Source organism: Muscardinus avellanarius, assembly GCF_963383645.1.
Source record: "Muscardinus avellanarius genome assembly, chromosome: 18".
NCBI lineage: Eukaryota > Metazoa > Chordata > Mammalia > Rodentia > Gliridae > Muscardinus > Muscardinus avellanarius.
Window position 1 is genome coordinate 44,878,198 of NC_137804.1, and position 61,565 is coordinate 44,939,762.

The following is a 61,565-nucleotide window of genomic DNA, read 5'->3' on the forward strand; positions in this document are numbered from 1 at the left end:
ATTGTGTGGTTTAAGTACAGCTGGTTAGCAACAACAAAACTGCTGTTTTCATTTGCTTATAGAATATATTAGTGATAGTTGAAAACAATGTGCATAAGTACAATTGTTTCTTACATTATTTATAGAACAAACTCTCAGGTCTGGGTTTTTAGCGTGATTCTGTTATTACACGTATTTATGCAGAAAATGTATCTATCTACCCATAAATCCGCAGACTTAAATGTGGTATGTTTCTGACACTATTATTAGAATAGGGTTTTCTAAGCCGGGTATGGTTGGCGCACACTTGTTAATCCTAGTACTTGGAAGGCTGAGAAAGGAGGATCGCAGTTTGCGGACAGCCTCAGCTACTTAGTGAGGCCCTTTGCAACTTAGTGAGACCCTGTTTCAAAACAAGAAATTAAAAAATAGGGCAGGGGGTGTAGCTCAAAGGTAGAAAGCCCCTGGGTTCTGTCTTCAGTACTGCAAAAAAAATATATATATATATATATATATATATATATATATATATATATGGTTTTTCTTCAATCTCTATAAAAGGAAGAATAGAATTCAATAACAAACAGGATGTCTTGAGCTGTTCTAGGTGCCTAAGATGGATGTGAGATAAAACAGGTAGGAGGGAGAAGAAGGCCCCCGCAGCCTCTCTCGGGGAGGGACTCAGCCACAGGAAGGTCTCCATCACTCAGTCTTGCTCCCTGAGGACTCCAGCTGCCCTGCAACCACAGGAGAGGCGAGAGTCTGACTAATGAGGAGCTCTGGATATTACTGCCCCAACGGTCCCAGAGATGGCATGCAGCCCGCTCAAAAGCCTGCCCAGGTGAGTCTGCAGCTCACCTGAGCTCACCTGAGCTGGCTTTGGGGTGTTGTCCTGCAAGGGCAGCAGGTGCAGCGCTGTCTGGATCCGTGTGTGCAGAGCGTTCATCCTTCTCCTTCACGTTCAAGAAAAGGTGGATGTCTCTCCTCGCTGCCGGCCCCTGGGTCATCTGCAGTCTGCTGTCTCTGGTTCCACGGGGACAGGCCTGTGCCTGTCTGTTTAATCTGGACAGCTGTGAGGGCAGGGCACACCCGGCAGCCATGTATTATTTCTATGCCATTTTGCCGAGATGGCATAGCGTGAAAATGGAGCTGGGCAGTCCTGGTGCCGAAGAGTAGAAGGGAGGATTAGTAACATTCACTTCCTGTCATACAGATGCTACATTTTTCTAAAATTGGGGATGTTGTGTTTCAATATCTGCCCCATCGCTTGTATTTCCCATCAGTGTCTCTTCAACAACATGAAATCAAAAAACCAGACAGGTGCGGTGGAATTCCTCCTGCTGGGTCTCTCAGAGGATCCCGAACTGCAGCCCATCCTCTTTGGGCTGTTTCTGACTGTGTACCTGGTCACACTGTTTGGAAACTTACTCATTATTATGGCCATCGTTTCTGACCCCCACCTGCATAGCCCCATGTACTTCTTCCTGTCCAACCTGTCCTTCACTGACATCTGCTTCAGCTCTACTATGGTCCCCAAGATGCTGGTGAACATCCAGACACACAACAGAGCCATCAGTTACGCAGGCTGCCTCTCCCAGGTCTGCTTTGGAATCGGTTTTGCGGGTCTGGAGAACTTCCTCCTCGCAGCCATGGCTTACGATCGTTATGCGGCCATCTGCCACCCACTTCGGTACGCGGTCATCATGAACCCCCAGCTGTGCGTCCTGCTGGTCCTACTGTCCTTGTCCCTCAGCACCGCGAATGCTCTGCTCCACAGTCTGATGGTGCTGCCGCTCTCCTTCTGCACAGACACGGAAGTCCCCAATTTCTTCTGTGAGCTAGTCCAGGTCCTCAAGCTCGCCTGCTCCGACACCCACATCAATAACATCTTGGTTTATGTAGTGACTAATACGTTAGGTGGCGTTCCTCTCCTTGGTATTATTTTCTCTTACACTAAAATTATCTCCTCTACTCTAAGGATGGCGTCAGCTGGGAAAAAGTACAAAGCCTTGTCTACCTGTAGGTCTCACCTGTTGGTTGTCTCCTTGTTCTACGGGACGGGTTTTGGGGTGTACATTAGCTCTGCATTTACTCATTTATCCAGGGACACCGCAGTGGCCTCGGTGATGTACACTGTGGTCCCTCCAATGCTGAACCCTTTTATCTACAGCCTGAGGAACAGGGACATGAAGGGAGCTTTGAGGAGACTCATCAGAACACCTTCTGCATGATGGTGTCATCTGCTGCACTCTCTGGCTTTGTTTTGCTTAGAAGGATCAGGTTATGAGACTTTACTTGCTAGAAACAAGAGTGATCCATTAGGAAGAAAAACAGATTATAGGAACAAGTACAGAAATAAAGATAGACCATTGCACCACAGCATACCCAGTGCAGTGTGAAGACTCACCGATCGGGTGACATCATCTGGCATCTTGGGCTGGGAAGTCACTGCAGACAGCCGACCAGAGTCTGGATTGCAAAGATTCCAAGCAAAGCATGCGTTCTCCTCGAGGGTGAGACTTCAGAGCCTGCAGTGCTCAGGGAGTTCTTAAGTAAGGCACCTGGACCCTGTCGGCCTCAGGGGTGCATACTGTACATGGACAGCTTGAGCTGTGAGAGGCGTGTTTATTCCATGTTCTCCAGGAAGTGGCCAGCATCCCTGAGTAAAGGGAACATGGCCTCCCCTAAGAGGTCACAATGCTAAATGCTCTCAGATTGGTATGGCAGTGGAATGTCCAGTCTACCCTGGCACCAAGACACAGGGCCTCCTGTTTTCTGAGCTTGTTGATGCATGTGCTTTTTGGTACCTAGGGTTGGACAACAGCACTGCAACAATTCAGCTACACTGAATGAGGCAAAGCGTGGCCTCTGCCACCACCATGTTCTCAGGTAACTATGTCTAGAGCCTCGTCTGGTGAAGGGTGTTTTCCAGCACGGGGATTTCTAAAGATTTATGAGATCTTTACAAGCTTGATTTGTTGGTCAGCTTCCCCAGAGGCAGTACATAAGCACATAATATTTTTAACTGGATATTGAACCCAGTGGTGTTCTACCTCCAAGCTACACTCTTAGTCTTTTATCGTTTTAATTTTGAAACACGGCCACAATAAGTGGCTGTGAATCTTGTTGTGTTGCTGAGGCTGTCTTTAAGCGTGCAATTCTCCTGTCTCGGCCTCCCAAGAACTGGGATTACAACAACTGGGTGCCGCTGTGCCCAGCAAGCAAAGGATTTTTGCTATCGTGATGAGGGGATTTCTCGGGAGAATGTTAATGTCAGCAGGATGATAGGGTGAAGAAAGAAGCTAAAAAGTTCACTAGAGCTAGAGATCTCCTGTCTCCCACAGACCATATACAGTGCCTTTTATAACTTCCCCAAATCATTACCCTCGTAGGCCCTGTTCCGTGGGCCCATGACATTCTGAACTTTGTCACCAAGGCCATAATAATCTGTTCTAACAGGCTTCTGTTAAGCTGAGCTGAGTCCAGAGCACCCTGTTAATCAGCACACGCTGACGTCAGCTGGGATGGGCTTGGTGGTTAATACAGGAGCTGTTTGCATAGCATCAACAGAGTGTAGTGAGCTCCGCGTTCATGACCTTGGACCAACTATTGCATAATTTCACGTTATTATGGGATGTGTGGGGACAGCTATAGCTCTAATCAGATAAAACACTACTACGAGAACTGGACCCAACAATGAAGCTATCATCCTAAGTCCACATGCAGGTGATGGACACAATGGAATTGTACTCAGCCATGAAGAACAAAATCACATCATTTGCAGGGAAATGGATGGAACTGGAGAATGTGTGCAAAGTGAGATTAGTCATCTACAAGAAGTGAAGGGTCAGATTTTTCCTTCGTATTCTGAATCTAGGGAGAAATTGAGACATGGGAGACACTCCAGAAAAAGAAGGAGCATCCTTAGTGGAGTGAAGGAAGGGACCTAACTAAGAGAACACCTTAGTAATCAGTGTAACAGCAGGAAGGAGATGGGCACCTGGTAGAGCGTTAGATCACCAGGGTAATAGAAATGCTTAGAGGGTCTTGTGGAACATGTGGGATATCTAATTGTAAGGTGAATTAATTCCTCCATTTCGAAAGTTCCTTTGGAACTAGAAAAATGTGAATGCCCCTTCTCGTATAGCCAACAGTTTCATCCTGACTGTAAACTATCTTTTATTTTGTGCAGATGACACAGAAGAGGACACTGAGGCAGCTTTATGATAATATCAAAGAATAGATACCAAACTTTCATCAGTATCAAAGTTATTCTCTAAATTTAATGTTATCACGAAAATCATAATCATGTAGAGCATTAAAAATAATGAATAATTGCTATGCCCAAGATCAAGATCAATTCTGAGGCACAAGGATGGGAATAGACAGCAAGGATACATGGAATGCTTGAGGAAGGAAGGGGAATCAGTTGCTATTCACATAATCAACAAGGACCCAGAGAAGGAAATATGGCCCCCATGGCCTTGAATGCCAGAAAATTATTGACATGATTTGTATCACTGTACCTGAAAATACAGAAACAATACAATCACATTAAAAACCCAATTTCTTTTTTTATAAATCACCATCTAACATCCTGTATATATATCTGCCTTCAGTGAAACATTAAAATACAGGATTTACAAGGTAGAAATTGTTGTTTATTTTTATATACTTTTTTGGAGGGTGGGGCACTGGGGATTGAACCCAGGGGTGTCCTACCTCTGAGCCACAGCCCCAGTCCATCTTATTTTTTATTTTGAAGAAAAGTCTTGCTAAGTTGCTGAATTGCTAAGTTGTGAAGACCTGCGTTCCTCCTATCTCAGCCTCCCAACTGTTGGGATAGCATGGCCCTCCACCGTGTCTATCTATGTATATACTTCTCTTGGTGACCTGCCATTGTAAATTGATGGCAGCAAGGTGCAGAGTCATCCAGAGTCACACCAACAACATGCACACGGGTCTTAGCATGTTTCCCATCAGGTCCCACCCTGCTGCCCGCCCCTCCCCTACATAACAATGAGACTGGTGGTGATACTTTCAGTCGTCAAGAAGTCAATTTTTCTCAAACACGTGTGCATAGACGTGCATTAGGGCAGGGTTTTCATCAGGCACCGCACCGTGCTAGGTGGCTTCCAGACAGGAGTCACATACTATACATCGGCACTGCAAAGGTCATCCTCAGACTGTGTTCTTCCACCTGCGACCCATGGGCCCGCCTCTCTGCTGAAGCCCAGTCTCTGAGGATGCGACTGAGGGAACTATGTTTCAGCAGGTTCTCTGGGGAATTCGAACACGCAGCCAAGTCCCTGTACCATTCGATGTTCTGTCTAGAATACTCACGGTAATTCCACCTGCCGCCCAAACATTGGCCGGGGTCCAAATTCTGAACTGTGACGAGTGCAAGATGTTTTCTGATTGACATCTTGGAAAGGACACATTTCTATTGAAACTAGACCAAGAAAGACACACTCAGGTTTTTGTCTCTTTGTCTTACAATCTCAGGCTCAGTCCATGTGAGGCCGGGGACTGTGGATCCCAGGGTATGGTGGTGGGTGGCAGAAAGAGGATGAGCACATGGGCTGTGTTCCTTACATCATGGAGGCTGAAAGTGAGGGGGGGGTGGGAGAGGGAGAGAGAAAGAAAGAAAGAGAAAGAGAAAGAAAGAAAAGAGGATATAATCTCCACGGCCACATCCTCATGGACCACTTCCTCCAGTCACACCTGGGTACCACCCGGGTAAATCTATTACAGTGGACTCACCGCTCCACACATTAATAAGTGAGCTCTTTAGGGGACATTTTATGTCTCACTATAACAATAGGTCTGATATCTGCAACCAATCCAGGCATCCAGAGACCATAAGAAGAGCCAACCATAAGATCAAGGCCAGTCTCAATATCATGTGTGGGGAAGGGGTGAGAGCCAGGGAGAGCTCACCTAGTGCTGTGTGCGTGTATGTCCCCATCACTCTGGACTTCATTAGAATGTACGATTACAAAACGATGGAGCTGCCTTGTGCCTGAAGGAATAATCCCACGCTGCCACACCTGGATGTACAACTTCCAAACTCAAGTTTATTCAAGTTGGTCACCACAATTTTTGAACAAACTTGAGTTTGAGTTGTTACAATAAACAGCCCAGTCATGCCAAAGATGGCGCCTCTCCGGCTTCTCTTCCGGATTGTGCTGGTTACCTCATAGCTTGCCAAAGGGGCCACGGGATGCCCAACAATCAGTCCCCTGATAACACACCCACTGGGGTATGAGCCACCCAATCAGTAAACGCCCCGTACTTTGTGCGATCTTCCGCTGTGAGCAGAAGCTCCCTCCTCCCAGCTGCCTGATATAAAAGGGAGCTGGGCTGTCTTAATAAAGCTTTTGCTTGCTTGCTTATCTCTGACGGCTGGTCTTGGGTCTTTCCTGCGCCGACCCCCCTTCATTGGTCCCGAAGACCCCGACCCCCTTCATGAGTGGCAAGTGTTTTTCCTTATCTGAGATGGAGCCAGATTCATGAATGAAATTCCAATGTCTCATAATGGTGTCAAATGTCAAAAAGAAAATGTAGATGGATTTTTGTGGGCAAGAAGGTCGAGTGCAGCAGGTGCTGTTGGTGTGGTGCAGGCTAACCACTTGCTAACCTCTCTGAGCCCACACCCAGCTGCAGTTGGACTGACTTGTAGTCTTGCAGATTGGCTCCCTTCTCTGGATAACAACCTCAGCTCCACAGCAGACTTTCAAGACAGTCTGTTATCATGGTTCCAGTGCTGCATTCATGACATCATGAGGTTAATCCACAGGGCTTCGGGTGGGAGTCATTATAGGACGCTACACACAGCACTGTACCTGGCTTGAAGCTAAGGCCAGCCCCTTAGCTACTGTGAAAACTTTTATTCACACTTTTCTCTTTTATGAAATTTAAAACTTAGGCATTCTTTACTTTCTGGAACTTCCTTTGCTGTCACATTTTTATTGGTTCATTGCAATTACACATCATAATGAGGTTTATGATGGGGTTGAGTCATAAAAACATACACGGCACTTGGTGTGTTGCCCCCCAAGTCCCGCCTTCATCCCTCTTCTTCCCTGTTCATAATATTAAAATGGTTATTGATAACTTTATAACTGAACATAGAATTATTTGAATGATTTTCTTTGTCAAGTCTTCTCTTTCACCTCTCCACCTCCCTCCCGAAATTTCCTTCTACTATTTTGCTAGCATCCCTCCTTACTTATATAAAGCCCCTTTGTTTCCATATTTCTTTCGAGCGTCCATACATATGACCCTTCACTTTCCAGATGGGCTGATCTCATGCAGCACCATATTTTCCACTTACACCCATTTTCCTAAAAATCTCATAATTTTGTTCTTCACGGCTGGTTAAGTTCCATCGTGTACATGTCTCATACCTTCCTTTGACCTATCATCGATCACTAACATTCTCCTGAGAAATTGCCCCTCAACCAACATAGCAAAACTCCTTTGCTAGCTGGGCACAGTGGCCTATGCCTATAATCCCCGTAGTTGGGAGGAATGAGACAGGAGGGTTGCAGGCTTGAGGCCAGCCTGAGTAATTTAGCTAGACTCTCAGCAATTTAAGGAGACTCTGTTTCAAAATGAAAAATGAAAATGGCTGGAGATGTAGCTCAGAGGTAGAATGCCCCTGGGTTCAATCACCAGGACCAGGGGGGGAAAAATCATTTGCTTATGTTCTGTTTCTTAGGAGAACAACCAAGAAATCATGATCAGAAAGGGAACATGGATTTTTAAAAATCCAATGCTAGAGGAGACCAAAGCCAGCTTTCCAAACCTAAGTCCAAATGCCCTTAGTCATTATGGTTGCTAATCCTTGTGGTGTACAGATGTGGAGGAAGAAGAGGCCACCTTTGGCTCCCCCAGTGTTCTTTGACTTTGACTCACTCTAGAAGATCAAGCACACATCAAATGACCAATCACATGAAGAGAGATGTTCTGACGAGCTTCCTCAGGGCAGCCTTCATGTCCCGGTTCCTCAGGCTGTAGATAAAGGGGTTCAACATCTGAGGGACCACAGTGTACATCACTGAAGCCACCGCTGTCTTCCTGGTGGATTCGGTCACCGCGGAGCTGATGTACACCCCAAAAGCTGTCCCGTAGAACAAAGAGACAACAGAGAGGTGAGACCCGCAGGTGGAAAAGGCTTTGTACTTTCCGCCAGCTGATGAGGTCCTTAGAACAGAGGAGACAATCTGAATGTAAGAGAAAAAAATCCCAATGAGAGGAATCCCACCTAACAGACTAGTCACTACATACATCAGGATGTTATTGACAAGGGTATCAGAACAGGCCAGCTTGATGACCTGATCAAGTTCACAGAAGAAGTTGGGGAGGTCCAGGTCTGCGCAGAAGGACAGCTGCAGCGCCATCAGACCATGGAGCAGGGCATCCATGAGGCTAATGGTCACCGAAAACAGAGTCAGCAGAATACACCTGTGGGGGTTCATGATGACCATGTACCAAAGTGGGTGGCAGATGGCCACGTAACGGTCGTAAGCCATGGCTGCGAGGAGGAAGTTTTCCAGGCCTGCAAAAGCCAGGACAGAGCAGAGCTGGGAGAGGCAGCCTGAGTAGCTGATGGCTTTGCTGTGTGTCTGGACATTCACCAGCATCTTGGGGACCGTGGTGGAGATGAAGCAGATGTCAGTGAAGGACAGGTTGGACAGGAAGAAGTACATGGGGGTGTGGAGGCGGGGGTCAGAGCCGACGGCCAGGATGATGAGAAGGTTCCCCAGGACGGTGACCAGGTACATGGTCAGGAAGAGTCCAGAGAGGACGGGCTGCAGCTCCGGATCCTCTGAGAGGCCCAGGAGATGGAATTCTACTGCACCTGTTTGGTTTTCTAACTGCATGTTGTTGAAGAAGCTGATAAGAAAAATAAATCTGATGGAAGAAATAATGGGTATGCAAGGAACTCTTTTTTTAAAGTCACATCTAGTTTACTTTGTGAAGAGAATATCATCTTGTTTGTTTTCTCTCTCCCTCTTTCTCCCTCATCTCCTCTCTCTCATTTTTCTTTTCCTCCTCTACTATACTACTTGATTGTCCCGATATATTTCCAAATACCTCATCTTCTCCCAATAAATAGGAATATAACAGAAAATGATAAATGGCCTTTCTTTCTCTGAAAACATTCCTAAAACCTAAAACCAGCCAGCAAACCCCAAACAAGCTGATTAAATATAAGTCACTACAAGTAGCCTCAATGAGGATTCCGGTTAGACATCCCTGCATCTCAGTCTGTCTTCGGTGCTGGGTTGGTAAAAAAAAAGAGAGTGTTTTCAACTGTGTGAGAAGTTTCAGTCTTCTTGTTTGTATAATGGTAGTTGTTACAAAGCTTTTTGGGCAACTGATGCACCATTGATAAAAGTATTTAATTAAAACATTATTTGATCTGATAAAAGCTAAATGAATGATGTGGGCGTGTGTGCCTCTACCATCTTGTACTTCATTAAGATATATGACTACAATGCACCAATCAAAAATAAAAAATATATTATTTTAAAATTTAAGCCAGGCATGGTAGCACACACCTGTATTCCAAGTTCTTAAGAGACGGAAACAGGAGGAGTGCAGGTTGGAGACCAGTCTTAGCAACTTGGCAGGATCTTGTTAAAAATAGCTGGGAATATATCTCAGAGGCACAGTGCCTCTGTTTTCAATCCCTAGTACCAAAGAGAAGCTTTTGATCCCATAAAATTTAAAACATATATACAGTTAGAAAGCTATGAGCTATGAATCCAAGTACCCATGATCTCACTTCAACAACTATCAAAGCCTCGAGAGTCCCGTTTCATTTCTACATCCCCAGCCTTCACTACGCTACTGGATTCATGTGAAGCATGTTCTAGACATCATGTTATTTCTTCTGCAAATAAATTAATAATAAAATGGACTCTTTTTAAAAATAAACGTCACATCAATATCACAACTGAAAACAAATATCAATTCTTCAATGTGAGAAAACATGTCCTGGGGATATGCCTAGGATGGCTAATGAGAAGACCACGGCTTCAAGAATGGCGCCTTACCTATGGGACACTCCTGAGATTTCTAGTGTGAATCGCCTCAGCTGCGGAAGTGACCAGACCGCCTGGAAGGGAAGTGATGGGGGAGATAAAACGTAAGAAGATAAGAGAGAGAACATGTTTAGTTGGGTAGCTGCCAATTTCAGGGGAGAGAAAATGTCCTAAATCTCCCACTGAGGTTCTTGAATATTTGCAGAAATCTGCAAGAGTGAAACACCCCATGAACACCAATGGCAAACAAATATACCTATTTCTCATTTCCTATATGATATATATCTATATACAGGACCCCTCATTTCCCCTCCACAAGGGCACCACTGTCCTCAAGTCAATTTCCACGACTCTCCTGTGTTTTTCATACACTATGTGATCACATCTGTAAATCATATTGTCGTTTTGGTTCTAGCAATATTTCAACAGTTCTTAGTCCTTATATATTTTTCTCTTGTTGTTGACTTGAATTACCTTACCTTATTCCAATACCTAGTTACATCACAATTTATTTATTCTTTCTCCAACTGGGGGACATTTTTTATTGCGCTGTATACATATGCACACACATTTTACTACCTTATCTGTACTCTACATGTGCGCAGGTGCAAACATAAAAATGTGTACTGTATCAAACAGTTTAAAATAAAATTTAAAAACATATGAAGGCCAAGTGAATTAAAGACAATGCCTCTTGGAAAGGACAGAGAATGGAGAATGGAGAATGGATATGAAACACATGCTTTATTGATAGTTTTCTACTTGTGTGTTCTATTTTTATTTGTGTGACAGTAATTTTATTTGTATGTCCTTCTGTTCTTTGTATGGTATTTTGTTGTTTGTATGCCATTTGATTATTTTAAGACAAGAACTCTGATGGAGAGCCAGGCGTGGTGGTGCACGCTTGGAATCCCAGTACTTGGGAGGCTGAGACAGGAGGATTCTGGTTCGCAGCCAGCCTCAGCAACTTAGCGAGCTCTCTGCAACTTAGTAAGACCCTGTTTCAAAATAAAGAATAAAAAATCAGGCTAGAGGTGTAACTCGGAGGTAGAATGCCCCTGGGTTCAATCCCTATAACCACACACAAAAAAAAAGAAATTCTGGTGGAGTCAGGAATGGTGGTACATGCCTATAATTTATAATTCCAGTAATTAGGAGGCTACACAGGAGGGTCACAGGTTTGAGGTCAGCTTAGCAAATAAGCCAGACCCTCAGCAAGATGGCAAGACTCTACTTCAAAATAAAAACATAAGGGCCTGGGTTGTCATTCAGAGGTAGAGAGCACTTGGGCTCAATTCTCAGTACCCCAATAAAAGAGGAAGAAATAAGGAAAGAACAGAAGAGGAAGGGAGAGAGGAAGAAAGGAAGGCCACTTTGATAGCAAAATATCAACACTAGCTAATTCCAGAATCACGGACTCATGTTTATTTGCTCTGTAATTCTGTGCTTAGTTTTGAAATGTAAATATCTTATAAAATAAAACACGCACAAAACAAACGGATAAACAAACAACAACAAAAACAGGTGCACGCGCACCTAGTTTGGGGACTTGCCTCATTCTCAACCTGTTATTTCTTAGAGCTTCATAAACAGGGCTCAGTGTCGGCCCGAGATCTACAGAGAAGCCAGAAGGGAGAAGGACTCAGTGACCATCAGGATTTGTTTCTTACGAACATAAAATGAAACGTCTAAAATAAATAAACCAGACCTTGATGTAGTAACAAAAATTATACAAGTGTAAAAGAAAATGTAATTTGTCTAAGGAGATAGCTACTGCATGATATATTTTAAATTAAGTTTTAAAATAAGAGACATTAAAATTTTAAATTTTTTCTTTATTTTCTTTCTTCCTGTTTTTCTGGTACTAGAAATTGAGGCTGACCTGGAACCTGCAATCCTCCTGTCTCTGCCTTTCAAGTACTAAGATTATAGGTTTGTGCCATCACACCCAGCTAAGGCGATATTGTATGTTACATAGCATGTGCCAACATGCTAGGTTGTTATTTTAAGAAAAGAACTCTGGTGTCAAATGTTATTATTGTCTAAATCTGGAAGCATGCATATATGCTTACTTGTTCTGGTGCGTGTGTTTATGTGCGTGAGCGTGTGTGCTGTTCTACCACTTAAATTTTAAAATATTTAATAGCTTAATATGGAGAAACAAGCCCTGTTCTCCACCTCCCTCTAGAATATCCATACAAGGACACAGCAACGGCCAACAATTCTGCTCTCAGAGTACATGATGAGGCAGGGGGGAAATGTTAGAAGAAGCTGGTCTATTGTGCCTATGGTCAAATACATTACAGAAAAGGACATCCTTCAACTCTGAGCCAGAGCAGAGGGTGAAAGCCTCTGTCTCCAGTAAGGTCTGGGTGGAATGAAAGGTGCCCAGGTCTGGACCTTGGAGTAGAATCAGCCACGTGAAGATGCTGGAGGGTCAGTAGATGAGACCAACCTCTTTCTGCTCACTGTCCGTGCCCTCAACTCACAGCTGCCCGAATAGGATGGACAGACAGAGACCTGTCCCTGTGGAACACAGCGGCTGCAGTCTCCAAATGACCTGGGGACAAGCACTGAGGGGTGACATCCAGCCCTTTCTGGACTGCAGGAGAAGGACGAAGGGTGGAAGCTTCATGCACAGGGATCCAGACAGTGTCGCACCTGTCCCTGGGCGGAATGATGCTCTGACACAGTTCAGGTGAGGGCTTTTATGCCAGTGGCCACAGGCAGACTGCGTGCTGTCTCTGGGGCTCTTGGGTTGAGAATATCCAGAGCTCCTTGTTAGTTAGACTCTGGCACTCTCCCGGGGGCACAGGGCAGCAGGAATCCTTAGGGAGCAAGCCCGAGTGATGGAGACTTCCGTGTGGCTGGGTCCCTCATCCAGAGAGGCCACGGGCTGCCTTCCTGTGGGGCATGCCACTGCAGGTGCCCCGCACATCCAGCCAGCTCACACACAGTACTGCTGTATTCTCCCACAGGGACTCACTTAAGGGCGACCCATTCCCAGTGGCAACACCAGCAGGAGTCGGACGACTATAAACACTTACTGTTTCTCTACGTTACCTTGTAAATACACATGATAATATAATGTGTTTTTAAGAAAGCAAACACGGAAGGCTCATATCAGGAATGGCTTGTGAAACATTAATTTTGCTAATGCATATTATACTCAACTTTTACTAATATATTCTCTACAGTGAAATAACTAGGGCATTTTGTCTTGCACACAGCTCTATTGATTGAGTATAATAACCTGCAAGTAGCCAAGAACAGCAGAGTGAGTGCTTAAAGTAAAAAACAAAATTGTAGCTTTTTTATTTGGCTAAAGGTATATGAGCAAAGATTGTAAGTAGACCCCCCCAGCCCATGGAGTTGAGCTTTGCACAGCTGAAAGTTTCAGAAAAGCCACCCAGGAGAAGCTGAGGTAAACTCCCTGCTGTCTGTTTAGCTGTGCTTGTCAGATTACTGAAATCACCAAGTACTGGGATTAATGGGCGTGCACCACCACACCCAGCTCATGAGTTCTGACCACTTCAGAGTCATCTCAGGCTGCCATATCAATATCTAATTGTGCCAGTATAATAGAAGGTGAGACTGAGTATGGGGGATGCTATTATGAGCTCAGGAGTTACAGCTGGCCACGGTAGTCCCACGAATTGCTTCTCAGGATATCCAGGATGACCCCTTTGGCTCACATAAGACTAACTCTGGGAGGAAATTCACATGGAGCTAAGCATATCATCAAGTAGAGGCCATTATCTGGACATGACCACAGCTGTGCTCTGATAATTCCATGGCCCTTCTCCAATATTCTTTTTTAAAGATAGTATCACCATAAAATTTGCTAAAACTAGAAGCCCTGCCCCAGAAAACGCTTCTGCGGAGGCTGAGCCCATACAATGTATTTAGATAATTAATATTATGAAGCTGTGCATGGTGAAAGTCACCTGTAGTCTCAATAGTTGGGAGACTAAGGCAGAAGTATCTCAGGATCAAGGCCGGATTTAGCAGCCTAGAGAGAGCCTCGGCAACTTAGCAAGGGTCTGTTTCAAAACAAAAAAATAAAATAGGGCTAGGGGTGAAGTTCAAAGGAAGAATACCTCTAAGTTCAGTCCAATATAAATGAGCATAGGCTTATAGAAAACAGTATCACACACAAAGAAATATGAGTCAAACATCACAGACAAAAAGTCATGTTTTAAACCAAACTAAAATGCTATAAATGATGATTACTTTATCTCATTATTTTAGAAATATGCAGTAACAGAATGTCCAGGCATTGTGGTTCAAGAAGAATGACGTCATTGTGACTTCAGAAAATCAAGTCCAAAGCTAATGGCTCATCATAGAAAAGAAGTTATCGCAGTGATGAGTCTCCTAACGGCGCCCTTCATGTCCCTGTTCCTCAGGCTGTAGATGAAGGGGTTCAGCATTGGAGGGACCACAGAGTACATCACCGAGGCCACCGCTGTCGTCCTGGGTGAGTCGGTCACCGCAGAGCTGATGTACACCCCCATACCTGTCCCGTAGAACAAGGAGACAACAGACAGGTGGGACCCACAGGTGGAAAAGGCTTTGTATATTCCTTTTGATGATGTCATTCTCAAGACTGAGAACACAATGTGAACGTAAGAGAAGATAATTCCAGAGAGGGGAACTCCACCAAGTATGAACATTGCTACATAGACCAGAACATTATCAAGGAGGGTGTCAGAGCAGGCGAGCTCGAGGACCTGAGCAAGCTCACAGAAGAAGTGGGGGATCTCCAGGTGTGTGCAGAAGGACAGCCGCAGCAACATCAGACTGTGCATCAGGGCAACCACAGTGCTGAGGAGGAGGGAGACCAGGGCCAGCAGGATGCAGAAGTGGGGTTTCATGATGACCGTGTACTTCAGAGGGTGACAGATGGCCACATAGCGGTCATAGCCCATCACGGCAAGGAGATAATTTTCCAAATATGCAAAAACTAAAACAGAGAAGACCTGGGAGATGCACCCTGTGTATGTGATGCTCTGGTCCTGCGTCTGGATGTTCACCAGCATCTTTGGGACCGTGCAGGTGCTCAAACAGATGTCATTCAAGGAGAGATTGCAGAGGAAGAAGTACATGGGGGTGTGGAGGTGGGAGTCGGAGCTGACGGCCAGGACAATGAACAGGTTCCCCAGGACGGTGACCAGGTACATGGTCAGGAACAGGCTGAAGACGAGCGGCTGCTGCGCTGGGTCGTCTGTCAGTCCCAGGAGAAGGAATTCAGAAACACTTGTTTGGTTTTTGGGTTCCATGTTGCCGGTGAATATTATGGAAATGATGGTGTGAAAAGATAATACAGTGTCTGAACAGCACTAGCACTTGAGTAGTTAATAGAAATACAAATTGCTGGCCCCTACTCTCTGATTACTGCTAACCCAATCTGAGGCTAAGGACACCTGCCTAGGCTCCACCAGCATGCCCTCCGGAATGCTGTGGCTTTTGATGTACTTTAAGACCCAGCTCATTAAAACAGAACACTTCTCACGAGTGCCATGAAGTCGGGTGCGTGATTCAGGTGTGTTTGGGTGATACTTTCCCTTGTACCTCTCTCCACTGACTCCTGTTTTTCCTCCACTCCCTTCACTGAAATGGAACTTGACTCGACACCAGTCCTGTTCAGATCAAGTGCAAAGTGCGGAGAAGCGAGTAAATGTGAGAGGTGGCTTTTCAGGGAAACTCTCCCGTGCATTTAAAAAATGTTGACAATGAAATATTTAAATCTGTCTTCTAAAGCGATGACCCCCAAGCCTCAGCTCACTTCAGGATCATCTGAAGGCTTTTTTCAAATCACAGACGAGATAGTCCTATAGTCCACATGTACCTATGGGACACTCAGGTGAGCTGAGTTTCCATCATGAATTTGAGATCCAGTGTGTGATTTCCAAGACTGAGTTTGACTCAGATATTCTGATAGTTTATTCTCAATAAATCTCTGTTAATACCTCTGGATAGAAGAAAACAAATATTTGTAAATGAATGATCACTCAGATATCCTAATTTTTCCTCGCATGCCTTTGTTTGTTTGTATTATGTATGTATGTATGTATGTATGTATGTATATATTTATGTATGTATATATTTAGTGGTACTGAGGACTGAACCCAGAGTCCACTTCTGGGATATACCCACAGCCCTTTTTTTGTTTGTTTTGAAACAGGGTCTCACTAGGCTGCTGAGGGCCTTGCTAAGTTGCTGAGGCTGGCCTTGAACCTGCAATCCTCTTGTCTCACTCTCCCAAGTACTGAGATCACAGGTATTTGTCACCACATCCAGCTATCTGTGAGATTCTAAACTTCATCCTACGGGAGTTCTTCCTGTAAGTTGGTGGTGACGTGTCAATTTTTATTTCAAAATAACGTAAATGAGATAGTAAGTAAAATGAAGGGACAACTAGCAAAATTGGTTAAAAGAGAAATACTTTCCTGATGTTCAGAACCCACACAAGAGAACACCATCTGTGAGATAGTCGGGGGCCCATGAGGAGAGTGCTTGGAGGACAACAGCCTTTGTGTTCAGGGTGAGACCGAGCTGCCTCTGATGGCATCCACCACTGGAGCATTCACCATGGAGATCGCACACCCCGAATGTGGTCCAGGCTCGAGAAAATGTTTGTGATGGGAAAAATCAACTGTATGAGCCTGGGTTTCCCGTTTCTATAAGGGGAGCTGTGTGTGGCTATGCTAATTAACCTATTGGTACATTTTTTTCAGTGTGCACACATATCTGACCAATACATTGTACACCTTAAATAAAAATGAACGCTATACAATCACATTTCAATAAAACTGGAAAATCTTCTGTGGGGATGTTTCTTGAAATAGACTATACACCTGTCATCCCAGTACTTGGGAGGCTTAGCAACAGGAGGATTGCAGGTTTGAGGCCAGCCTCAGTAACCTAGCAAGGCTCTCAGAAATACAGGAAGACCATGTTTTGAAACAAAAAATTAAAAAATAAAAGGCTGAGAGAGTAGCTCAGAAGTAGAATGCCCCTGGGTTCAATAGCTAGTAGCACAAAAATAAACAAGCAAAAAGGGAGAGAGGGAGAGAGGGAGAGGGGGAGAGAGAGAGAGGGAGAGAAAGAGAGAGGGAGAGAGGGAGAGAGAGAGAGGGAGAGGGAGAGAGAGAGAAGGAGAGAGAGAGAGAGAAGCCTTTGGCACATAAGACTCTCGTACACACATTTCTTACTCTTTTTGCTTTTCTGAACTATTCAGGTGTCATTGTTTATTCCAATGTGTTAGGACAGTTGTGGAAGAGAAGAGGAGAAGGACGTGCCTAGCAGGAGGAATACGGATATTCGGGAAGTGTTTAATGAGTGGAAGCTCCCTCTGGGAATGCTCACCATGTAGGAAAAGAAGAAGGAAGCCCCGGCATTCACCTGCCACGGGCACACAGGGGAGTATACAACAATGGAAGCAAAATTATAATAAATAAAGACATGGAGCACACTGTCAAAATATTAAATATGAGACTTGAATATCTCATTGGCTCCATGAGGAAGGCTGTTCTTATCTTACTTGTATATTGAAGCTGGAAGCTATGTCTTCTGTAAGTACAGACAGATAATATGTGTCAAGGGGAATCTGGTCAGGAAGCACATGTCCAGGAGGAGGCTCGGTGCTGCCGCTGGCTGGGCCAGAGCTGCAGAGTGAGGCCGCCGCAGCTGGCTTCTGCTGCTTTGCATCCAGGGAGCTTCTGTATGCAAAGCTGCCCGCTAGAGCAGCTGCCTTAATAGCAACCAGATCCCAAGAGGGCCGGTCCTTACAGGCCATCTCTGCAGAAGGGAGGTCGTGGGGTGCCTGAGTTTCTGACCCCTGAGACCACCCTGAGTCTTCCAGCTCCCACTACCGTCCCACTGTTTCTGTTCTTTTTCTTTTTGCGTGTGTGTGATATGGCAGATTGAATCCAGGAGCATTCTACCTCAGAGCTACAACCTCTTAACTTTTAATATTTTGTTTTGAAACAGGGTCTCAGGATGTTGCCGAGAATCTTGCTAAGTTGCTGAGGCTGGTATTGAACCTGTGATCCTCCCGTCTCACATCCCAGTTGTGGTGCTCACCTCTCACAGAACTTGTTCTCACTTCCCCTGGGCACTTCTCTAGAACAGCACAGGGCTTCTTCTAAGTTACAAACACAGCTAGCGCGCTTCTCTCTCTCTCTCTCTCTCTCTCTCTCTCTCTCTCGTGGTAGTACTGGGGATGGAACCCAAGAGACTTCTATCTCCAGGCTACTAGTACTAATGGACAATGAATTAGTAGCCAATATGCTAAATTGTATTCTATTTTTAAAATATAGAGTTGATTTCATATTATCAGTAGAGATTTTTCTACTATACTAAAGATGCTACAGAAGGAATAGCTAAACAATTAGATGCCACTGGTCAGAAGACATCGAAAATAGAGGAGCTCTACAAGGATTAACAACCCTAATGAATGAACCCGCCGAAAATTCAGAAATAAACGATCCGTTCACTACTCTAATGTGACAATGGTTTAATAAATGAAAGAATGATTATATCCATCCTGACATCCTTTATCACTGTTATCACAGTGATGCTTTTGCTGGGATGCCGTGTAATCTCTTACATAGGAGAATTAGTCCAGAGACTTACACAGAAGCAGTCATTACTAAACAGCCTCCGTCCTTGTACCACAAAGGAAAGAAATGAAGTGTGTAATAAAAGAGGGGGAATTGTAAGAAAGCAAAACAACCTTCTAGAATCACATTTATAAGATCACACAGACACTGGTGGACTTCAATCTTGTAACTCTACCCTAGGTATCCGTTTAGGCAACTTTTGTACAAGAGGGGCTGGCAGCACTTCCCTCATCCCAAGGCCACCACCACTCGGCAGTAGGATGTTTGGTGGTTCCATTTTCAGTCTTCTGAGGAATTTTCATACTGACTTCCATAGTGGCTGTACTAATTTGCAATCCACCAACAGTCTATAAGAGTTTCTATTTCCCCTCCTCTTGCCAGCATTTATTATTGTTTGCATTCATGATGATTGTGTTTTTGTTTCTAATAGGAGATGATAAGTGAGATTAGCCAGCCTCAAAAAATAAAGGCTAATATGTTTTCCTTCATATGTGGAGACTAGAGAGAAATAGAAAAGCAAAAGTGACTTCAAATTAATGAGGAGAGGGACCTGTAGAATAGTGGGAGGGGACCGGCAGAGGGAGGGAAAGGGGTCTTGATGACGGAAGTGGTTCAAATAATGCTATGTGCATATATCAAATGATCAGTACCAATTTCATAAATATGTGTGGGGAGGGGGAGGGAGGAGCAAGGTGAGATCCAGAGAGAAACACACCAAGTGCCGTGTGTATGACGTTTCCGTCACTTGGAACCTCATTATGATGTATACATACAATGTACCAATAAAAGTATACTTATAAAAAAGAAAAGAAAACTAAGTAGTGTTGATGCTATTGTGAACTTACCAGCATACGGTTTTCCGGGATGTCTCAGCAATTAATTAAATATGAAAGATCGGGTCATTTGCCTCACATCATGAGGCTGAAGATGGTCTCCAGATGTGACCTAAACTTGCATAAACCTTTCCTCGCCCTGGGACCATCTTTAATTCTTCTTTTGAGACTGAGCCATAAAATAGCACTACAATCGAACCCTAAACTCAGGGTCTGTTTGACAAAGTCAGCAAAAAGATATCACAGGGTTGAAACTGAAATCATGTGTGAAACCTCACAGAACTTTGAACACGAATAGAAAAATGTGGGTGCAAATAGAAATATTCTGCTTCTGTGATCAGGAGAAGCTGTACTCTACTAGAACCCTCCAGGCTTAAATATCTTCCCTGCCTTTCACCTTCTACAACTTATCTTTTCCTAAGTACACACACAACTAAGTTTGCTAAAACCTGAACCCTTCTTTGGGGTTCTGTTCCCATAACACAAGAACAAAGAAACTGGGTTTAGAGAATTGACATCAGGAGTCAAAGACCACAGAGCTGGACACAACACCTTGCCGAGTTTCAAGATAAGTTAAAGTGCCATAGTTCACTAAGTTTTTTTCATATTCTAAGAAGAATATAATTACAAGAGTATCGGACGCTCTGGTTTATCAGGAATCCTATCACTTTGGCTTGCCCTAAAAACCCAAGTTCAGCCAGGCATGGTGGTGCATGCCTGTAATTCCAGTACTTGGGAGGCTGAGACAGGAGGATCACTAGTTTGCAGCTAGCCTCAGAACATAGGTCCTCTGCAACTTAGTGAAACCCTATTTCAAAATTTGAAAAATGATAATAAAGTAGGACTGGAGGTGTAGCTCAGAGATAGAACGCTCCTTATTTCAACTCCCAGCACAAAAAATGCCAAGAAAATGACATTTCACAGAAGAGAATTGTTCCTGCACATAGATTTCCTCAAGGCATCCTTCATCTCCTTGTTCCTCAGACTGTAGATAAAGGGGTTCAGCATTTGAGGGACCACAGAGTACATCACTGAGGCCACTACAGTCTTCTCAGGTGAGTCGGTAACTTCGAAGCTAATGTACACCCCCAAACCTGTCCCATAGAACAAGGAGACAACAGAGAGGTGGGACCCACAGGTGGAAAAGGCTTTGTACTTGCCGTCCAATGATGGCATTTTCAAGATTAAGGACACGATGCGACTATAAGAGAGAATAATCCCAGAGAAAGGAAGACCAGCAAATATGCAGGTTGCAACGTATAACAGAATGTTATTGACAAGGGTGTCAGAACAGGCCAGCCTGATGATCTGAGCCAGTTCACAGAAGAAGTGGGGGATCTTCAGATGTGTGCAGAAGGAGAGCTGGAGCACTGGAAGAACATGAAGCATGGCATCTGCAATGCTACTGAACAGAGAGACCAGCACCAGCAGGACGCAGAGGCGGGGGTTCATGATGACCGTGTACCTCAGTGGGTGGCAAATGGCCACATAGCGGTCATAGGCCATCACTGCAAGGAGACTGCTTTCCATGGCACTAAACACCAAGACGGAGCTGACCTGGGAGAGGCAGCCTGCATAGGAGATGCTCTGGTCCTGCGTCTGGATGTTCACCAGCATCTTGGGAACTGTGCTTGTGCTTAAACAGATGTCATTCAAGGACAGGTTGCAGAGGAAGAAGTACATGGGGGTGTGGAGGTGGGAGTCAGAGCTGATGGCCAGGATGATGAGCAGGTTCCCTAGGAGAGTGACCAGGTACATGGACAGGAACAGGCTGAAGACGAGCGGCTGCAGGGCTGGGTCGTCTGACAGTCCCAGGAGGAGGACTCCTGAAATAGCTGTTTGGTTTCTGGTTTCCATGTTGTAATGAATCTAGAAGAAAGAATTGGGTGGGGTGAGAGTGTAGTTCAGAGGTAGGACACCTCTGGGTCTGTGTATTATGCTTGGTGTCTAACGCAGTACTTATCGTGATATATGAATTACAGTTGATATTCATAAAATATTATTTCCGTAAAAGGAGTGGAGTGAACTGGGAGAATGGGAGAGAGGAATGGTGAAAAGATCATAGCTGAATGCACAGCATCAGCTACAGCACCTGGGAAGACATTAGAAGTGCAAGTTCTCAGTCTCTACTTCTGGCTTACTCTGACAACAATTGGCTTCAAGTCTTCTGCATGACTTTGATGTATGCTGAATTTTGGGAAGCAGTGCACTAAAAACAAAACCATTGCTAGGGTTGGTGGCACATGCCTATAATCAGTCCCTGGGAGGCTGAGGCAAGAGGATTGCAAGTTCAAAACTAACCTCAACAACTTAGCCTGATCCTGTTACAAAATTTTTTTTTTGGTGGTACTGGGGTTCCTGGAAGCCCTTCTATCTCCGGGCTACACTCCCAGACCTATTTTTACATTTTTTATTTGGAAACAGGGTCTCCTAAGCCAGCGCGAGCGGCTGGCTTCGAACCTGCGCGATCCTCCTGTCTCCGCCTCCCAAGCGCGGGGATGACAAGCGTGCGCCACCACGCCCGGCCTGATCCTGTTACAAAATTTAAAAATAATAATAACAAAAGAGAATTGTGAATATGGCTCGGAGATAAATATAAGTTGGGTTCAATCCACAGTACCAAAGAAACAAACAAAACATGTTATTTTAGGTTTTGTGGACTCCAGTGGATATCAGATTTTCCCTCTGTATTATTCTCTCTCTTCTCCCTCTCTCATTCTCCCTCTCTCATTCTCCCAGTTTACTCCACTCCTTTGACTGAAATAATTTTTGTGACTATCAACTGTGATTCATATATCATGATAAGTGCTGAGTTAGACACCAAGCATAATACACAGACCCAGAGGTGTCCTACCTCTGAACTACACTCTCATCCCAGTTTTATTTTTATTTTGAGACAGGGGCTTGATATGTTCCTGAGAGTCTCACTAAATTACTGAGGCTGGCCTTGGACTTGTGATCCTCCTGTATCAACGTCTCAAGCACTGAGATAACAGGTGTGTGCCACCATGCCAAGCTGAGCCCACATATTATAAGAGCAGAAGTGGTTATTGACAAATTCCTTTTAATGATTTTAGATAGTACAACGATATCATTTCTAAATTTATCTTTAATTCGATCATTTTCTAACTGACCAAAGCCTCTCATCTTTCCCTTGCTTTTACAGTTCATTTTAAGTCAGGAATGATGGCCCATGCTTGTAACCCCAGTACTGGGAAGCTGAAACAGGAGAATCATGGGTTCAAAGCTGGTCTCGCTAAGTTGCGGAGTCTCTCATCAATTAGTGAGACCTTGTTTTCAAATAGAAAATAAAATAGTGCTGGGCATGTAGCTCATAGGTAGAATGCACCTGGGTTTAATCATCAGCACCCTACACAAAAACACTTGTGCATCTTAACTCATATAATTAGTTATATCAGGTGAATGACATCTACCCAGTGGACCTGAGAAGAGATCAGAAAATGGAAGCTCAGAGCTCAGAAGACTCCTCAATGACAACGTAACTCATCCCCTTTTCCAAAGAAAGCTAAGCAGCTTGATATGACATGTTTTGTCTTGCCCCAAGAGAATCCTTCTATTAATTTGAAATCATATCATTAAAATTTTTTTGAAATAAGGTTTCACTAAATTACAGAGGACCTGAACTCTAAGTTGTTGAGGTTGGCCTTGAACCTGCAACCCTCTGTCTCAGCCTTCAATACAAGTACTTGTATTACAGTTCATCACCATGCCTGACTTGGGGGAATGCTTCTTGATGATAATTGAGTAGAAGAGAAGAGTCCAGCAGTGATCAGCACATGGAATGCTCATAATCACATCTTCTTTTCTTTTTTATATTTATATTTTTACTGTCACAAAGCATCACATGTTGTACCTTCATTCCTCAGAAAGAAGAACATCCCAGGGCAATTAAGAAAAGAAGAGAGAAGAAGGACACCCCTATCATGAAAACTGCAAATGTCAGAGGAAGCAGGACCCTAATGCTAACGAAGCTGGTAATGATATCTTTATATATGCACACAAATTACATTATTTGAACTCTTTCCTTCATCTCTAAGTGTTTAATGGGATGAAGCTCCCTCTGAAATTGCTGGTCATGTGGAAAAAAATAAGAAGAAAGCATCAGTGAAATCAGTATTAACTTGGAACAGGCATATGATGGAACATGTAACAAGGAGAACAAATTCAATAATGAATGAATTAGACACATATATATGGGACTTCATTACCCATACCCAGTTGGCTTTGTTAGGGATGCAATTCAGTATCTCACCTGAATATTCAAGACGGAGATAAGTCCTAAGGAAATGCAGACAGACCAGCTGAGTCAGGGAACACTGGCCAAGAAGGATAGAGTCCAGGAGGAGGCTCAGGTGCTGCTTACTTACGAGGGAAGGGCTGTGGAGTAAAGTGGCCACAGGCAGCCTCCTATAGTCTCCGCATCTCTGGAGCTTCTAAATGCAAAGAGGCTCATTAGCTTTGTAGCATTCTGACCCCAAGAGAGCAGGTCCTTAAAGGCCATCTCTGCAGAATGAGGCACCAGGCTGGCTGGGGCTCTGACTCCCGAGGCCACGCTTGCACCTTTCCCTTCTCCCCACTGTCTGCTCATCTGCATTCCACAGGGTTTGTTCTCACAACCCCTGGGCACTTCTCTGATGTCTTCTAGCACTCCTTTTTAGTTAAAAGCATAGCCTTCTTCTTTTACTTGATTATATAAGGCAGCCTAATTCAACTATACAAGTGAAGCTATTTCCTATATTTGCTGAGATAGTGCATTGGTTTGATGTGTTTAGGAGAAATTGTTTCCCGTTTTCTTGTTCTTTGTGTCCAGTAGAGGACAGTCCATCACGGAGGAGAGGAGGCTGCCAGGAAATGCGAGAGAGGAGGGACTGTGGTTCGAATTTTCTTTCAGAGCAAGACCCCAAAGATCTAATTCCCTTCCATAATTCCCAAGTTCTGAAAGTTCTCACCATCCGTCAGTATTGCTACAGGCTGGAAACCAAATTTTAATACATAGGACTTGGGGTGGGGGACAAACACCCAGACTGTAGCATTAGAAAATTTAAACACTTGGGTTCTTTCTCTTGGTTAAATTACTGGATATTTTCTGAACTATAAATTTTTTCCTTATATTTACAATACATCATAGTGAGATTCTAAGCGATATAAGCATAAGTGCACACAGCGCTTGGTGTGTTTTCCTCCAGATACCATGCCTCTTCTCCTCTTCATACATGTTTGTGAGGCTGGTAGTGATACCATTTCCTGGCAGCCTCCTCTCCTCCGTGATGGACTGTCCTCTACTGGACACAAAGAACAAGAAAACGGGAAACGATTTCTCCTAAACACATCAAACCAATGCACTATCTCAGCAAATATAGGAGATATCTTCACTTGTATAGTTGAATTAGGCTGCCTTATATAATCAAGTAAGTATGTATGGACACATACAGTATTATACCAACTTTTTCCTCTCATTACCTCCCTCCCCCAATCACCTTGCACTATTCTACTGGTCTCTCTTCCTTATACGAAGTCCCTTTTTTCCTATTTTCTCTCTACTTCCACATATAAGAGAAAATATATGACTCTCTGTACTAGTATTGGGAAAGATTGCCAATGTTGAAAATATATCATTTGTACTAAAGAAAGCCAGGATTGTCAGGAAGAAGGGTCTTTTTACATTTCTAAAGGCAAGTAAACAAAAGGCCAGGAGCCAGGGAAAAGGGTTCTTTACATTTCTAAAGAGAGACAAACTGCCTCAAGGATGGGAGGAAATCCCAGATCCCAGAGAAGCAACTTAACCCATCTTGGGAGTGTAACAAAAGGTGTGGAGGTCTGTGCCCTGAGACAGGGCTGCCCCCACTGAGGGGCAGATCTGGCTGGGATGGAGACAGCAGAAAACTGGGCCAGAGATAGGGCAACATATCTACAGATCAAAGGACCTGCCACAGACTTGGTCAGGATAAGAACACTCAGCATGTGGGGTCTTTCGGTAAATTCACTCGAATTGCCCCCCCCATGCCATTCTCTGGATGGCATATGGCTGTAACTATCTTCTGTATTTTTATCTTTTTAAGAAACTTCTTTAAATCTTCAGCGACTGTCCAAGCTATGTATATTTATACTTAGTTCAGGACAAGAACCCGCGGTTTTTCTGTTTTTCTGTTTGTGTGGTTGTGTTGGGGGAATTATTTCTCCCCTCACACACCAAACATATTTCACCGCAATACTCTCAACTTTCTTACACTTCCTGAGCGTGCTTAGCATAATATATTCTATTATCTATCATATTCTCTAGTTCCATCCATTTTACTTAAATAATAAATTATATAATTTTGTTATTTATGACTGGAATAGAGGTGACAGTAATACAGAAGTGAGATTACAGTAGAGGAATATATACTTTAATAAATAGTTTAGAGATGTAAATTGTATTCAGCTTATCTTATATGAAAGACAAAAATAAACCACACATAGGTTCATGCTGCAAATATACAAGGCAAAGCTATATGCCATTTATATTGAGGCAAGTCTAGTTTATATAAAGCAGTCCTGTTAAGATGAAGACATCAGAAAATAATGACAAATGTTAAATCTAGGCACAGCATCAGTCCAACTCTCTACAAATTAAGTGCAAAGCAAATCTCACAACTAATGAAGTAATTTTCTTTTTTTTCCTATTTCTTTTTTTATTTTTCATTTTTGGTTAACATTTCTTAAATTCTTTTTTTAATTATGAAGTAATTTTCAATACACATAAATGACAAATCAATCCCATAAAATCACTCCTATGTATTAGGATGAAATATCCTAGAAATACCACAGACTTGTATTTCACAAAAGGTGAAAAAACAATAAATGTGAGAAGACTGTTAAACTTATAAATGTATATTTAATTACTTAATATATTACATAAACTATAAGAGTGAGTGAAAATGTGCTGGAAATTATTTGGTTTACAATGGCATTTTACTGGGACTATAAATTTCTTTGACTATTTAGAAAACTCTGCAACTACACAGAGAAGAATAAGTGCTTCCCTATAGTAAATAACTTCATTTTGAGTAAAGAACATTAGCTTATTTACACCAGAAGACTTGTACAAGAATATTCCAATATCTTTATTGATAATTGCAGAAATTTGAATTGGGGATATAGCTCAGTGGTAGAGTGCTTACCTACCATGCAGAAGACACTGATTAAGACAACAACAACAAAAAACCCAGAAAACTAACTATAAAACATCGCATCACCATTTCTAAAATAATAATGTTTCTATTTCACTATATACACATTATAAAACTATATAAAGGTAAAAATTGGTGCCCCAATTTACAGAAAGTTTAAACTTCAAATGCAGAAGCAATAAGAACTATGTGGGAGGTGCCACAATACCTGACTTCAAGCTATAATACAAAGCCATAGAAATAAAAACAGCATAATATTGTTACAAAACAGACATGTAGACCAATGGAATAGAAAATACAGAAATATAATGACAATCACTGAAAAAATGTTCTGCCACTAAATATTTTTGCTTAAGTCTTCCTTCATATCCTTGTTACTCAGATTATAAATGAAGAGGTTTATTATTTTAAGGACCACAGAATACATTATTGAAGCCATCACAGAGTTCCCAGATAAGTCAGTCACTGAATACCTGATGCACACCCCAAACCTTGTCCTGTAGAAAAAGGAGACAATGAAAAGATGATATCCACAGGTGGAAAAGGCTTTGTACTTTCTGTCAGTTGACAGTATTCTCAAAAGAGAAGAGACAATTCAAGTATGAGATAAAATAATCCCAGAGAAGGCACTCCCACCCAATATGACAGAAAAATAAACCAAAATATTACTGGTGAGGGTGTCAGAACAGATAGATTTAATGATTTATGAAAGTTTGCAGAAGAAGTGGGGATCACCAGGTCTGCACAGAAGGACAGCCTCAGCATCATCAGAGCATGAGCACACTATTCACAATGCTGATGAAGAGGAAGACAAGAACCAACAGGACACAGAGGCAGGGGCTCATCGTGATGGTGTACATTAGTGGGTGACAAACTGTGACATAATGGTCATAGGCCATTGCCGTGAGCAGACAGTTTTCCAAAATGAGAAAAACCTGGGCAAAGAAGTCCTGGGAGAGGCAGCCTGTGTAGGTGATGCTCTGGTCCTGCATCTGTATGTTCAGCAGCATTTTTGAGATCATGGTGTGGTGGCACAGATGTCAGTGAAAGGCATATTTTAGAGGAAGAAGTGCACGGAGGTGTGGAGGTGGGAGTTTCTGGCATCATATCCAAGCATACAATTTGCATCGGCCACAAAGGCCTGGGTAACTCAGGAGCCAGTCCTGGGAAGGAACCACTTCATGAAGAATGCAGTAAAGCCCTAATCTCAACTATCTACTTCCAAATTCTGGAGTCCTTGCCATGAACAATAGCTGTCCTTATGATCTGGGCATATGAGACTTAGGTTTGCTTTTAAAATGAGGAATGAAGGCATCTTCCTTTATTGAAAAATATCACACAACCGTCTCTCACCACTGAGATCATCCAATGCTGTTAGTTTGACAAATAATAAGACAATAGGGTTGATGGTGGCACTGCTTCTGGAGGACATAGTCTTCCAGGGAAAAATTTCTGTTTTATATGTATGTTATTGGTGTAATGTAATTATACAGCATAGTGAGATTTAAAGTGTTACAAACATAAATTTACACATTCAACATCACTTGGTGTATTTCCCTCCACATGCCTATCTCCAGTGATTTTTACATTTTTGTGGTATTGAGGCCAAAGTCACTCTACCTCTGAGCTACAACCTCAGCCCTTTAAATTTTATTTTTGTTTCTGATATTCCATCTGTTTTTTTTTTTGAGGCTGTCCTCCAACCTGTGATCCTCCTGTGTTAGCACCCCAAGTGTCAAAATTACAGACAGGCATATGCCATCATGCCTGGCTCAAAGTTCCTTCTTATGAGGCAGACCCATATGTCATTATTAAAACTGAATGCCTGACTCAGGCTCTACTTCTATGGAGTCAGAACTACCCAGATGAATTTAGAGATTAAAATAATTTCCTTATATTACAGATCTGAATGATCAATAATGTTCAGTTTGAAGCTCAAGTCAATATGAATTTAGGCATCATATGAAGTAATCGTTTGGGGCAAAAATATCATGACAGAGTCATCAGGCATTCTGGCTTACCTGACTTCTTGTCACATTTGCTCATTCTAGAAGCCCAAACCCAGATCTGCTGTCCCTATCACAGACAAGGTGTTCTGATAACGAGATTCTTCAAAGCTCCCTTCATGTCCTTGTTCCTCAGACTGTAAATAAAGGGATTCATCAACTGAGAGACCACAATGTACATCATTGACGCCATGACATTCTTAATGGAAGAGTTGGTGAATGCAGAACTCAAGTAGACTCCAAAACCTGTCCCATAGAATAAAGACACCACTGATAGGTGGGACCCGCAGGTGGAAAAGGCTTTCCACCTTGCCCCCATAGATGAGATTCTCCAAACAGAGGATACAATCTGAGCATAAGAGAAAATAATCCCTGAGAGGGGAACACCAAAAAATATGCTACCAACCAAGTATACCACCAGGTTGTTGACGAGGGTGTCAGAACAGGCTAGCTTGACAATCTCAGCAAGCTCACAGAAGAAGTGGGGAAGCTCCAGATGTCTACAGAAGGACAGCCGCAGCACCATCAGACTGTGCAGCAGGGCGTGCGCAATGCTAAGGAGCAGCGAAAGCAGAACCAGCAGAACACAGAGGCGGGGGTTCATGATGACCATGTACCTCAGAGGGTGACAGATGGCCACATAGCGGTCATAGGCCATGACCGCCAGGAGACAGCTTTCTAAACCACAAAAAATCAGGACACAGCAGGCCTGGGAGAGGCAACCTGCGTAGGTGATGCTCTGATCCTGCGTCTGGATGTTCACCAGCATCTTGGGGATGGTGGTGCTGCTGATACAGATGTCAGTGAAGGACAAATTGCAGAGGAAGAAGTACATGGGAGTGTGGAGGTGGGAGTCAGAGCTGATGACCAGGATAATGAGCAGATTCCCCAGGACAGTGACCAGGTAGATGGACAGGAAGAGGCTGAAGATGAATGGCTGTAGTTCTGGGCTGTCTGTCAGTCCCAGGAGAAGGAATTCGGAAGCAGTTTGGTTTGTAGATTCCGTGTTGCTGATAAATCTCGTGGAAAAGATAAGTAGAATATAAAATAGTGAATGATTTCTGGGAAAGCAGTATCAAATTGTGACTTGATAAAAATGAAAAGTCTTGGTACAGTGTTGACTTTACTGATGAGAAATTCTAGAGCTGGGGACAGCAATCTGTTAGCAAACACTCCAGATGAATTTCTTACCTCTAATGATTGTGAACTAGTGCTTTAAACAAGACTTGAAATGTCCTCACATTTCTATTCTGAAACCAAAGCAGTAGTAGTATCTTCTCCCTGCTTTTCAATTCTCTGCATTTCTCTCTTACCTCCTCTAAATCAACCCTTTATTGGACACCAATACTTTCTCATACATTTTGTCCAGGTCTGAGGCTGTAACAAAGAATAAACATGTGGTGGTGTATGCCTATTCTCCCAGTACTTGGGAGGTTGAGACAGGAGGATTGCAAGTTTTAAGACAGTCTCAGTAACTTAGCAAGGCCCTAAGCAAGTTAGTGAATCCCTGTTTTAAAATGAAATATAAAAGGGGGCTGAAGTTTAGTTCAGAGATAGAATTCCCCTGGGTTCAATCCCTAGTACAAAAAATAAATAAATAAAACAAGAATAAGACATGGAATTTCCATCCGAATTTATCTATCCCCTCAAAGAAAAATAACGAGCAGGATCCTATGAACTCTACATTCTACAGCCATGGTCTCCAACTTGAGCATGCCTCAGAATCGTCTGGAAGGTCACCAAATCACAGATGACATGTTCATGCTATGAGCCTCCTATGCCCACAAGTACAGACCACAGACATAAAGCACAGTGCCTGGCAAAGACTGGGCCAGAGCTCAGATGAACTGACTCTGGACTTGACCTTGTTTCCTTTGATTTCCAAGTATACTCTCTTCTGCATATCAATTAAAAAGCTTTCATCCAGGTGAACACAAGTAAAGATTAGAAAATGTTTTAATTGAAGATAGCCTAGCATAGTGGCACATGCCTGTTATCCCAGTTCCTGGGAGGCTGAGGCAGGAGGCGCACAGACTTGATTCCTAGTGAGAATCTCAGAAACTTATCAAGACATTGTTTTTTAAAAAATGGGCTGATGGTTAGGCTCAGAGGTAGAAAACCCCTGGGGCGGGGGAACCTTGAAACTAGGTAACTGTGTGGATGACATGCTCCATCTCATTCTAAGGGGCCTTCTTCCCTTGATGAAACCCACTAGGGTCTCTCCTCCTTTGTCTAGAGTCCCTCCTGTGTCCAAATTTCTTCCTAGCTTCCACATATAAATATCCAACTTTTCACTTTTTCCGACTAATGTCACTTAGCATAATATTCTCCAGCTCCATCCTTTTCCCTGAAAATGATATAATTTTGTTCTTCTTTTGTGGTACTGGGGTTCCTGGAAACCCTTCTACCTCCCGGCTACACTCCCAGACCTATTTTTTATATTTTTATTTGGAAACAGGGTCTCTTAAGCCAGCACGGCTGGCTTCGAACCTGCGCGATCCTCCTGTCTCCGCCTCCCAAGCGCGGGGATGACAAGCGTGCGCCACCACGCCCGGCTTATAATTTGTTCTTTATGGTTGAGTAAAATTCCGTTGTGTATGTGTCTCATAATTTTGTAATCAATTCATCTGTTGAGGGGTGCTTAGGCTGGTTCTATAGTTGACAATTATGAATTGTGCAACTGTAAACATAGATATGCATGTAATACTATGATAGTCTGATTTCAATTTTTGCGGTGGTTATATATCAGGAGTGATATAGCTGGGCTATACAGGAGGTCCTTTGAAAAGGTACTTCAGAGTATGTCCATTAGGATTGGCACTAAGACAATATGACTGCTGTTTTTATAGAAATAGATTAGCACACAGACACTCACAGATGGATGACCCTGTAAGAACAGAGGAATAAAATGATTTCTACCAGTTAAAGAGAGAGGCCTCTAAGAAAGCAACTGGGTTTACATCTCAATCTTTAACCTTCTAGACTCCAAAGTCATGAGGAAACAAAACGTTGTCAATAAACCACCCAGTCTATAGTGGCAACCTAATCAACCACTTCCCAGTTGAGAGCCTTCCCAACACCACCTCTCTCCAAAACTCAAGTCATTCCCAGACCATGCTTTCAGAGTATATATTTCTGCTCAAAAGTAAATGGCCCTGTCTTTGTGGAACATTAGCGGCCAGCAGAAAGAGAGCTGAGTGTTCATTGGTGCAAAGACGTATGAGAATGTATCGAGGTGACAGAGGGTCAAGCACCAGTCTCCTGGGGGACTTGTGGGTCATCATTTTATGGGTTTCAAATTTTTGCCACTTTTCTGTATAAAAATCTTAGCAGAGTACCCGCCCTCCTATTCAAGTCACTAATTAGAGGACTCCTGAGTGGAACCTGCCTGGTTCCACGGAGAATGATATTTAGCATCTCACCTGGAGGGTGAAGACAGGAGATCTGTCCTCAGCAGCAGTGGGAAAATCTGCAGGAGTGGGCTTCTGCTCAAGAAGAACCATGTCCGGGAGGAGGCTCAGTGTTGCTGGCTGAGCAGGGCAGGGCTGTGGACTGATGTGCTCACAGGCTGACTCCTACAGTAACAGCATCCCTTAGGGGGTAAATATCCACAGCTCCTCATTAGAGAAACTTTTGTTACAATCATTCCAATCCCCAGAGTGCAAATCCTTAAGGACCAAGAGTCTAACAAAGAAGTCAGGATGGTTGATTTCCTACCGTATATGTCAAGAGCACCTCATTTATTGGTTGGGTATTTTTATCTATTAGGATCTGGAGATCAAACCCAGAGTAGCAAGTACTTTTCTATATATTTCTATTTATGAGCACTGCCTTTTTTCTCACCTTGCACACATAACCCAGGCATGTGCTTAGTTGATTACAATTGTCCATTTTTATTATAAAGAAAAGTATCTCTCTAAATATCACAGTATTAGAAAATATAAGTCAGCCAGGTGTCATGGCACCTTCTTGTCATCCCAGTACTAGAGAGGCTGAGTCAGGAGGATTGCAGGCGGGCTCAAGGCCAGCCTCAACACTTAGTGAGGTCCTCAGCAACTTAGCAAGACTCTATTTCAAAGTTTAAAAAAAGATGGGGGTGTATGTCAGAGGTATAACACCCCTGAGTTTAATCTTCAGTATCAAAAATTAAAATTAAAAATGAAATAAATGAATGAAAAGCACAGTATAGTAAATATATAAACAAATCCTATGGTCATTTATTATCATCATCAAGTATATCTTATGTACATAAAGTGTGCACTGTATGTCCTTGTCTTTCAGCCCTAATTAATACCAAAACCAAATAAAGACAGTTCAAGGAAGGAGAACTACAGGCCTATATCTCTGATGAATTTGGATGCAAAACTGCTAAACAAAATACTAGCAACATGCATTCAAAAACACATCAAGAAAATCATACATCATGACCAGGTAGGGTTCATCCCAGGGATGCAAGGCTGGTTCAACATACAAAAATCAATCCATGTAATTCATCATATAAACAGAACCAAAGACAAAAAATCACACGATCAGTTCAATAGACACTGAAAAGCATTTGATAGAATTCAACATCCATGTATGATAAAAGTGCTGCAGAGAATTGGAATAGAAGGAACATATCTCAACATCATAAGGGCAATTTACAATAAGCCCACAGCCAACATCATATTAAATTGAGGAAAACTTAAAAAATTACCCCTAAAACAGGAACAAGACAAGGATGTCTATTATCACCACTTCTCTTCAATATAGTACTAGAGACTCTAGCCAGAGCAATAAGGCAAGAAAAGGAAATCAAAGGAGTACAAATAGGAAAAGAAGAACTCAAACTTTCACTATTTGCAGATGACATGATACTATATTTAAAAAACCCAACAAACTCAACCAAAAGGCTTATAGAACTGATCAACAAATTCAGCAAAGTGTCTGGATACAAAATCAGTCTTAAAAAGTCAGATGCTTAGCCGGGCGTGGTGGCTCACACTTGTAATACCCGTGCTTGGGAGGCGGAGACAGGAGGATCGTGCTGGTTCAGAGCCAGCCTCGCTGGCTTAAGAGACCCTGTTTCCAAATTTAAAAATATAAAAATAGGTCTGGGAGTGTAGCCCAGCAGTAGAAGGGTTTCCAGGAACCCCAGTACCACCAAAAAAAAAAAAAAAAAATCAAAAGCTTTCCTGTAAACCAACCATAAATCCACTGAAAAAGACATTCAGAAAATACTTCCACTCAGGATCTCCCACAAAAAATTAAAATACTTAGGAATAAACTTAACCAAGGAGGTAAAAGATCTCTACAAAGAAATGATAAAACATTGAAAAAAGAAATTGAAGAAGATCTTAGAAGATGGAAAGATCTTCCATGTTCATGGATAGGCAGAATAAATATCATTTAAATGGCCATCCTTCCAAAAGTGATCTACAGATTAAATGCAAAGCCCATTAAATTACCAAGATCATTTCTCACAGACATAGAAAAATCATCAGTCCTTAAATTTATTTGGAACAACAAAAAGCCCAGAATAGCCAAAGTAGTTTTCAGCAATAAAAGCCATGCAGGAGGATTCACAATACCTGATTTTAAACTATACTACAAAGACATTGTAATAAAAACAGCATGGTACTGGCAAAAAAAAAAAAAAAACAGATACATAGACCAATGGAGAAGAATAGAAGACCCAGAAACAAATCCATACACTCACAGCCAATTGATTTTTGACAAAGGCGTCAAAAACATACACTGGAAAAAAGATAGCCTGTCAACAAATGGTGTAGGCAAAACTGGTTAACCATATGCAGAAAATTGGAAATTAATCCCACTTTCTCACCCTGCACAAGAGTCAATTCAAGATGAATCAAAGACTTGGAAATTATTTTTTCTTTATTTTTGGTGGTACTGGGTTCCTGAAAGCCCTTCTATCTCCGGGATACACTCCCATGGGCTACACTCCCAGACATATTTTTTAACTTTTTTTTATGTGGAAACAGGGTCTCTTAAATAAAATTTGACCTCAGCTGGCTCCGAACCAGCGAGATGCTCCTGTCTCCGCCTCCCAAGCACGGGGATTACCAGCGTGCACCACCACGCCCGGCAAGACTTGGAAATTAGACCAGAGACCTTGAGGCTCCTTGAAGAGGGCAAAGGTCCAATACTACAACAAATAAGCACAAATAAACACTTTCTCAACAAGACCCCAAAGGCACAACAAACTAATAGGCGAATCAATTCATGGGATGGCATGAAACTGAAGAGCTTCTGTTCAGCAAAGGAAACTGTCAAGAACCTCAATCGAGAGCCAACAGAATGGGAGAAGATTTTTGCCACCTACCCCTCCAGTATAGGACTAATATCTAGAATATACAGAGAACTCAAGAAACTCAACACTAAAAAACAAATCACCCAATCAAAAATGGGCAAGTGAACTAAATGGACACTTAACGAAAGAAGAAATTAAAATGGCCGATGAATGCATGAAAAAATGCTCAACATCATTGGCAGAGAGATGCAAATCAAAACTACCCTGAGATTTCACCTTACCCCAACTAGAATGGCAATCATTCACAACAAGCAACAAATGCTGGCGAGGATGTGGAGAAGTGAGAACTCTAAAACATTGTTGGTGGGATTGCAAATTAGTGCAACCACTTTGGAAAACAGTATGGAGAATCCTCAGAATAATGGGAACAAATCTACCATTTGATCCAGCAATACCACTGTTGGGTATCTACCCAAAAAATAGGAAGCCAAACTACCAAACTAATGCATGTGTATCTATGCTCATAGCTGCACAATTCACCATAGCCAAACTATGGAACCAGCCAAGATGTCCATCAACAGATGAATGGATTACAAAACTGTGGGATATGTACACAATGGAATTTTACTCAGCCATCAAAAAAAAACTCAATTACATCATTTTCAGGGAAATGGATGGATCTTGAGGACATTATGCTAAGTGAGATTAGTCAGTCACAAAAAATAAGAAATCGGATGCTTTCCCTAATATGTGAAAGCCAAGGTGAAATGGGTCATAGGAGGAACTCCAGGTGAAAAAAGAGATCCTATAGAGAAGCAAATAAGGTAACCTAACTGAGGGGATGGGAGGGGGAGGAGAGAAACTCTCTAAAGCACACGATATACTTATTCATGTAGAAGTCAACCACTAAGCCAAACATGGGAGGGAGGGATGGGGAGGGAGTGAGGTGGGGACTGGGTGGGGGCTGGCTGGGTGATGTGTGCATTTATGTCTACACAAGTTCTTCACCCCATTATGATGTATAAACACAATGCACCAGTAAAAAATTTAAAAAAGATAAAAAGGGCTGGGGGTAGCTCAGAGGTAGAACAAACCCTGGGTTCAATCCCAGTCCCATAATAAATAAATAAATAAATAAATAAACAAACTTTATTGAGATATAATTTAAATGCCATAGCACTGACCTATTTAAGGTGTAAAGGTAAAATGTTGCGTTTACACTGGTCCTTGTGTACTTGATATGATGTAATTATGTAAAGTTTCTGATGTTCTAGTTAGCTATGTTCCGTTATTTTCTACTGTGTGTATGCATAATTAATTCGCACTATTGTTTTGGACATCAGCTTGTTCATAGATGGGATATCACATAAATAGTTCTGCTAAGATCATTGCTGTGGGTGTTTGGTGAACACTTGTAATGCCCTTTGACTGGGTAGATGTCCAGGAGCTGAAGTTTTAGTTCACAGGGCATAGATGCGGGTGCATTCATTCAATACCACCCAACAATTTTTCAAAGTACTTTCACCATTTTCCGTTTCCACTGTCTTGCCAATATATTACATTTTCTGCCATTTTCATTTTGTCCATCTTGATAAGTATGCAGATGCATCATATTTTCTTTTTTAATTTGAAAACTAAATTTTGAACTAACTTTTTAGACCTTCAGAAAGTTTGAAAAATTATCACAGAGGGGTTTTGTATCCCTCCCAGATTTTAGATTCAATAAATGGGTTATGGGTTTCCTTTATTTCTAGTTCCTTTTGTGTTATTTATTTTTTATTATTTATTTTTACTGGGGGTTTTTGTTTTTAGAGGTTATTTTGCTGTTATCTCTTTCAGAGTGTTGCTTTGACGCCTATTTTTAGGCACCCCTAAAAGCTGCCTAACAAGCCAGCTATTGTTTGTTTTCTCTGCCATTTCTTTCCTGGGATAGCTTCAGCCTCCTTCATGAGGAGATTTGGAGGAAAGAGAATTTCTCAGAATTACTTTGTGGACACGATGTCATATATCTGTATATGTGAGTCTTGGTAAGGGTCCCACAGGACTCTGGCATTCTGGTCCTCTAGCGGCCATCTCTGACTTCAAGGGAGCAGAGAATCCCTCTACTCCTCTGGATTCAGACCCTAGGATCCAAGAGGGAGGTCTCCTGGAGGTAGGAGGGAGCAAGTGGTAGGAAAGGAGGTGACATGCCTGTCCTCCCTGGTCAGAAAATCAGCTATCTCTTCTCCCCTACTGTGATTTGCATGCCTTTAGGATTTGAGCTGCCTTGGGGAAAAGACATGCACCTCTGGCTAATGAGGAACTCTGGAAATTGAGCCCTCAAGGCCACAGAGACTGCATATAGTCAACCTATGACCACTTTTATCAGCAGCCCTGTTCAAGTCGAGAATGGATGGCCCACCTGAATCTCCATCCGGTGGTGGTACTTCTGGTGTAAGAACTCACTGGGTTGTTGGTCCATCTTCTCTTCCCTTTCTGAGACTACAGTGTCCATCTTCATCTTTAACCATCCAAAGAATAAGTGGAGAATCTGTATTGACATCTGCAAGGTAATTGCTGAATATATATAATCAGGTAATTACTGACAGGTATAAATAAAGATATAGATACCTGAAGTCCCCCCAATAAATGCTGCAAGAAAATGAACAGCCTGACTTACTTACTTACTTATTTACTTCCTTCCTTCCTTCCTTCCTTCCTTCCTTCCTTCATCAGGGAATTGAACTCGGTGCTCTATCACAGAGCTATATAACCAGACTCTTTTTAAATTTTGAGACGGCGTCTCTTCGGCCTCCTAAGTAACTGAGATTACAGCTCTGGGCCATCACATCCAGCTTGTATTTTTATTTTTGTACTTACATAGATGGGATATATCTTCACACCGGAAACAGGAGTCGATGTTCCTTTATCATTATGTAGATAGGGATGCATTTGTATTTTGTATTTTTTATTTATTGGTGCATTGTAGTCATACATCTTAATGGTGTGCAAGATGGTAGAGGTGTACATGCATGAATCACTCATTTAGCTCTTTCCCAATTCTGACCCAATCCCTTCCCCTCCTTCCTTCTCGTGTTTGGCTTACTGATTGACTTTGATGTGTTTGTGAACGCACATCATGTGCATTAGGAAATTTTCCTCTTCTCCCCTCCCATCCCCTCAGTTAGGTCACCTTATTTGCTCATCTATGGTTTCTCCTTCATCAACAGTTCCTCCTATGACCCCTTTTCTCCCTGCCTTCTGCATTTTAGGGAGAGCATCTGATTTCTTGTTTTTTGTGACTAATCTCATTTAGCATAATGTTCTCCTGTTCCATCCATTTCCCCACAAATGATGTAATTTACAAATAATGCTGTAGTCTATTGGCACATATTTTGTGTGCAAGGTCCATGAAATGAGCAGAAACAATGTATAGAAAAGAATCATGTATACCTGGCCATCCTGAATTCCTCATCTCCAGAGTCTTGTTTTGTTGTTGTTGTTGTTGTTGTTTATTTGTTTGTTTCTGTGGCACTGGAGATTGAACCAGAGGCATTCGATCTATGAGCTATACCCCCAGCCCTTTTTATTTTTTATTTTGAAGCAGTATCTCATGAAATTTCTGAGGCTGGCCATAAACCTGCGATTTTCCTTTCTTAGCCCCCCACACGCTGGCATTACAAGCTTGTGCCACCACATGTGACCAAACTCTTGGTTTTTAAGGATAGACAGTCCTAGGTTTAGAATGACTGTAAAATAGCTGATTAGTGAGGCTCTTTGGGTATTGATCCTTCAGGAACAGATACTGAAGTGGTTCTCAGCCTCTGACTCTTTTACTAGAGCCCTGCTCCAGCCAGCAAGCAGCACCGGAGTCACCTCCCAGACATGATACTTCTTTTCTTTTCTTTTCTTTTCTTTTCTTTTCTTTTCTTTTCTTTTTTCTCTTCTCTTCTCAGAACTGGGGATGGAACCCAGGGACATTCTACCTCCAAGGTACACCCCCAGCCCTATGTTTTATTCTTTATTTTGAAACAGGGTCTCACTGAGTTGCAAAGGGTCTCACTAAGTAGCTGAGGCTGTCCGTGAACTGTGACCCTCCTGTCTCAGCCTCCCGAATGCTGGGATTACAAAGCGTGCGCCACCACACCGGGCTGACATGATGCTTCTTAATTAGGAGCCCAGTTTTGCGTCTGCCTGTTCTAAGAACAGATCTTCTGTCTGCAACATCCATGTGAGATGCTGAGAATTATCACCAGTCAAGTCCACCAGGTAACCGACAGCCCCTTGGTCCTTGTTTGGGGAATGAGGGTGGATGTTTTAGGGGAAATTATCCTGGAGAAGCAGTGAGGACAAACATAAAATCATAAGAAAGATGCCCACTTTCCTCTTTTGTCGTGTGAGTGTGTGTGTGTGTGAGTGTGTGTGTGTGTGTGTGTGTGTGTGTGTGTGTGTGTGTTGTACAGGAGATTGAACCCAGGGACGTTCTGCTTCAAGCTACAACTTTGGCCCTTTTTAACTTTAATTTTTTGAAACGAAGTCCTGCTAAGTCATCCAGGATCTTATTAAGTTGCAGAGGCTGGCCTTGGACCCTCAATCCTCCTGTCTCAGCCTCCCACATAGTGGGATTACAGACATGTGCCGCTGGACCCAGTCTCTGTCAGCTTCTCGACACATTCTCATACCTGTTTGCACTATTACTCATGCAGCTCTGATTCTGCTGATATCGTCCTCCCGGTACAAGACAGGGCCAGTGCCGTTTCAGCAGAAATCAGCCTTTCTTCAAACATGGTGACCATTTCAAACTATTCTAATGCTTACATTTTTTGCGTTTCTTAGATTTTTCTATAACAAGCTGTAAATGGAACGAGGAAGCAATAGTAGTTTATTTTCCATGTTTCTGGAAGTAGAAATTCCAAGATCAAATGTTGGCAGAAGTGGTTTCTTCTGAGGCTTTTCTCCATGGCTTCAAGTGGCCATCTTCTCACTGACTATGGAGTTATTTGTTTCTTTGGTTGCTTGTTTTGGTTCTGGGGATTAAGGATAGGGGCATTGTACTCACAAGCTATACCCCAGCCCATTTTTATATTTTTAAGTAGATTTCACTGAGTTGCAGAGCGTCTTACTACATTGCTGGGCTGACCTCAAACCTGTGATCCTTTTGTCTCAGCTTCGCAGGTGCTGAGATTACAGCCAAGAACCACCACGCCCAGCTGTGCCTATATTATTTCTTACAATAAAAATAACTAAAGCAAGGTGTGGTTAAGTCTATGAATCTTTACAATGGGTTATAGGGTGGTCTACACTTCCTACTCACAGTGGTTTCTAGTATGCATGCACAAGTCATGATGAAAATGGGTGCAAATGAACAGGTTTAAAATACTTTAAATTTTCTCCTCGTATAACACTTTTATATTTACTTTTCCCAATTATATATCTATGGGTTTCTGATCCATGCATCTAATAACTTATTATTCAATGATGTTTCATTGCTTTACATGTTGTCATGCACCCAGGGCAAAGGATTATTGGTGTTAGCGATGGGTCTTTTCTTCTCTACAACTGGAGGTTTCCAGGGATGCCTTTTATCACAGAGACTCTTCCCTAGGTCTTTTTTGTTTCCTCTTGACTCAACTGTATCAACCCATCACTTCTGTCTCAGGGCTGACCTTCCATATTATTTTCTCTGGTCTCTCTTTCTGAGTCATGTATGATCCTGACCTTCCAGTTGCTTTACATCTTCATGTATTTTGTGTTTTCCATCTCTGCCCTTTTCTTCTGCTTCCTGACATGTTTCTTCAAGTCTGTGAATAAGTCCTCTTCTGAGCCTTTTCTTTTGCTGCCATGTTTCTTTTAACATTTCAACAACTCTTTTTAATTTACAAGTGCCTACCTACCTGTCTGTGGCATCTTCTACTTGTTTGAGGGATGCAGTGTCATTTCTTGTGGCTCGGGAACTATTTGTAATTATTTTAGGGTTTCCATCTCCCTAGATGACTGGTAATCTTTTCCAGTTGCCTTTTCTGCTGATTTGTTTTCAACTCTAACATTCTTATTAGAGTCTTTCCTCAGAAGCCCAGTAATAAAAGCACAGATACTCGTTTTTCGATTTCTTGGTGTTTTTTTTTTTTTTTTAAGTGCAGCAAAGCTTTATCACATGGAAAGAACTTGGGTGCTTCACTATGGAGTGATCTGGTCCAGATTTTTATTGTGGAAGACTTGTCACTCTCTGCAGATTTCATTTTGTTATTGTTTAAGTTTTAGTCTTTTTTCTACTAAAGAAAAATAAAAGTTCCCAGAGAAAACTCTTCCAACATCCTACCTGGAGAATATAGCCTTAATTTTCAGTGTTCTGAGAACCAAGTCAGTGAAGTTGAACCTAAATATCTCAACATGGAGTGATAGATTCTGCTTAACACCCCAACTGGGTTGTTTGACATGACTACACACCACGGAGAGAAATAGACATTGACCGTCACAGAACAGGGGTTCCCACGTTCTCAGCATTGCCTTGGTCTCGTTTTCTCTACCATTAGAACACCCCTATGCACTTAACCCCAAGATTTATTGAGATATAATTGCACAAATAAAAAATTGTCTATATTTAAGATCTGCAATGAGATGGTTGGAGAAGAATACATTGTAGGTTGATTACAACAACACCACAGTTAATTAAAAATTCATCAGGGAATTGGCACAGTGGCGCACATTTGGAATCCCACTATGTAGGAGGCTGAGACAGGAGGATCACAGGATTGAGGCCAATCTCAGCAACTTAGCAAGACCTTGTTTCAAAGTAAAAAACAAAAAGGGCTGGAGTATGGCTCTGTTGGTTTGCATTACTCGAGAGAACACCAGACTTTCCACTGCACTGAAAATGGGCTTCTATTTATGAAGCTAATGCTTGACCCTGGATTAAGCTCCAAGCGCATGAGTCTAATATATATTAAGTTATCGTTGTTATTACAGCTGCTTTGGTCTTTCCCAGTGGAGGGAGATCGTTGCTCTTCTGAAAGACTTCCGTTAGAAAGCCTGCCTATCTAAGTCTTTTATCTTCCAAATCTCTGTTTTAAAAACACAAATTTTATTTTTGTTTACACATATTCTCAGAAGAGCCTCTGCCTTTCACTCCTTATTACATTTATCTGGTTGTCTATATTATTTCATTATATATTATCAGTCTTATTGCAGGAAGACTTTCTGTTAGGATGAGAGAGAGGACACTTCAGCATTGTTACGTAGCTTTTCTTAGAGTTAGTGACTAAACCAGTTTGCTTGCATTTCTACTGGAAAGGGAAATATTAAGTTTATTATCTATCTATCTATCTATTTATCTATCATCTGTCTATCTATCATCCTGTTTTTGGGTACTGTGGATCGAACCTAGGAACATTCTACCTTTGAGCTACTCCCCCATCTCTGTTTCATATTTTTATTTTGAAACAGGGTATCACTGGGTTTCTGAGGGCCTCACTAGATTTCCAGGGTTCACCTTGATCCTGACATTCTCCTGTTTCAACTCCCCAAGAGATCACAGGTGTGCACCACCATGCCCAGCTACTGGCAATATTTTCTGTTATCTGCTCTTGTCTACTTGGGTAGATTATCTTCCCATGCTATGATTAACATAATGGGTAAAAGTGGGAATATTTAAAGATCAGGAGAAAACATGGGGCTATGTTCAGAAAGAAACTATGATGATTATAGAGAGCCGGGGCATGGTGGTGTATGCTTGGTGCATGGTGGTGCATGCTTGTAATCCTTGGGAGGCTGAAACAGGAAGATTGCAGGTTCCCAGTCAGCCTCAGCTACTTAGTGAGGCCACTGCAACATAATGAGACCTTGTTTCAAAAATATAAAGAATAAAAAATAGTGCTGTGGATGTCACTCAGAGGTAAAATGGTCCTGGGCTCCATCCCCAGTACCTCAAAAAAGATTATAAAGGAAAATTATAACACTTCCAAGATAATTTAGTGATGCTGATTCTGTGCTGTCAAGAGGCATTAACAAGACGTTGGTGAAGAGCGTAAACACAGCATTCTGAGCTCTGACCTTGTCTTTGGCAAAACTAAAAGTCTTTGGGCCATGATATGTCCTCATGAGTCCATGAGATGGACAGAATGGGCTAATTATTTTGTAATTTGGTAAGCCCTTCCAGAAGTTCAGACTTCCAAAGCTCTATTTCTTTGCTCTAGAAAATAGTTTTAATAAGTTCATCACTTTTCTTTTTATTTGAAGTCTTGGATTAATTATGAAAAAAAAATCTCCATATTCTTCGCCCCAATGTCAATACTTGGCACAGCACGCCAGAACACACTGGTGTTTAATAAAGTCGGTGGAGGTTAAAGGAGGTGAGGAAAAGAGGAAGAATGTTAGCAGGTATTTGAATATTCTTGGGTTCACAATTTAAATGAAAAAAATATTTTAAAAGAACTGGTTCTTAGATGGACATGATGGGCCACACTTGTCACTCCAGGGCTTTGGAGATTAACACAGGAGGATCACAGGTTTGAGGCCAGCCTCGGCAACTTAGACCGATTTAGAATAAAAAGGGCTAGAGTGTCGCTCAGACATAGAGTACCCTTGTGGTTAAGGTTAAATCCTCAGTAACACACACACACACACACACACACACACACACACACACACACGAGAGAGAGAGAGAGAGAGAGAGAGAGAGAGAGAGAGAGACAGAGAGAGACAGAGAGAGACAGACAGACAGACAGACAGAGAAGCTGCATTCTTAAATTTTAATTTTAGGAAGAGAAAATTCATTGATTTTTTTAAATTATTGGTGCCTTGTAGTCTTACATCTTAATGGGATAAAAGACTTGTGTAGACATGCATGCACACATCACCCAATTAGCCCTTTCCGAGTCCCCACTCCATCCCCTCCCCATCCCTCCTTCCCATGCTTGGGCATTGACTCTGATATACTTGTGTAAGTACGTCATGTGCTTTAGAGAGTTTCCCTCTTTCCCCCTCCCATCCCCTCAGTTAGTTGGCTTGCAAATGTTTTTTATTTTAACATATTTATACTGGTTCATCATAATTATACATCATAATGAGTTCCAGAGTGATAGGAAACGTAAAGGCACATAGCACTCTTGTGTGTTTTTAGAATATACAATGTTGTTCCTCATCCCTGGGTCTCATCAAAAGTGATTCCAACATGCTCTCAAGAACTTTCTAATCTACCAGGCTTCTGGTAATTTTTTCGTCTTGCTTATGTAGAAAACATTCACTTTATTTTATCTTCACCCCACCTTTTGTGCAAGATTCTGCAGCAGTATGGAAACCACAAACCAAACAGCTGTTTCAGGATTCCTCCTCCTGGGACTGACAGACGACCCAGCCCTGCAGCCGCTCGTCTTCAGCCTGTTCCTGTCCATGTACCTGGTCACCGTCCTGGGGAACCTGCTCATCATCCTGGCCGTCAGCTCCGACTCCCACCTGCACACCCCCATGTACTTCTTCCTCTGCAACCTGTCCTTCACCGACGTCTGTATCAGCAGCACCACCATCCCCAAGACGCTGGTGAGCATCCAGACGCAGGACCAGAGCATCTCCTATGCAGGCTGTCTCTCCCAGCTATGTTTTGTCCTGATTTTTGGTGGTTTAGAAAGCTGTCTCCTGGCTGTGATGGCCTATGACCGCTACGTGGCCATCTGCCACCCGCTGAGGTACACGGTCATCATGAACCCCCGCCTCTGCGTCCTGCTGGTTCTGCTCTGCCTACTCACCACCACCGCAAACGCCCTCCTGCACAGCCTGATGGCACTGCGGCTGTCCTTCTGCGGACCCCTGGGGCTCCCCCACTTCTTCTGTGAGCTCACTCAGCTCATCAACCTCTCCTGTTCAGATCCCCTCGTCAATAACTTGCTGATTTATTCAGTGACTAGCCTGTTTGCTGGTGTTCCTCTCTCTGGGATAATTTTTTCTTATACTCAAATTGTCTCCTCTATCTTAAGGATCCCATCTGTGGGTGGGAGGTGGAAAGCCTTTTCCACTTGTGGGTCTCACCTGCTCGTCGTCACCTTATTCTACGGGACAGCTTTTGGGGTGTACATGAGTTCTGCTGTGACTGACTCCTCCGTTAAGAACGTCGTGGCTTCCATGATGTACATCGTGGTCCCTCAAATGCTGAACCCCTTTATCTACAGTCTGAGGAACAGGGAAATGAAGGGGGCCTTGAGACATCTTATTACTGGGGTACCTCTCCTGTAATTGAGTCGTCTGTTTGGTTTTGCGTTTCCAGAATCAGAATGGCAGATTAGTAGTGATAAAGAGTACTGTACACATCCGTACCATGCTCTTCCAGAAATAACTAGATGATTCGATGTGTAGCTACACTTCAGCTCCCCTTAAAAATCTGACTTTGATTTTTGTCCAGTTGTGTGATTTCTTTGAAATGCCATTAACTGCCAGTCTTTCAAAATGCATATTTATATCTTTTTTTTTTAGCTTAAATAAAACACAACCTTTGTGTTTGGGAAAGGAGCAGATGCCAGGGATTGAACCTGCGGATATTCTACCTCCAAACCTTACCTTCAGCCCTTTTTGTTTTTTGTTTGGGAACAGGGTCTCACTAAGTTGCTGAGGCTGGCCTTGAACCCAAGACCCTCCTTTATCAGCCTCCCAAGTACGGGGATTTCAGGTGTGCACTACCACAACCTACCCACAGTCTATTTTCACCAACATTTTCTAATAATTCAAGTTACCTGCAACTTTATTGTATACCTTTGGAAGGTATCCGATTTAAAATGGAATCCTTAAATATCTATCTGACCCACAAGCTTTGATCATTGTCCCTAGGCAGGACAGAAACACTGTGACTGGATTCTCCACTCCTAGGGGGCCTCAGAAACACAAATTGTTCACCAGACACTTTCCCAATCTACTGCTCTGTAATGTTTGACAAGTGATTTCATTTATTATTATTATTATTATTATTATTAATTATTATTATTATTGTTGTTGTTATTATTATTGTTATTATTATTATTTGTATGTGTATATGTGTGTGTTTGCACTACTAGAAATTGAACTTAGGGGCGTTCTTCCTATCAGGTACGCCCCAATTACTTTCTTATTTTTTTGTTATCTTGAAACAGAGTATCGCCAAGTTGTAGAGGCTGTTCTTGAACCTGTGATCCTCCTGTCTCTGCCTCCCAAGTACTGGGACTGCAGGTGTGCATCACTGTGCAAACCTGACAAATGACTTCAATCGCCAAGCTCCATATGTTGGTCTGGTTCCATCAAGTAGACAGACTCTGAGTTCAGGGTTTCTAGTTTAGTGGCATTTTATGGATCCGTCTCAGAAGAAGGAAAAGCTTAGAATATGGACAGGGGAGGGAAACGATCAGGCCCTGGCCACATCTGAAGATTAGATTCAGCCTATTCCCCTGGTCATGGTCACATGGAGTGCATGAATTTTCATACTTGATTCCGTAAGTCCTGACTCATTTCCTGGGAAACAGTACATTTCTAACAGTAATGTTAGAAGTCATACAAATCAGTTTGATTATTTAGAAAACTCTCATAATTACATTATCTCAGTCCTTTGAGAGGGTTTTGCAATACTGAGACTTCATTAGAAAATACATTGTCACGATCACGCAATGTAATAAACACACATGCAGCTGGGCAAGCTGGCTCACGACTGCAATCCTGGTACCTGAGAAGTGGAGACAGGAGGATTGCAGATTGAGGACCAGCCTCAACAATTTAGCAAGACTTTGTTTCAAAATAAAAAGGGTGCAGGGGCATTGTTTGGAGTTAGAATGATCCTGAGTTCAATCTCTAATACCAAAGCCAAGCAAACAATAACAAAACCCAAATTATGCTGTATGTAAGTACAAATATGTAAAAATGAATCCTACTAAATAAAATTATAATGCACCAATAAAACATCATAAAATGAAAATATTTTCAATTCACAGTCTCCACTTGTGAAAAAAATTCTTGCAACCCCTGCGATGATATCTAAAAAGTTGGTTATAAAATTTTAATCTGGGAGTCGTGATCATGTCTATCTACTTGGCATTCAGCACGGATCAAACAAATAGAGTAGAATCTTCTGTGAAAGAATTTTCAAGATTATAATAATCCCAAAGAAAAGACACCCCTGAGTGTATTTCATATTACTTTGCATGAATATTTAGAGTTATACTATTTATATTGCCATGTGTATTATGTATGTTCACACCTAAAATAGGAATTAGTCATACTGATATCAGAAATTATATAAGCTGGACATGGTGGCACAAGTCTGTAATTCCAATACTTGAAAGGCTGAGACAGGAAAATCACAGGTTCAAGGCCAGCCTCAGCAACATAGTGATAATCTCAGGAACTTGGTGACACCCTATTTCAAAACAATAAATTAAAAGGGCTGGGATGTGGCTCAGAAGTAGAATGTCACCAGTTTCAATCCTCAGTAACACACACACACACACAAGCACACTCATACACTTCTGAAATTTATCAGAAAATTAGGGTGTGTTTTCCACACAAGGTCCTAGAGATGAGCCACAGAAATGGAGAGAAGAAGCTGGGCCTGGAGGGGTGAACCTGTAATTCTAGTACTTGAGAGGTTCGAGGTCAGCCTCAGCAAGTTCGTGAGACTCTCATCTTAGCAGATTCTGTTTCAAAAATAAAAATGTCTGGGGTGTAGCTTCAGTGTTGAATGTCCCTGGGTTTGATCACCAGTACCTAAGTAATAAATGAATTATTAGTTGGTGAACTGCTGTTTTATAATAAGCACTGAATTGGAACACTACTTCCACCTAGTAGACGATGGTTAAAATCTGACCAAGAATGCCCATGATATAGATACATCTGCATCTTATTAATTTATGGTGACTATATAATTAAATTACCATGTTAATAGAAATGAAGAAACACAATTTTGTTTCATGGTTCTCTGGCAGGTGGAAAGCTACACTGGAAGTATTGTAAGTGAATTATACATGGCATTATTATGAGTCTAAATAGGAATCGGTGGCCTTGCCTATCATTTCCGGACTCAGCTGTCATCAAAGAAATTAGATTAGAATCTTCTGTGCAGAAGGAGAAGGGACATGTGTTTTCTCTAATATGCCCAAGCTAGGGAGCAGTGGTAATACCAGAGGGACTCCAGATGATGGAGGGGAAATCTCAGCAAAGCTTGAACGGAAGGACAGGAGAGGAAGAAAGCTGAGGTTGTTCAATGGAGGAGCTACATATGAATATGTGTAATAGTATAAATACAGCATGGTTAACCTGGACACTCTCTATTGGGGGAGGGTAAGGGAGGGGGAAGGGCATGAAGGACAATGTAAATGTACACCACTCTCAATATCTTCCACTTACAAAAATAAAAATTAAAAATTAACCAAATAAAACTCTGACAAAAAAGAATCTTCGGTGCAAAAAAATAGGGAATAAAAATTGCAAGGATACGGCAAACATGAAATGATTTTGAGGACCCACCAGCGTTTTCATGTTTGCGGTCTCTTGGCTAATACAATTAGTTATGTTATTTATATTTACATATATATGATATGTTTTTACACCTGAATTCGGGTCAGGCTCTCTGTCATCCTCAAATATATACAGATGCTTCTGCTTATAGATACATGAGGTATTGAGGTTTATTTAAGAAGTGTCTGTGAAGCATGTGCAAAATCCATGTAATAGTGCTCAGCAGAAACAGTGGGGACTGAACGTTGCCTGTGTGTCCTCAGGGATCAGGGAATTAGCTTTTCTTTTTTTTGTTGTTGTTTTTTACTTTTTTTAAATCTTTTACTGGTGCACTGTAGCCGTACATCTTAATGGGGTAGGAGGTGGCGGAGGCAGACGTACACACATCACTCATTTAGCCTTTCCCCAGTGCCCACCCCATTCTCCCCTCTCCCTCCTCATGTTTGGCTTAGTGATTGACTTTGATGTTTTTGTGAACGTACATCATGTACATGAGGGAATTTTCCTCTTCCCCCTTCTGTTCCCTCAGTTAAGTCACCTTATTTGCTCATCTGTAGTTTCTCTTCCTTTGACTTTCTGAATTATTTGTCTTTATTATATAAAAGTAAATAATTCAGGCCGGGCGTGGTGGCACACGCTTGTCATCCCCCCACTTGGGAGGCGGAGATAGGAGGATCGCGCAGGTTCGAAGCCAGCTCCGCTGGCTTAAGAGACCCTGTTTCCAAATAAAAATATAAAATAGGTCTGGGAATGTAGCCCTGAGGTAGAAGGGCTTCCAGGAACCCCAGTACCATAAAAAAGTAAAAAAAAAAAAATGTGCTCTCCCTGCCCTCCCCCAAAATGTGCTCTCAAGCTAGGCCCACTGGCACATACCTGTCATCCCAAGTTCTAGATGGCCAAGACAATAGAATGCCATTCTGAGGCTAGCTCATCAACTTAGTGAGACTCTTTAAAAAAAAAAATTAAAAAGCTGGGGATGGCCAGGCGTGGTGGCTCACGTTTGTAATCCCAGCATTTGGGAGGCTGAGACTGGAGGATAGCAGTTCGCGGACAGCCTCAGCTACTTAGTGAGGCCCTCTAAAACTCAGTGAGACCCGGTTTCAAAATAAAGAATAAAAAATAGGGCAGGGGGTGTGGCTCAGAGGTCAAATGCCCCTGGGTTCCATCCCCAGATCCGAATAAATAAATAAATAAATAAATAAATAAATAAATAAAAGCTAGGGATGTAACTCAGAGGTACAATGCCTCTGGGCTCAATCTCAGTAATACCAAATATTTAAAAAATGTGCTCTCCTGGGACTGGAATGAGAGTGAACGAGCCTCTCTAATGAGGAGCTCTGGATATAGAATTCCCAGGACACTGAGACTGTGGGAGTCATCCCGTGACCACCGCACTCCCAGGCCCTGATTGGGTCAGGGAGCAGCAACGAGCTTCCTCCTGGATGGGTCTTTCCACCTCTGCTGATCCGTCCACCGGTCCTGAGAACACATCTTCTGTCATCGCCATCCAGGTGAGATGCCGAGCACCCTTGTCAGTGGAGCCAGGTAAGTGACAGCCACTACTCTATGCTCTGTGGACGAGGACGGTGCCTCCTGAGAATCACATTTCGTGTGTGGTGCATTGTGGAGAGGACACACATAAGCAGATGTGGAGCAGAACCCCATAGTCCTCCTCACAGACACCAACATGGTCCGGATGCACTTGGACCAGAATACCAGTTCTCACTCTTCTGTTCCTACACCCTCCACAAAACAGGACTCATCTCCTTCTGAGCAGAAATTAGCTCTTCCTCAGCCATGACTATTTCTATATATTCCTTTTTGTTGGGGTACTGTGGATTGAACTCAGGGCCATTATGCCTCTGAGCTACATCCCTAGCCATTTTGATTCTGTTTTTTAATTTTTACTTTGAAACAAGGTCTTGCTAATTTATCGAGTCTCGCTGCACTGATGAGGCTGCGCTTAAACCTGCAATCGTCTTGTCTCAGTCTCCCACGGTGCTGGTATTACAACATTAGGAGTACATCACCATGGTTTTTAAGAATTCAACTTGTGTAGTCTTAGTACTCGGTGGGGGGGGGGGCGGCGGATATAAGCAAAGTTTGAATACTCAATTTCTAGAGATATCTGGTTCATGGGGAATGTTTGTTGAAACACTGATATCTGGTCCTCATTCCCAGACCAGATCAAAAGCAAGTCTCAGATGACACCATAAGACCTATATTCCCAGGTGATACTGCCCGCAGTGTGCGTGCGTGCGTGCATGCATGCATGTGTGTACTGAACCCAGTGACATTCTACCTCTGAGCTACACTCCATCTCTATTTTATCTTTGATTCTGAAACAGTGTCTCACTAAGTTGTGGAGAGCCTCACTAAATTGTTGAGGCTGTCCTCAAACCTGTGACCTGCCTGTCTCAGCCTCCCATGAACAGGGATTACAGGCATGCACCACCATGCTTAGCTGGCTGTTGTATTTGTAGAAAGTTTATAGAAACCATTCAGTTAATCATGTCATTATTTTCATTCTATCTTTTCTGTAAAATTTATCAGCACCATGGGAACCACAAACCAAACAGCTGTTTCAGGATTCCTCCTCCTGGGACTGACAGACGACCCAGCCCTGCAGCCGCTCGTCTTCAGCCTGTTCCTGTCCATGTACCTGGTCACCGTCCTGGGGAACCTGCTCATCGTCCTGGCCGTCAGCTCCGACTCCCACCTGCACACCCCCATGTACTTCTTCCTCTGCAACCTGTCCTTCACCGACGTCTGTATCAGCAGCACCACCATCCCCAAGATGCTGGTGAGCATCCAGACGCAGGACCAGAGCATCTCCTACGCGGGCTGCCTCGCCCAGCTGTGCTGTGTCCTGATTTTTTGTGGTTTAGAGAACTGTCTCCTTGTGGTCATGGCCTATGACCGCTACGTGGCCATCTGCCACCCGCTGAGGTACACGGTCATCATGAACCCCCGCCTCTGTGTTCTGCTGGTTCTGCTCTGCCTACTCACCACCACCGCGAACGCCCTCCTGCACACGCTGATGGCGCTGCGGCTGTCCTTCTGTACGCCCCTGGGGATCCCGCACTTCTTCTGCGAGCTCACTCAAGTTATCAACCTCTCTTCTTCAGATCCCCTTGTCAATAACCTGCTGGTATATTTGGAATCTAGCATATTTGCTGGTGTTCCTCTCTCGGGGATTATATTCTCTTACACCCAAATTGTGTCCTCAATTTTGAGAATGCCATCCTCAGGGGGAAGGTATAAAGCCTTTTCCACCTGCGGGTCCCACCTCTCGGTCGTGTCCTTATTCTATGGGACCGGTTTTGGGGTGTACATGAGTTCTGCAGTTAATGATGCTTCCATTAAGAACGTGGTGGCCTCCATGATGTACGTTGTGGTCCCCCAAATGCTGAACCCCTTTATCTACAGTCTGAGAAATAAGGAGATGAAGAGAGCCTTGAGACGTATCATCACGGGGGTGCCGTCTTCCCTGTGACTTCCCACCTACTTTTGGCTTTGGTATCTACTGTGAGTTTTAATAAGATAAATCCAGCTGGACATGGTGATGCATTACTGTAATCCCAGTACTTGGGAGCCTGAGACAGGAGAACCATGGGTTTTAGGAGAGCCTCAGTAATGGTGAGCCTCTCAACAACCTAGGTAGACCCTGTCTCAAAACAAAAATGAAACGAACTGGGCCATTGCTCAGAAGTAGAATGCCCCTGGGGTCAATTCCCAGTTACACACACGCACATGCACACACACACACGCACACACACACGCACGCACACACACACACGCACACACACACATACACACAAATGAAATGAAAAGAAAAAAGAGGAGAGAGACAGAGACAGAAGAAAGAAAGAAAGAAAGAAAGAAAGAGAGAGGAAGAGACAGAGACAGAGACAGTGAGAGAGAGAGAGAGAGAGAGAGAGAGAGAGAGAGAGAGAGAGAGAGAGAGAGAGAAAGAGAGAAAGAGAGAGGCAGGCAGGCGGGGTGTTCTATTGCATGTATGTAATATACTAGTACTTGAGAGGCTGAGACAGGAGGATTGCAGGCTTGAAGCCACCTCAGCAATTTAGTGACACCTTCTTTCAAAAGGAAAAATAAAGTAGGACTGGGAGTGCAGCTTGAAGGTAGAATACCACTTTGTTCAATCCCAGCATGAAAAAGAAAGAAAAAAAGAAAGAAAGAAAGAAAGGAAGAAAGAAAGGAAGAATTGAGTCCTCTTCTGGAAAACTGGATCTCTATGAGGTCACATTGGCCCCTACCCTACTCATTTTCATTATTCATAGCATTTTTATAATTTTATTTTCTTTGTTGTTAAGATGACTTATGATGTCGGGACACTGTTACTAAAGATACTGCCAATTTTCAAAGAAAAAACCTACCTCTTGTACTCCAATGTGATTGATATATGACTACAATGCACCAATTTAAAAAATAAATTAATAAAAATAAATAAATTAATTAATTAAAAAAAACCTACCTCTAATATGCTGAAAACCAGCCAAGATGTTCATCAACAGATGAATGGACTGCAAAACTGTGGGATATGCACACAATGGAATTTTACTCAGCCATAAAGAGAAACACAATTACTTCATTTACAGGGTAATGGATGGAACTGGAGGACATAATTCTAAGTGAGATTAGTCACAAAAATTAGAAATCAAATGTTCTCCCTAATATGTGAAAGCTAGGGAGAAAATGGGTCATAGGAGGAACTCTAGATGAAGAAGGAGATTCTTTAGATTAGCAAATGAGGTGACCTGAGGGGATGGGAGGGGGAAGAGGGAAATTCTCTAAAGCACATGATGTACTTTAACAAACATATCAGAGTCAATCACTAAGCCAAGCATGAGAAGGAGGGAGGGGGATGGAACGCGGTGGGAATTGGGTGAGGGCTAATTGGGTGTGCATGTATATCTCCACCATCTTGTATCCCATTAAGATGTATGACTACGATGCACCAATAAAAATTTAAAAGTATGCTGAAAAAAATAAAGAGAACTATAGTTCATCATTAGGACTCGGAAAGTAGGGAACATACAGTCTCAGATAGGCACGTGACATTGAGTCCTTTGTGAGGCGCTTCTTTTAAGCACATGTTCCACTCAGAGCCTTCTGGGTGTAGTAGGTGTGGGTGTCATACCTGGACACCGTGCCAGACAGGATGCCGAGCATCCCTCCTGTGGGCACTGCAACAGACATTTCCTGGAGTTACAGAGGAGGCATCTTGGTCACATGTTGAACGGCGTCTCTCAAATGATACTTCCACGTTGTAATGGCCCTCAGTTTTTAATACAAACTTCCAGGATAAGACAGTGAATGGCGTTTATGTCCCCAAAGGGGGGCTTGGCAGAGAGGTTTCTCCAAGGCTATTTGTGTTCCCCAAATATAACTTCATATATTTATGTTTTGTTTCATTTTGATAGTGGTACTGAGAATTTAACCAGGGGCATTCTAACTCTGGCCTACACCCTCAGCCAATTCTATTTTCTTTTTCTTTAGAAATAGGGTCTCGCTAGGTTGCTGAGAATCTCGCTACTTGCCGAAGCTGTTTTGGAACCTGCAATCCTCCTGTCTCAGCCTCCCAAGTACGGGTATTATAAGCACATGCCGCCATTCCCAGCTTAATTTCACATGTTTTAATAAATACAGAGTAGAATTGGAAGAATGTGGCTAGTTTTTGATCATCAGTATTATAACACTTTGTCCAAACAGTTTAATTTTGTAGAGATCAAATGTACCGTTATCATTCCTTTCATTTGCCTCTATAGTTTATCATGTCAATCTACTTCTTTTTGACCTTGATGAATTTTAATGGCAATGAACCAGTTCTATATCTTGATTATTACTCTCATAATTGTACTGCTAAAATTCCATGTGTTGTAGTAGACATATGTACATATAATTAAATTTTGGTGATTTTATAACTGAATTAACACCTCAATTAAAAACAAGGAACCAGGTGGGTGTGGTGGTGCACACTTGTAATCTCAGTACTTGAGAGGCTGAGAGAGGAAGGCTGCAGCTTTGGGCCCAGTCTCAGAAACTTAGAACCTCAGTAACTTAGAAAGACCCCGTTTCAGAATACAAAATAAAAAGGGCTGTGATGTGGCTTGGAGATAGAATGTCCCTCGGTTCAATCTCCAGTACCAAAAGGGGGGGGGGGGAAGAAGGAGAATAAAAACCATAATTTCAACTAAAAGTTTCCATTTGTAAAGAAAACTTTAGCAAGTATTACAATAATATTGGAAAAGGCATTTATGAAAGTCTAACTAGGAAGTCATGGATGTTGCTTACATTTTAGCAGCCAGTGTGAATTACACAAAAAAGTTTAAAATCTTTGCAAACTATATCACTACATGACAATGATATATAAGGCATACCTAAATCATTGTATTTTTTTTACAATATTATTGTTAATATTTTAGGCCAGGTATGTTGGTGTATGCCGGTAACCCTAGTTCCTGGGAGGCTAGGACAGAAGGTTCACAGATCTGAGATAACCCCAGCAAGGTAGTGAAACTCTCAGTAAACTTAGCAAAACTTTGTCTCAAAATAAAAATAAAAAGGGCTGGGGTATAACTCAGTAGCTCAGAGGTAGAATGTCCCTAGGTTCAATCCCTAGTAACACACACACATATTTATTTATTTATTATTTTATTTATTTATACATATGCCAGACATATTTTCACATTTAATAAGAGAATCGTATCTTCCTCCAGCTATCAATAATTATATAGATTACTTAGTACATAACTTAAAAGGAATATTGAAATTTACTCTAGAAGTGATGTTTGCTGTCCATCTAAGGTCCATTAAACGGGTGTGAGCTATCATAAAAGGGAGAGAGTAGAATGGCTCACACCTACCTCAGGGGTCAGGGAATCAGACACTCAGCTTCCCTCACCTCTGTAGACTTGGTCTTTGAAGAGATGCACTTCTGGGACCTGAGGGACGGTAAGAGAGCTGGAGTAATGAGGAGCTGTGGGGATTGAGGAGCTGCCTGTGACCACCTCATCCCACAGCCTGTCCCAGCCAGGGAGTGATTACCGAGCCTCCTCCTAGACCTGACCCTTCCTGACCTGGAGCTTGTTGAAGTATTTATTTCGTCCATCCTTCCTAAACACAGATCTCCCCTTGTCAATATCCAGGTGAGATGCTGAACGTCTCTGCTCTTAATAAAAACCAGGTAAGGCACAGTCCCTGAGTCAGTGTTTTGGAAACGAGGAATGATGTTACTAGAATTTAAACCTGGGAAGCAGGGGGAGAGAAAGAACAAATATTCACCAAATATTCTGAACTGTACTTGAATTCTTATTTTTTTATTTGAAATCCCACCATTTTCAGAAAGATGGGTGGGATTCCGGAATACTATACTGAGCACAGCCACTCCCACAGCATGAGTAGATGTATGTTTTCTCTTCTGTGTGGAAGCGAGAGACGTGTTGGAAACAAAGGCAACATGAGATAGATGAGCAGAGATTTCAGGGGACTGGCCCAGGGGATTGGGGAAGGGAAGGGAGGAGACACAGCCATAAAGAACGCAACGGTAGAAAAAATACTATGAGCATATACGAAATTGCCAATTCCAATCAATCTCAAATATCCACGGAGTGAGGGTGTGGAGGGAAAGACCTGGTTGGGAGGCCAGTAAGAGTTTTGTGCATATATTTTCTGACGCTTTGTACCCTGATGTGATATCAAATTACAGTGCTCACAATTTAAGAAATGTGCTGGAATTCTTGTGCAGATGTTGAGAAGGGGATCTTGTGAGTGCCTTAGTTTCTATGGTTGCCATAGCCAGCTTCCATTGACCGGTGAGATAAGACTTAAACATTATTTTCTCACAGATCTGAAGTCTAGAGGACTTAGAACCAAGGTATCCACGTGGCACTTTTTTAGAACATTCCCATGCACTCGTCCATACATTTTATTATCTTTTCACTCCATGTTCTCCATCAGATTCTCCAGCACCATGGAAACCAGAAACCAAACAGCTGTTTCAGGATTCCTCCTCCTGGGACTGACAGACGACCCAGCCCTGCAGCCGCTCGTCTTCAGCCTGTTCCTGTCCATGTACCTGGTCACCGTCCTGGGGAACCTGCTCATCGTCCTGGCCATCAGCTCCGACTCCCACCTGCACATCCCCATGTACTTCTTCCTCTGCAACCTGTCCCTGAATGACGTCTGTTTGAGCACAACCATCATCCCCAAGATGCTGGTGAACATCCAGACGCAGGACCAGAGCATCTCCTACGCAGGCTGCCTTGCCCAGCTGTGCTGTGTCCTGATTTTTTGTGGTTTAGAGAACTGTCTCCTTGTGGTCATGGCCTACGACCGCTACGTGGCCATCTGCCACCCACTGAGGTACACGGTCATCATGAGCCCCCGCCTCTGCGTCCTGCTGGTCTTTCTGGTCCTGCTCCTGAGCGTTGCGCACGCCCTGCTGCACACGCTGATGGTGCTGCCGCTGTCCTTCTGTGCACACCGGCAAGTCCCCCAATTCTTCTGTGAGCTTGCGCAGGTCATTAATGTGGCCTGCTCCGACACCCTCGTCAACGACCTGCTGGTGTACTTGGTTTCTTTCCTCTTTGCTGGAGTTGCCCTCTCTGGAATCATCTTCTCTTATGTCCACATCGTGTCCTCTGTCCTGAGAACGCCATCACCAGGAGGAAAGCAGAAAGCCTTTTCCACCTGCGGGTCCCACCTGTCTGTCGTCTCCTTGTTCTATGGGACAGCTTTTGGCATGTACATCAGCTCTGTGGTGACCGACTCGCCCAGGAAGACGGCGGTGGCCTCGGTGATGTACTCTGTGGTCCCTCAGATGCTGAACCCCTTCATCTACAGCCTGAGGAACCGGGACATGAAGGGTGTCCTGAGGAGACGCGTGGATAGGATACCATCTCTTCTGTGAGGTGCTGTTTGTTTTGGTCTGGGATTTGTTGAGTAAGTTAAGGCGATAGGTTTCCTGGGAAATGAGAATGGTAAACTTCCTCTTACTAGACTCTTACAAAATAATGGTCTCACAAAATGAAGAGATGTATATGTGTGTGGTGTTTGTTGAGGATGAACCCAGGGGCATTCCATCTCTGAGCTATACCATTAGCCCTATTTAATTTTTTTTTTCAGTACTGGAGATGGAACCCAGGGGCATTCTACCTCTGAGCTACACCCCTAGTCCTGTTTTTGGGTCTTTTTTATTTTTGAAACAGGGTCTCATTGAGTTGTGAAGGGCCTCACTGAGGTAGCTGAGGTTGTCCACAAACTACGATCCTCCTGTCTCAGCCTCCCAAATGCTGGGGTTACAAGTGTGTGCCACCACGTCCAGCTCCTACTTAATTTTTATCTGGAAATGGAGTCTCACTAGGTTGCTGAGAGCCTGGGTAGGTTGCTGAGGTGGTCTTGAAAACTGCACTTTTCCCTGTTTCAGCCCCCCACACACTGAGATATGTCAGAGCCCACTCGGCTGGTCCGAGGTGGGTCAGCAGCTCTAAGATGGCGCCGTGGCAAGGCGCCAGATCACGCGCCTCTCTGTTTGCTGGCGATAGCCGCATGCGCAGTGCGACTGATCATGTGTCAGGTGCGTGATCAATGCCTGCATTCATCATGCCATCAGTAGAGTAGCCAATGGGAAACTGTATTGTAAGGTCAGGGGGGAGGGCCTTCGGAGTTGAATATATGCAGGTGGTTGCGTGAATAAAGGAGGATTCTTGTTCCAGCTAAAGAGGTGTCCGTGTCGTTCTCTGAGTCCCTGCGGGTCGGAGTCTTGGGGAACGATAGAGATAGCCAGTATGTGCCACCACACACGTGACTATTTCATACATCTACATAGCTTTCTTTGAACTGTTTCCTTTTCTCCCTTTCCACCTTCCTCCCCAAACCCTCTTCCGTTGTCCTACTGGCATCTCTTCTGTTTATCTGGAGTTCCTTTTGTTTCCCAATTGCGCCCCAGCGTCCGCATGTGAGAGAAAATATTCGACCCTTCACTTTTCTGAAACTGGGTCAGCTCATCTAACGCGATGAGCTCCAGGGCCACTCATTTTCCTGCAAATGACGCAATTTTGCTCTTTATGGCCGAGTAAAAGTCCATTGTGTGTATATAACATACTTTCATAACTCATTCGTCTGTTGATGGACACCTAGCCTGGTCCCATGATTTGGCTATTGTGAATTGTGCTGATATAAACATGGGTATACACGTATCACTATCATATTTTGACTTTAGTTATTTTGGAAAGATACCCAGGAGAGGTATGGACGGACCATTTGGTGGCGCCACCTCCAGTCTTCTGGGGACTCTCCACACTGATCTCCATAGTCGTGAGACTAACTTGCAATCCCACCTACAGTGTTTAAGTGTTCCTACTTACCCCATGCTTGCCACCATTTACTGTTTGTATTCCTGTGCTTGCCATCCTCGCTAGAGTTAGACGGATTCCCAGTATAGCTTTTGATTCCCAATGTTCCTGATTGCTAACGATGTTGAACTTTTTTTATTTTCATGTATTTATTGGCCATTTGTATTCCCTCCTTTGAGAAGTGTCTATTCAGTTCAATTGCCCATTTTAATTTTTTAGCATTAAGTTTTTAAGTTCTTTGTATATTCTAGATATTAGTTGTCTATCAGAGAAGCTGCTGGCAAAGATTTTCTCCTATTCTGTAGGCTTTCTCTTCAGTTTCTTGTTTTCTCTTCTGCACAGAACTTTTTTTTTTTTTTTGAGGTATTGGGGATGTAACCCAGGGGAATTCTATCTCTGAGCTACATCCCCAGACCTATATTTTTATTTTTTATTTTGAAACAGGGTCTCACTGAATTGCAAAGAGCCTCACTAAGTAGCTGAGGCTGGACACGAGCTGCAATCCTCCTGTCTCAGCCTCCCAAATGTGCACTTAAGTTTTTAAATTTAATTCCATTCCTTTTTTTTTTTTTGTAAGACTCACTAGCAGTATGGAAACCACAAACCTAACAGCTGCTTCCAAATTCCTCCTCCTGGGACTGACAGACGTCCCAGCCCTGCAGCCGCTCGTCTTCAGCCTGTTCCTGTCCATGTACCTGGTCACCGTCCTGGGGAACCTGATCATCGTCCTGGCCGTCAGCTCCGACTCCCACCTGCACACCCCCATGTACTTCTTCCTCTGCAACCTGTCCTTCACCGACGTCTGTATCAGCAGCACCACCATCCCCAAGACGCTGGTGAGCATCCAGACACAGGACCACAGCATCTCCTACGTGGGCTGCCTCACCCAACTGTGTTTTGTCCTGATTTTTGGTGGTTTAGAAAGCTGTCTCCTTGCGGTGATGTCCTACGACTGCTGTGTAGCCATCTGTTGCCCTCCGAGGTACAGGGTCCTCATGAATCCCGCCTCTGTGTCCTGCTGATGCTGCTACCGCTCGTCAGCGCGGCGCCTTCCCTGCTCCGCGGTCTGATGTTGCTGCAGATGTCCTTCTGAGAAGGCTTCCTTCTCACATCTTCTGTGAGCGTGTGCAGGTCCTCAAGCTCGCCTGCTCTGATGCCCTCATCAATAACTCCTTGATATATTAAGTGTCCAGACTATTTGCTGGAGTTCCTCTTGTTGACATTATTTTCTCTTACACCCACATTCTCTCCTCTATTTTGAGAATCCCATCAGTCAGGGGTTAGGCATAAAACCCTTTCCGCCTGTGGGACCCACCTGTCAGTGGTGTCCGTATTCTATGGGACAGGTTTTGGGGTATATATGAGTTCTGCTCTTAGCGATTCTTCTATTAAGAATGTGGTGGCTTCCGTGATGTACATCATGGTCCCCCAAATGCTGAACCCCTTTATCTACAGACTGAGAAATACGGAGATGAAGAGAGCTTTGAGACATCTGGTGTCAGGAGACCCTCCTGTGAATATATCATCTCCTGTGGGCTTAGGTGTCCAGATGGAGTTAGCATGACGGAACAGGGAGCCACAGTTCCTGACCAAGTCCTTTCAAAACTTCCTAGATAATATCTCTCATACTATTTCCACTTCAGCTTGAAATCAGACCTCACTTTTTGATCAGCCACGTGACGTTTGACAAATGGTTTCAATATCCAAGCTTCAAATGATTGATCTGACTCCTACCATGGAAGACCTGGTTGTTTTTTGTTTGTTTGTGTGATTTTGATAGATCAGCCTCAGAGAAGGAAAAGTTTAAGAAAGTGAGTGGGGAGAGGAAAGGCATACACAGGGCTGTTGTCACGGATGGAAGTTCCCTTAGCCATGTCCTGTTATTAGGGCCACACAGATCACCTCTCACAGACACACGTACCATGAAGCAAGAACTCTGACTTTTCACACTTGATTATGGAACTACTGAGATGTTCCTTTGGAAACTGTGCCATTAGGAGGTCATGAGGGTGTCCACCTTACAAACTTTCATTACTTACACAGTTCACACTGTTACGCTCTCTCAGTGGCTTGAGATGGTGTTGTAATATTGAGATTTTATCAGTGAAGATGCTGTTGGTTCTAAGAAAAGTAAACACAAACTAAGCATGCTGCCACATGCCTGCACAGTACATTGGAGGCTGAGAAAGGAGGAGCACAGGTCAAACGGCAAACGTCAGCCTCAGCAACTTAAAGAGAGTCTGTTTCAAAAAATAAAAAGTAAAAGGGGCTGGGTGTATAGCTCAGGGGTAGAATGCCCCGGGTTCAAGCCCCAGCACCAAGAAGGAAAAAAAAAAAAGAAAAAAGAAAAATTAAAAAGAAACACTAACTAATATGCTGGAAAACAAAGGAAAGTTTACTGCAAAGATTTCAAAATTTGGGCATGCATACTTTCGGGGGTCAGGGTTTCATTGCATCCTAAAGAGGTGGCCTTTTCCAAGGACTTGTTCTCTTAAAGCCTAAACTTGGCTGTGACATCCGCAAGGCACTGGATATAAGCAGCCCTTCCACCCCCTGTGGTGATAACAAGATTATCGTATTCACTGAGCATGAGTTCCCAACAAGCCACTTGTATTCATTAAGTGTTTAAACTCCCACAAAATTCACAAACCTCCGGGCTCAGCCATGTGATGTTTGACAGGTTATTTTAGTTCCAAACTTCAAATACTTGCTCTGACTCCATCAATGAAAGCCCTAGTTGGGGGGTGGGTAGTGGGAGGGGGAGAGGAGAGGAGGAGGGAAGGGAAGAAGAAGGGGGAGAAAGGGA

General features: G+C 42.9%; 7 protein-coding genes and 1 pseudogene across 8 annotated transcripts; 5 read left to right on the plus strand and 3 right to left on the minus strand.

Annotated features, from left to right (window-relative positions):
- Nucleotides 1-1,277: 1,277 nt before the first annotated feature.
- On the plus strand, nt 1,278-2,210 carry LOC308276657 (olfactory receptor 7G2-like; the record flags this gene model as incomplete). Its single annotated transcript, XM_080715482.1, has 1 exon — nt 1,278-2,210. One exon carries the CDS (start codon nt 1,278-1,280, stop codon nt 2,208-2,210), a length of 933 nt encoding a protein of 310 aa, XP_080571608.1.
- A 5,721-nt stretch (nt 2,211-7,931) lies between these two features.
- LOC308276658 (olfactory receptor 7G2-like) lies at nt 7,932-8,867 on the minus strand (the record flags this gene model as incomplete). Its single annotated transcript, XM_080715483.1, has 1 exon — nt 7,932-8,867. The coding sequence occupies one exon, from the start codon at nt 8,865-8,867 to the stop codon at nt 7,932-7,934; it is 936 nt and encodes a 311-aa protein (XP_080571609.1).
- A 5,510-nt stretch (nt 8,868-14,377) lies between these two features.
- On the minus strand, nt 14,378-15,316 carry LOC308276378 (olfactory receptor 7G2-like; the record flags this gene model as incomplete). Its single annotated transcript, XM_080715112.1, has 1 exon — nt 14,378-15,316. One exon carries the CDS (start codon nt 15,314-15,316, stop codon nt 14,378-14,380), a length of 939 nt encoding a protein of 312 aa, XP_080571238.1.
- Nucleotides 15,317-20,412: 5,096 nt separating this feature from the next.
- On the minus strand, nt 20,413-38,383 carry LOC308276659 (uncharacterized protein; the record flags this gene model as incomplete). The annotated part of the gene is made up of 5 exons (XM_080715484.1): nt 20,413-21,363; nt 23,768-23,793; nt 27,469-27,676; nt 28,788-29,709; nt 38,376-38,383. 5 exons carry the CDS (start codon nt 38,381-38,383, stop codon nt 20,413-20,415), a joined length of 2,115 nt encoding a protein of 704 aa, XP_080571610.1.
- A 5,818-nt stretch (nt 38,384-44,201) lies between these two features.
- LOC308276412 (olfactory receptor 7G2-like) lies at nt 44,202-45,146 on the plus strand (the record flags this gene model as incomplete). Its single annotated transcript, XM_080715151.1, has 1 exon — nt 44,202-45,146. Exon 1 carries the CDS (start codon nt 44,211-44,213, stop codon nt 45,144-45,146), a length of 936 nt encoding a protein of 311 aa, XP_080571277.1. The 5' UTR covers nt 44,202-44,210.
- A 5,794-nt stretch (nt 45,147-50,940) lies between these two features.
- On the plus strand, nt 50,941-51,879 carry LOC308276379 (olfactory receptor 7G2-like; the record flags this gene model as incomplete). Its single annotated transcript, XM_080715113.1, has 1 exon — nt 50,941-51,879. The coding sequence occupies one exon, from the start codon at nt 50,941-50,943 to the stop codon at nt 51,877-51,879; it is 939 nt and encodes a 312-aa protein (XP_080571239.1).
- Nucleotides 51,880-56,376: 4,497 nt separating this feature from the next.
- LOC308276380 (olfactory receptor 7G2-like) lies at nt 56,377-57,315 on the plus strand (the record flags this gene model as incomplete). The annotated part of the gene is made up of 1 exon (XM_080715114.1): nt 56,377-57,315. The coding sequence occupies one exon, from the start codon at nt 56,377-56,379 to the stop codon at nt 57,313-57,315; it is 939 nt and encodes a 312-aa protein (XP_080571240.1).
- Nucleotides 57,316-59,349: 2,034 nt separating this feature from the next.
- On the plus strand, nt 59,350-60,323 carry LOC308276660 (olfactory receptor 7G1-like; annotated as a pseudogene). Its single transcript has one exon. The product of its transcript is annotated as an olfactory receptor 7G1-like (transcript).
- The last annotated feature ends 1,242 nt before the right edge of the window (nt 60,324-61,565 follow it).